This window comes from Terrapene carolina, unplaced genomic scaffold (genome assembly GCF_002925995.2).
Source record: "Terrapene carolina triunguis isolate 2854851 unplaced genomic scaffold, T_m_triunguis-2.0 Scaffold66, whole genome shotgun sequence".
NCBI classification, from domain to species: domain Eukaryota; kingdom Metazoa; phylum Chordata; order Testudines; family Emydidae; genus Terrapene; species Terrapene triunguis.
The window spans coordinates 96,939,663-97,003,291 of record NW_020664417.1 but is presented as its reverse complement, the minus strand read 5'-3'; the positions used below and the strand labels follow the sequence as shown (position 1 = coordinate 97,003,291).

At 48.4% G+C, this 63,629-nt stretch overlaps 1 pseudogene; it reads left to right on the top strand.

Moving 5' to 3' along the window:
• Positions 1 to 3,023: 3,023 nt before the first annotated feature.
• On the top strand, positions 3,024 to 21,868 carry LOC113406031 (annotated as a pseudogene).
• Positions 21,869 to 63,629: the final 41,761 nt, after the last annotated feature.

Genomic DNA, 63,629 nt, shown 5'->3' with positions numbered 1-63,629 from the left:
AGATGGGTGCTCTGCTAATTATCTTTCTTCTGCTATAAACACATTGTACTTGGTGAATCTGACACAGTAATTAGGCACTGGGTTTTGTCCTTACAAAACTTTTTTAGGTCAAGGTAGAACGGAGCTGAATGGAAATCTTGCTGTTCTGATTCATTGTAAATGTGATGATGTAGCAACAACAACACGCAAATGAAATGTTTCTGTTAACAACGCCATTCCTGCCAAACCTACCAGCTATGGGAGGCAACGTTCAGCTGTAATGCTGCCTCATGTACCTGATATGAATGCTGACACGTTTCAGCATCCTGCAGAGGCAGGCAGTCACCAGCAGATACATTGGATGATTTAAGGCTTTTCAAAGTGTCTGAATTATTCAGGGTTGGGTTGGGGTTTATGCTGCTGCTATCTCTTTTGTTTTGTCCTCTCCTGATATGGACTGTTTTCCTAGTAAAATAAATACAGTGGAGAGAATTGCAGACTTTTGAGTGTGTGTGTTTCTTTTAAACTGCTTGTGAGTTGATTTTAAAGTTAAGAGAGTGAGTAAGAGAGATCAGGTCAGATTTTAATACAGCAAAGTAACTCCATTGAATCCAGTAGTTACTCGAAATGTACATGCAGTTACTCAGGATGTAACAAATCAAAATCACGTCCATTGTTCAGTGCAAGCTTCCTTCTGCGGCTCCGCCTGCATAACGTGTCTAATGGAAAGAGGCCTGTCTTTCTTGTATGGAATGTCTTTGGAGCAGTGTCTGCCTGTCAGAGTGGTTTTGTGAGGTGCACCATCTTCAAAGCCCTCACAAATATTACCTAATTAATCTCTTAGATCCCTCATATGTTTGGTATTGTAGTTTCCTTGCACATCTTTACCCAGAGGGGAATGCTCTGATGGAGTGTTTTGGGGCTGAGAAAGCCATGTCAGTGTGGCAGTTGTAGCACACCACGGTCAGCAGGACCAAACGTCTAAGATCATGTCTATTCAAATGCTAAAATTTCTTCTAAGAGCAGATCTAAGCAGGGCTTTGGAGCTGTGCTCCGGCTCCAGGCAAAAACCTGCAGCTCCACTGCTCCGGAGCTGCTCCGCGCTCCAGCTCCGGGCTCCGCTCCAAAGCCCTGGGTCTAAGAGCCAAGAGGTTTATTTGTTTAGGATGAAATGCATTCCACCATGGAGAGTCCTGGCAAGGTTCTCTGTACCAGTTAACCCTCTCTTTAACCTCTTAATGTGGGGCTTACTTGGTGCCTGGGCTTGCTGCGTGAACTTTGCTCTTCACTGTTGTTTCCTAACACATTGAACAAGCGTGTGGTTAGTCCGAGTACTGTGTACTCAGCTGTAATGCATGCCACCGGGCCAGGTGCTTCAAACAGCTCTGAAGAGCCATTTTTTTCAGAGCCACTAAATTCATTACTGTGACTTTGTTCCACAGATAGTTTTCACTACTTCCCTGCCAGTATTATGGCACTTGCATGGCCGGTGGACATCCTTGTACATCCTTGTCTGCATTCAGTGGTACAGAGCATAAACAAGTTTGGCCCTGAAGTAATGAAGGAGTTTTAAAGATCTATCTGTTATAAATTATACATATTTGGTCTAACACCACCCCGTTACAGCCTAGTCCGAGCAAGGCTGTAGACTGCCTTTACAAGCGGGTTTAGGTTTGGATTGCAGCACCATCAGCTTTGTCAGCTGAAAGAGGTGTGTTGATGACCTACTGACCTAGTTTGCAGGGCTGCCAACCTTCACCAAGATCTACGGGTGAGTCTGCAGTCTCCCAACTGAGGCCGTGCCTGGAGTCTAAGTTCTGTCCTGTGCGCCACAGACTACTTACAGAATGAGAGCAAAAAAACCAAAATGGAGATAGGCACCCTTCTGAGTTCTGTGCCCAGAACACCCCACCCCAGAGAGATTTAGGAGGAATGGGGGTCTTGGGGTTGAGGTGCTGGACTGTGACTCAGGAGGCCTAGGTTCGATTCCTAGCTCCCAGACTTTGAGTGCCTCTTTAATCTGTGTGGCTCAGTCCCCCTATCCATAAGCTATTTTGGCTCTTAAGGAGCTTGTTTAGAGACTGGAAGCAATCCTGGCTGCTTTGGTACTAAGGAGCTTTAGAGGAATCTCTCATTCATAATTTCCCTTCTCCAGGGAGAGGGGGAGGCCCTCTGTCAGGGATTCTGGCGGCTACATCCAGAGGAGACAAAGGAAGGGGTGTCTGGGGTAGCTGAGGGGCTGTGAGGAGTGCACAGGAACCCTGCTACAGCTGCACTTCCATTACCCCCCATTTAAATAAAACCCTGATGGAAATTCACAGGGAAGAAGCTTTGTTACCATGGAGTTGAGGCTGAAGGCTCCCAGCAGTGGCCTGCGTGCCTTGTGCCCTTTAAACTCTTGTATACTAAATTAGCAACCCTGGAAAACCAGACAATCCAGGCAAAGCGACACTTCCCGCACAAACCTGCATGCAGCTGTAACTCTGCCCCTGCTGCAGTGCCAAAGAGGAACATCCCAGTAGCCCATTCCCCCTAATAAAAACTGCCATTTTCTCTGTCTCCACCGCAATTGTAGGCCAGGATTCCTGTTCGGTGTTCCAATGGAGGGGCTGTGCACCACCGTTACTTTGGGGGTACTTATCGCTGGCTGGCAGTGATTACTCTGAATACAAATGTTTAAGGAAGGGGTAGGGTTCTGTGGCCTCTCTGAGGGAAAAGATCAAAAGGGGCAGAGTTAAGGTTGCACGGCTGCGTTGTGTGGGAAGTATCACCTTAACTGCATTTCCTGATTTTTTGCAACGTTTTGAGGATTCAATTCTCACCTTCTGGAAGGTGCTCGAGTCACAGAGGGTGCGCCACGTTACCGAAGTCTGTCGTGTCTGAGTCATAAACACTGTACAGCTCTTCAGGGCAGCGCGCCTCTCTTTCTCTCCGGGTTTGTCCGGCACCTGGCAACAATGGGACCCCAAGCCTCATGGGATCTTGGAGGTGCTCCTGTAATAATGACCAGTGTCGCCTGCTGGACTGGCGTTGGCCGGTGAAAGATGCAAGGCTTGGCCGGTAATGGGTAGCGTGTGATGCCAGCCTGCCATGAGGTGCACAAGGTAGGGCTGGCAGGGCGAAATTGAGTGTTTTCGTGGAAGGAAGCGAGAAGGATTTGGAATGGGGAATGGAGTGGGAGGGACTCATCCCCCATCCCTCCACCCCCTTCTCTCTATCTTTCTTCCACTAAATCCACTCTCCACTTCTCTCTAAATCATTCATTTCCTCCCTCTCTAGGCTCTCCCTGTTCTCTCCCCCCACCACCACCACCACCAACCTGAGCTATTTTTTCTTCTCCATTCTGTAATACAAAGGGGGGAAGAGATGGAGGGAGAGAGCATCTCTAAATGGGGGAGAGGTGGCCTCTTCCCCTCCCCTGCAATACCCAGTGTATTTGCATGAATTAGAATACAAGGTGATGGTGTGGGGGCTTCCAGCATCTCCCCCGTGGTAGGGGTGGGGATCCCAATGGTATGTGGCGTTCATGACAGCTCATCGCCACTGGTCAGAGCCCCTGTGCCATCAATAAACTGCCTCATCTCCATTGTATGCAAAGATTCCAAATCTACTGTTTTACAGGTGGAGAATCTGAGGCACAAAGGTTTGTCAGAGCAAAGTCCGAAACAGAGATAGGAACAAGTGCCTGGTATCCCTGCTGGTCCTTTCCTCTAATCCTGCCTCCCTGGGAATTCCCCCTCCTACTATCCTCAAGCCGGCCCTACTCCTTCCTGGACATTGCCCTAATTCCACAAGGGTAATCTGGGTTTCCCCTTGTCTTCCAACACAGTTTGGAGGATGGTCAGTGAGCCCAGAAATGAGGTGAGGGGTGGTAAAGGGAAGGAGATGTGCATGCTCTAGCCAGCAGGCTGAGACACATGCAGGCCTGAGTAGTGTCAACCAGCACAGGTACTTCTACACTGCAAGGAAAGGGGTCGGGGGGACGGCAGCAAGTCTCAGAGCCCGGGTCAACTGACTTCAGCTCACGCTGCATGGCTAAAAATAGCAGTATGGATGTTCCTGCTTGATCTGAGCCCAGACCCGACCACCACCGGCTTTCAGAGCCCAGGCTCCAACCCGAGCCGGAACGTCTACCGTGCCACTGTTAGCCCCAGAGCTAGGGTTAGCACTTGGCCAGTATTTGACCAGCCTAGCTGAGTTGTGTTTTTTTTTTTTATGGATTTGCCAGTTGCCAGAAAAATAATTTAATCTGCCAGGTTTGGGGGCTATCGAATGTTAAAAGTTTCAGTGTCCAGCTAAAGAAGCTGCAGTGTTCCTACTTCCGCAGTGTCAGCGAGAACCGATCAAAACTGGTGAAAATATAGCAGCTGTCTGCCCAACAACACGCAAACACACATGGGGTGTGTGTGTGTGAGAGAGGGTTTGAGCCACTATAAGTGGCTGTTGAAGGGGGTGTTGTAGTTGCCTTGGGGTTGGGGGTGTGGTGGGGGTTGGGGGAGGTGTTGTTTTTTTGCATTTCAAAGGCGATAACCCTACGCATAGCATGAGCCTGAGTCAATTGACCCAGGCTCTGAAACACGCAGCTGGGGGTGGTATTTGGTACAGTGTAGACATACCCCCGGATGCCTGGCCATCTGGCTGTGCGCGTAGCTAGCCCACGCTCCTAGCTCTGTTACCCTCATCTGCCCTCTTGGTTTGTGACGCCCACATGTGGCATCTCAACTCAAATAAGACAGTAAGCTCTTGGGGGCCGGGACTGTCTTTTGCCATGTGTCTGTACAGCACCTAGCACCCAGTGGCCTCCAGCCTGGCTGGGGCGTTCTGTGTAGGGTGATCAGATGTCCCGATTTTATAGGGACAGTCCCGCTATTTGGGGCTTTTTTTTTTAATATGGGCTCCTATTGCCCCCCACCCCGTCCCGATTTTTCCCACTTGCTGTCTGACCACCCTACTGCTGTGGAATAATTAACCAGGAGCGGGCAGGGCCCAGGCCCGCGGGACTGGCTGGTAATGGTCGCTATAAGGACTGGGGCAGGGGGCAGCCTGTGATTGGTGTTAGCAGGCCCAGAGGGCAGGGCCTGGGGCTGCGAGGGGCGGTGCTAAAGCCACGGCAGCCTCTGCCATTGGTGGGCGGAAGGGGCGTGGCCTGCGGCGGAAGGGACTGATGCAGACGGTTGGGGGCAGAATGTAGCCAGCCTCGCTTTGTAAACCAGCCGGGGACCGGCTCCCCCTGGCGGTGGGTGGCGATGGAGGGGGCTTCGTCGGCCGTCAGCGACAACTCAGGACTGTTGTCCCTAGTCGCCCGCCTGCCAGCCTGCTCCATCCACGAGCAACTGGGGCCGCTGTCGATGGCCACGCAGCAGAGCCTGGCCGCAGCCACGTGCCAGTGCCTGGGTGTGGCAGCCCTGAGCATCGCCATCTCCAACCTGGCCTGGATCACGCTGGAGACCAACGTGCCCCTTCATCTGCTGCAAAGGTCGGAGTACTGGGCCGTCATCTACGTCTTCGGGGTGCCCGCCCGCCTGCAGTCCCAGCAGTGGCTGAACGAAACGCAGAGCACAGGTGAGAGGGGATCAAGGGCGCACAGGACCCACCCTCAGGTGGGAAGAGGGATATGGGGGGGGGGGGTTAAAGGGTAAGAGGTAGGCAACCCTGGGGAGAAGGAAAAAAGAGAGGCCTGGTGGCTGGGAGGGGGCAGAGGTCAGGGGCGGGGGAGGGGTCTGGCACAGAGGATCATATGCGGGCGGGGAGGAGGGACCCCCTCTTTGGTGATCCCAGGAGGAGGCTGGATTTCACAGTTGGGAGGGGGAGGGGCAGTGAGGGGGCCTGGCTGTCTCCAGTGAGTTGTTTGTGGGTGCCGAGGGGTGAACCATAGTCTTGGGGAGGGGGGGAGTGTGGTCTGGGCAGGGGTTAACCTGGCTCTCTTGGGTGAGTTTGTTCAGAGATGGTCTCTGTCCTTTCAGCTGGTCCTTTCCTCGAGTTTCCAGAAGGTGCAGGTACTTAACCTCTTTTGAGATGGCTGCCCTATTAAGGGGTCGAGTATTTGCCAGACTGGATCCATGTCATGGGGTGCCCAATGCATCAGAAGAATAAGTAACAGCCAATATGGATTTGCCAAGAACAAATCATGCCAAACCAATCTAATTTCCTTCTTTGACAGGGAACCTAGCCTGCAGGGGAGAGGGAAATCAATAGAGATGATACATCTGGACTGTAATAAGGCTTTTGATACAGCCCAACGTTTTCATAAGAAAAGTAGGGAAATACGGTCTAGATGAAATTACTATAAGTTGGGTGCACAACTGGTTAAAAGACCATATTCAGAATATGAATGGTTTTCTGTGAAACTGAGAGGGCATATCACATAGGGGTCCTACGGGGGTCTGTCCAGGGTCCAGTACTAGTCAATTATTTTCACAAACAACTTGGATGATAGAGTGGAGAATGTTTATAAAAACTGCAGATGACCCCACACTGGCAAGCAGTTTGGAGGACAGGATTAGAATTGATCAGAATGATCTTGATAAATTGGATAATTGGTCTGAAATCAGTAAGATGAAATTCAGTAAAAACAAGTGCAAAATACTACACATAGGAAAGAAAAAGCAAATGCACAAATACGAAGTGGGGAATAACAATCTTTGAAGCAGTATTGCAGAAAAGGATCTGAGTGGTTATAGTGGATCACAAATTGAATATGAGCCAACAGTATAATGCTGTTGTGAAGAAGGCAAATGTCATTCTAGGATATATTAACAGGACTATGTATGTAAGACAAGGGAGGTAACTGTTCTGCTCTTTCCTGCACTGGGGAGGCCTCAGCTGGAAGACTGTGAACAAATTGGTGAGATTTCAGAGGAGAGCAACAAAAATAAGAGATTTAGAAACCTATGAGGAAAGATTGAAAGAATTGGGCATGTTTAGTTTAGTGTACAGAAGAGAAGGTGTCGCAGAAGATGAAAACAGTCTGCAAATATGTGAAAGGTTGTTTTAAAAAAAAGAGGACAGTGATCAACTGTTCTCCATGTGCACTGAGGGTAGGACAATAAGCAATCGACTTAGTTTGCAGAAAGGGATATTTAGATTAGATATTAGGAAAAACTTTCAACTATTAGGATCAGTAAGCACTGGAACAGGCGGCTGCTGACTGTGGATCTGAAGTCCTGGTGATTGGAGGTTTTTAAGTTAGACAAACGCTTGTCAGGGATGATCTAGATATATTTAATCTTGCCTCAGCAGGATTAAATACTCTGGTCCGTTCTGATAAGGCCTCAACTGGCAATTACCTTTGAAAACTCATGGCAATTGGGGGAGGTCCTAGACAACTGGAAAAAGGCAAATATAGTGCCCATCTTTAAAAAAGAGAAGGAGAATCCGGGGAACTACAGACCGGTCAGCGTCACCTCTTGCCCCAGAAAAATCATGGATCAGGTCCTCAAGGAATCCATTTTGAAGCACTTGGAGGAGAGGAAGGTGATCAGGAACACCTTCACCAAGGGCAAGTCATGCCTGACCAACCTGATTGCGTTCTATGATGAGATAACTGGCTCTGTGGATATGGGGAAAGCGGTGGACGTGATATACCTTGACTTTAGCAAAGCTTTTTGTAATACTGACAGACCCCGGTCATCATCGGGAGGGATCAAACCTGGGACCTCTGGAGCTTAGTGCATAAGCCTCAAGCCATATAGCTATTAGCTAAGGTTGTAGAGCAGACTCCCTAATCGCTCTCTCTAAGTGGTCTCGGTGCCACTAGATGGAACAGAACACCACACCCAGGAGGTGTTTGGGTTACATTTTGATATGGTCTCCCACAGTATTCTTGCCAGCAAGTTAAAGAAGTATGGACTGGATGAATGGACTATAAGGTGGCTAGGAAGCTGGCTAGATTGTTGGGCTCAACAGGTAGTGATCAACGGCTCGATGTCTAGTTGGCAGCAGGTATCAAGCAGAGTGCCCCAGGGGTCGGTCCGGGGGCCGGTTTTGTTCAACATCTTCATTAATGATCTGGATGATGGGATGGATTGCACCCTCAGCAAGTTCACTGATAACACTAAGCTGGGGAGAGAGGTAAATATGCTGGAGGGTAGGGATAGGGCCCAGAGTGACCTATACAAATTGGAGGATTGAGCCAAAAGAAATCTGATGAGGTTCAACAAGGACAAGAGCAGAGTCCTGCACTTAGTATGGAAGAATCCCAGGCATTGCTACAGGCTGGGGACCGACTGGCTAAACGGCAGTTCTGCAGAAAAGGACCTGGGGATTACAGTGGATGAGAAGCTGGATATGAGTCAACAGTGTGCCCTTGTTGCCAAGAAGGCTAACGGCATATTGGGCTGCATTAGTAGGAGCATTGCAGCAGATCGAGGGAAATGATTATTCCCCTCTATTCAGCAGTGGTGAGGCCAGAGGCCATCTGGAGTATTGCATCCAGTTTTGGGCCCCCCACTACAGAAAGGATGTGGATAGAGTCCAGTGGAGGGCAACTAAAATGATTAGGGGGCTGGGGAACATGATTTATGAGGAGAGGGTACTGGGTTTATTTAGTCTGCAGAAAAGAAGAGTGAGGGGGGATTTAATAGCAGCCTTCAACTACCTGAAGGGGGATTCCAAAGAGAATGGAGCTAGGCTGCTCTCGGTGGTGGCAGATGACAGAACAAGAAGCAGTGGTTTCAAGTTGCAGTTGGAGAGGTGTAGGTTGGATATTAGGAAATCCTATTTCACCAAGAGGGTGGTGAAGCACTGGAATGGGTTACCTAGGGAGGTGGTGGAATCTCCTTCCTTAGAGGTTTTTAAGGCCCAGCTTGACAAAGCCCTGGCTGGGATGATTTAGTTGGGGTTGATCCTGCTTTGATCGGGGGTTGGACTAGATGACCTCCTGAGGTCTCTTCCAACCCTAATCTTCTGTGATTCTATGAATGGAGTTCTGCGCGGGAAAGATGTGGACAAATTGGAGAAAGTCCCGAGGAAAACAACAAAAATGATTAAAGGTCTAGAAAACATAACCTCTGAGGAAAGATTGAAAAAAATTGGGTTTGTTTAGTCTGGAGAAGAGAAGACTGAGGGGAGACATACCAGTTTTCCAGTACATTAAAGGTTGTTAGAAGGAGGAAGGTGGAAAATTGTTCTTTGTGCCTAGGACAAGAAGCAATGGGCTTATATTGCAGCAAGGGAGGTTTAGGTTCGACATTAGGGAAAACTTCCTAACTGTCAGGGTGAGTAAGCACTGGAATAAATTCCCTAGGGAGGTTGTGGAATCTCCATCATTAGAGGATTTTAAGAACAGGTTAGACAAACATGTCAGGGATGGTCTGATAATTATTACGTAGTCCTGCCTTGAGTGCAGAGGACTGTACTGGATGACCTACTGAGGTCCCTTCCAGCCCTGCATTTCAATTATTTCTGTGATTATGCACCTGTCTAGTTGTGTGATACTCTGCTTCTGTGACTGCCTGTGGTGGTGAATGCTGCACACAATATGGACAGAAATATTTCCTTGTGGTTTTTTCCCCCCTAATATACTTACCCTGAATCTACATGAGTTCTCGTGTTGTGGGACACTGTCAAAAAGAAAGAAATGATCAGTTATCTCACTGTGCTCTTCAATCTTTAATTTCTGGTCTTCCATCAAGTCCTCTCAAACTCCTCTCTTTTCCAGGCTAAATCATTCTAGTTTTCTGATCTATTTGGTGGCACTAGCAGCAGTGAATTTGATTAATGCTGCTACCTGTGAGTAGCTTTATTTTAGTGGGTTTTTAACCTATAAATAGGACCTGGATGCTACAAGTTGCTAATAATAATAAGCACTCTGCAAGCTAATAAGGCCTATACATAAATGACTTGTCTTATGTAAGTCTCAATCATCAAAATTAATTTTCTGCTAGGTCCCCTACACCAGGTATTCCCCTTTGCTAGAGTGGTGGATTCTTCCCCGTATTATGTTTTCTAGTGCTTTATCCAGTGTTTAATTGTTCCAAGTGATGGGACTTTCCTTTCCTCTTTGTTGCCTTTCTCTGGGCATTTTCACTCTCTGCTATAATTTGACACCATATAATTTGACTACATATGGCTGGGCCAAATTTGAGTGCGTGGCATTGTGACCTGGTGTGCAGCGTTGCAGCACTACTCCGATTTAGCTTGGCTGCCCCTCCATCCTGACAGAGGGACGGCCTGGCCAAATCTGCCACCTTAGGCCTATCAGGATGGAGCGTGGCACACTGACGTTTTGCTAAAGCGGCCTCGGTGTTTGACATCCAGGAAGGTGTCCTTGGGATTCTGTGCAATTTGGAACTTTATCCTGATGGTGAGCCAAAGAAAATCAGATCAAATCAAACAACAGGGAAGGGCAAAGTTCTGCCTCCAACCCAGAGGAGGAAAGGGTCTGTGTCTAAAGTCTCAATGGCAAACTGTCAGGTCCAAAGGAAAAATCAGCCTCTGAGACACACGGTTAGATTCAGTCCCCTCAAGTCTTCAGAAGACAAACAATTCCTGTCTCTGGCGTGTTATGGCAAAGTCCCTACTTATTTTTAAGGAACCTGTTAGATCTGAGAAGTCCAGACTGGCAGGAGTTTTCCTATATGCTGTAAAGCAGTGGTTCTCAACCTGTGGCTCGATCAGCACAGAGCTGCGGTCCATGTGACATCCTCAGGGCCATACAGGTAGTACTGGATCCGCCCACATAATACATTGTGGGCTGCACATGCAGCCCACAATGGTAAATGGGTTGAGAACCACTGCTGTAAAGGTACATGTGAGGGAACCACTTGAAGAGACAAAGGGGCTACTTGTGAGTCTAGGAATCGCGGTGTGATTAGTATGTGGTTCCTGTTCTTGCTATAAAAGCACAAACAAGGAACCTTTCTACAAGGCTGTAGTGGGACAGCAGCACTTCCCCCTTAGCTTTCGGCTTTTGGAACACTTTCCTCAGAAGTCATTTGCCATGTAACCTCCTCCTCCCACCTGCCTGAGCTCTATCATACACTACCATATCACGTTTCACCCTGGGAAAGGCTTTTCTTGGAAGAATAACCTGATTCTGGGGTGAGAGACGGAGGGAGAATGCTGGATTTGACAATTGTATAAGTAGGGGCATTGCCAGCAGATTGAGGGATGTGATCATTCCCCTCTATTCGACATTGGTGAGGCCTCATTTGGAGTAATGTGGAAAAATTGGAACGAGTCCAGCGGAGGGCAACAAAAATGATTAGGGGGCTGGAGCACATGACTTATGAGGAGAGGCTGAGGGAACTGGGATTGTTTAGTCTGCAGAAGAGAAGAATGAGAGGGGATTTGGTAGCTGCTTTCAACTACCTGAAAGGGGGTTTCAAAGAGGATGGATCTAGACTGTTCCCAGTGGTGGCAGCTGACAGAACAAGCAGTAATGGTCTCAAGTTGCAGTAGGAGAGGTTTAGGTTGGATATTAGGATAAAACTTTTTCACTAGGAGGGTGGTGAAGCACTGGAATGGGTTACCGAGGGAGGTGGTGGAATCTCCTTCCTTAAAGGTTTTTAAGGTCAGGCTTGGCAAAGCCCTGGTTCAGATGATTTAGGTAGGGATTGGTACTGCTTTGAGCAGGGGTTTGGACTAGATGATCTCCTGAGGTCCCTTCCAACCCTGATATTCTATGATATGATTCTATGAATTATTACTTTTAAAAAGAGCCAAATGTCTCCAAAACAACCAAAAGAAAAGTGATTCCCATCATCCTGGAAAGGAAAGAGAATTGTGTTCCCATTCCCCTGTGCTAGAGGAGGTTGACCAGTCAGAATGAGAGTTTCCCAGTAAGGTCAGGAAGCTGAATGTGTAATTTATGAAATAGGACCTTTAAAAAAAATCTTCCTGGTGACAAACTAAACAAAGTACCCATCCATGTTGTTAATAACTGCACCAGTAGGCTGTGAGGCCTCTGCTGATACACTGAAGGCCTCTATCACATTGGCATGCTTTTCTAGACTGATCCTAGACAAGATCCTACAGACAACCAAACCGTAGACTGGTTAAAAAATCATTTCTATAGAAAGTCTCCACAGCAACATTATTTGTAGCTGATATACCTACTGAGACCCAAAAGTTCCTGCCAATGTCTATTGTGTCTAATCCCTTGTAGAGAAACATACCTGGAAAGTAGCCGTGAATATTAAACATCTGCTGGCCGCACTAAATGGCTAGCCAATATTCAGGATTCTGAGGGTTGTTTCTGTAGGAGGAGAAATTGATAATAGATAATTTATTTGATGCAGACCTGTTCATTTACAAAGAATGTGCCAAGTTGTGTTTCAATGAATGCAGCAGGAATCAAACACAGGGGACAGTGTCTTTGCTCACAATTCCAAGTTCCTCTCAAGCCTGCACTTATCCCAAAAGCTATCTCAGCTGTTTGTCAGGGTCATGCTGGACAATGATCTGGACAAACGGGAGAAATAGTCTGAAGTAATTAGGATTGGGGGGGGATAGCTCAGTGGTTTGAGCATTGGCCTGCTAAACCCAGGGTTGCGAGTTCAATCCTTGAGGGGGCCACTTAGGGATCTGGGGCAAAATCAGTACTTGGTCCTGCTCTAGTGAAGGCAGGGGGCTGGACTCGATGACCTTTCAGGGTCCCTTCCAGTTCTAGGAGATAGGTATATCTCCATATAATAAGGACAAATGCAAAGTACTCCACCTAGGAAGGAACAATCTGTTGCGCACGTACAAAATGGGAAATGACGGCCTAGGAAGGAGTACTGCGGAAAGGGATCTGTGTGTCGTAGTGGATCACAAGCTAAATATAAGTCAACGGTGTAACGCCGTTGTAAAAAAAGCGAACATCGTTCTGGGATGTATTAACAGGAGTGTTGTAAGCAAGACACGAGAAGTAATTCTTCTGCTCCACTCTGTGCTGATTAGGCCTCAGCTGGAGTGTTGTGCTACATTTCAGGAAAGATATGGGTAAATTGGAGAAAGTCCAGAGAAGAGCAACAAAAATGATTAAAGGTCTAGAAAACATGACCTGTGAGGGAAGATTGAAAAAAATGGGTTTGTTTAATTTGGAGAAGAGAAGACTGAGAGGGGACATGTCAAGGCTGATTCCCCACTCTGACACTTTGAGTACAGAAGGTGGGGGCCTGCAACTTTAAAAATTAATACTGGCCACTCCAGGCTTGTATTAAACTCCCAAGGTTACAGCTTTTCTCTGATGTTGGATGGCTAGATGCTGCCACCACCCAAGTGCAAAAAAAACCTTTTAGAAACCAAAAAAGGCACACTTAGGAATTCCTTCCTGTGGGGTACCCTCAAGCCCTTTCATCCCCCCTCCAGGGAAGAGCTGAGAAAGAAAAACAAAGGAAATCAGCTGTTGCCACCAGCTAATTAAACAACATGTGTACAAACCTCTTAGGACACCAAAAATCCAATCCTGTTCTTAAAAAAGGTAAATTTTATTAAAAACAAAAAGAAAGGAAATATATCTAAAAACTCAGAGTATTGCTAGATTTTAAAAAGAACCCCTTATAAGGATTAAGCATCAAAATAACTTTCTTGAGGTCCAGCTTAAAGGTTACAAGCAAAACAAAAGCATCTGGGGTTAGCTCAGAGGAGTCCACAAGCCATAAAGAAATAAGAGATAAACCTAATCACGTCTTTCTAGACATTTCCTGATCTACTTATATATCTGGGGTTTCAAATGAGTAGTTTCTAGGTATGATCTGATGATTTTTCATACCTGGCTCAAAGCGTCTTACAGCATTGCTGCTCTGTGTCTCCTCTCCGGAGAATGACAGACAGACAAAAGGGGAGTCTTGTTTCAATTTTTAAAAGTTCTAGCCTTCCCATTGGCTCTCCTGGCCAGGTGCCCACTCACTTTCTTTTACCTATGCATGCAGTCAGACTTTTTAACCCTTTACAGGTAAAGCAAGTAGAGAACAGCTACTAAAAGGGATTTTGTAGCTAACTGGCTAGCTGGGTGTCCATAAAAGGTAGATACCCCCAGCCCCTTCATTTATCATAGAACATAACAGTTTTCAAGTACATAAAATATCGTTAAAAGGAGGAGGGAGAAAAATTGTCTCCTTAACCTCTGAGGATAGGACAAGAAACAATGGGCTTAAATTGCAGCAAGGGAGGTTTAGGTTGGACACTAAGAAAAACTTCCTAACTGTCAGGGTGGCTAAGCACTGGAATAAATTGCCCAGGGAGGTCATGGAATCTCCATCATTGGAGATTTTTAAGAGCAGGTTATACAAACAGTTGTCAGGGATGGTCTAGATAATACTTAATCCTGCCTTGAGTGCAGGGGACTGGATTAGATGACCTCTCGAGTCCCTTCCAGTCCTATGGTTCTATGCTACCAGTGCTTGTGTGTGTGTGTGTGTGTTCCTTGTTGTCTTCTCTGTGCCTCTGTCTCTGTAGTGAATGTCTCATACTCACAGCTCCGCCAATCAATGCCCAAGCCCCTGTGTGTGTTATATCAGCCCCTGTGTGTCTAAAATTACCAAGTACATTTTCATTTGTGTCTTCATAAAACAGGATCTGAATGCAAGTTTCCAGAGCTGAAATCAGGACCCACCGTCTTGTAACAATGGCTCTGACAACATTTTATCCCCTCTATGTGGCGCACTGGCCAAGGTCATGTTAATATCTAGCAAGGTGTGTTGGATCACTTAAGAATGAAAACTGGGGCAGTTGTTTCAAATGTGCTAGCAACCCAATAGGTGTGTCCTCTTTGATACAATACTCACCCACTTGTTCTTCTAACAGAACAACTCTTATATATCTTTTCTTGCATCCATATTGACTCTCTCTGAGTGCTGCTCTCAAATTTACAAAATCTGGTGGCTTTTTGGCTGGTCTCTACGGATACAAGGTGCAATGGATCATCTCCCATTCTTCCCAGAGAATCCAGGGTTTTGTAACTTTATATTTCTATCCTTTTTTTTTTTTTTAGAGGTCTGTTAAGCCCCCTTTGAAGTCTTTCCACTGGCTTTAAATCAATGGAAATCTGGAGTGCCTATCCCAGGCTCTAGGGTCCCAGCCATAAATCATAAACACAAGCACAATTGAACTATTCACAGAGCACCAAATTCGCCTCACCACCACAAATCTGATTTCCTATTGATTTCTTGGCATTGCCACTGGCCAGCTGGGTGACCTCAGGCAAATAACACTGTTGCTCCCTGCCTCAGTTTCCCCATTTGTAAAATGGGATGATAGTTATCTCCTTTGTAAAGTACTTTAAGGTCTGTTGCTGAGAAGCGCTATAAAAGAGGTAGGCATTATTTATTGTTATTCAATGGGACTTAAGCATGGACTTAAGTGTTTTGCTAAAGAGGGATGGACTTGAGAACATGCTTTAAGTTCTTTGCTGAATCAGGGCCTTGGCGAGTTGTTCTCTTTAACCGTGTAGCCTTAGTGGGCTAGAGAGTTTAAAATGCCAGAGCCAGTTTGAATAACTTCGGTTACCAGGCTTTCCACTGTGGCTTTCTTATTCACACTGCTCACCAGGCTGAACAGTTTTAGCACCCATGCTTATGGCATCTGCTTAGATGGGATGCAACAGGAGGACTTTCTTCCTTCTCTGGATCGGGGAAGGATATTCTTTCTAGCCTGGAGGGATTCTGAAGATAGAAGTGTCAGGACTCAACGCTCTCTCTTATTCATGTTATTTGCATCATGATAGTGCAGAGAGGCCAGAACCCCATTGTACTGTTGTAAGGGTGCGGACTCACCCCTGCGGCACCTCCTGCTGGTCGTCTGGGGAATCAGCTCAATCCAGCCTCCAAAGCGCCCTCCGCAGGCCGGTGATCCACCCTGTCCTCTATTTCTGGCTCCTGTGTCCCTCCCAGGACCCCGGTGCCCCTTGCTCTGGGTGCTGCCCCCTGTCAGTACCCACACACACTGGGTCTCCCCTCCCAGGGGAACCCCTACCCACTAACCCCACCTCGCCTCCGTGTAAGGCCACTGCCAGTCACCAATTAGCCCCCGCTCCCTGGGGCAGACTGCAGTATAGGCCACTCATCACAGGCAAGGGTGGGTTTGGACCTGCTGCCTCAGTCTAGTCGTGGGCTGCCCTCTGCAACCCCCCAGTACCTCTTGGCCTTCTCCTAGGCCGCAGCCTGGGGCTTTCCAGGCTGGAGCTCCCCAGCCTTTCCCCAGCCCTGCTCCACTCAGGTACCCTGTCTCTGCTCCCTGCAGCCAGGCCCTTCTCTCTCTGAAGGCAGAGAGAGACTTCTGAGCTCCTGGCTCCCAGCCTCTTTATACAGGCCAGCTGGGCTCAGATTGGGGCGTGGCCCAGGTGCAGCTACTTCCCCCAAATCAGCTCAGCCTTCCCTGCCCCAGCCTTCTCCCAGGGCTGTTCCAAGCCCCTCAGGGCAGGAGCGGGTGTCCACCCCGCTACAACTGTACATATAAAAAAAGAGATGGCCCCTGCTCTGAAGAGGTTACAATCTAAATACAAGGCAAGAGATGGATACAACAAAGAGATAATGAGTTTGTCACTGAATGTTCTAGGTGCATCCTGCCGCAGATCTACGTGCTCAATGTATGGTGTCGTCAGCCTGAATCTACAGGCTATAGAAGTCCATTAGTTTCAACAACATGTTGATGGCCAATGGCAGCACAGCATGTGGAAAGGGCCCGGGATACAGGGAAAGAGTTATTAAGAGAATTCAGCCACTGTTGTCTTGTCCTTATTCGTTCAATTTAATTTCACGTTGTCCTGATTTCATTCTGCTTTTTTTGTTTTGATTGAAGAAATTGTTATCCTGTCTTCGGATCAATGGGTCTTCGTAGATTTGATGATGGGAATTTGTTTCCTGAGTGTGTTGGCGGGCTTCATTGCTTTCCTCCTTGACTTCATAGAGATAAAGAAGCTAGGAGTGGCACGTCTGATCATTGCAACAGCCCTACATATTTTGTCAGGTAACTTTGTTTGTTGAACAGATTTTTTGTAACCTACATTAAAGAGGTATTTTTCAACTTAATTTAAACCACCAAATGTTCTGTCTTAAGCAAGTATATTGGGTTTTTGTAAAACTTAATATGAATAGAAGAGTTTTCCTGCTTGATTTTTTTTAAAAAGTGTTCATTCATTTTGAGTACCTGTAAGTTTTTCCTCAGCAGGCTTGAAATCCTAAACAGCAGCAGCATTGGGCTAGTGCAGGAGAACCAGAAGGTGAATGCAACTAGATTCAAAATGAAATTTCCCAGCCTGGTAACACACACAGGTTGCTCACTCCTGGGCCAGTTGAGTTGCGCTGGTTCTGCTATTGTTTTCGAATGCTGCTTCTAATGGATTTCTATAAAAACATTCCTATTAAAAAGTCATTGTCCCAGGGGAATCAAATGCAATAAGTAAACAGCCAGCATGAAAAACAAGGAGCTGATCACAATGGTCCCTGATGGCCTTAAAATCTATGCATCTATAAATCAGCCGTTGTACATTTTCAGTTTTAACAGCTTATGAGGATGTTTTTGTTTTGACCGTGCCCTTTTAAGAAAACTGCTCTTAAGCAGAAACTGATTGCAGAATGTAGCCCTTCAACAGAAAGAAAAGAATCCTTTTGTTGACCATGTAATTGGCACAGTATCGGGGCAGGAGCTAACACCGTTGTAAAGAGAGTCCTGGTACTGCAAAAGCTGGAGTGTAAATAGAGGTGTGTTTTGTAGAAGGCTGTGTGTCATTTCTTAAAACACCCCTAGGCAAGATGGGTTCCAGGTCGTTGCAAGTGGTAAATAGAGAGATTTCTATTAAATGAAATTAAAGCTTCCATCGATATCCTGTTAGATTCTTTCGTCGGGGGAAGAAGGGCTGGTCTTGTGGTGAAGGTACTTGTTTAAGACTCAGGGGGTTGAGGTTCACTTCCCAGGATTATTGTACAAATTTAGGCAAGTCCCGTAATTGTCCTTTGCTCTTCCCTACCTCACAGTGGTATTATGAGGATAAACTCATGAAAGTTTGTGACCAGAGCTGATTAAAAAAAAATAGAATTTCTGACCTGCAGGCTGACATAACTCTCTGTGGCTGCCCCATTGGAGTTCCAGGTTCCTCACGCCCCCATTTCCCCTTATTGGCCCTGCTCTCTGGCCTGAGGACATCTCTCATGATGCATCATGGTTTCTACCTGTGGATGAGTCACTACCGTGTATCATGGTACTCTTACAATGCACTGGGGGTCTCAGCCACAGCCAGAGACCTCAGTGCATCATGAGAAATGTAGTCCAGGCCGGGAGCAAGGCCCATAGGGGAGAATGGAGGCATTAGGGACTCAAAACTCCAAGACTCATGAGGCACCATAGTGGCCCAGGCAGACCCAGCAATTGGGACCAACACAGCTGTAACACCTCATGCAGAAATTAACGTTGACTCAACCTGAAGTGAAACATTTCATTTTGACTTTCCCTGACAGACATCTTTGGTGAAATTGATCATTTCCAGCAGAAAATTTCAATTTTGATGAAACTCTCTTGTCCAAATGTTTTCCCATCAAACCTGTATGTGAGGCACTCTGACACACTATCAATGGGGATCATATAAGTACCTAGACAGCCGGCGTTGGACACAGTTTGGTTGATGAAATAGACGGATTTGTGTTTATTATAAATAATAAATCATAGCAATGTTTTTTGGATAGTTACCTACAGAATATTTTTAAATGGGGCATCTGGAGAGCACATCCTTACATTACAGATGGCCATCACATCAACAGCTTGCTGTCCTCTGGGCCTCCTGTTGATACGTGTGCCATCCATAGGGTGACCAGATGTCCCGATTTTATAGGGATAGTTCCTATTTTGGGGGCTTTTTTCTTCTATAGGTGCCTATTACCCTCCACCCCGTCCCAATTTTTTACACTTGCTATCTGGTCACCCTAGCTGTCCACAGCACCCAGAACAAAGAGGAAGTGGGCAGTTTTGTAGACTCCCCTGAAGCTGCATTTCTGGGTCACCCTCTTGGTGAAGAAATTGATCTAGAATACAGTCTTTTCATAGGAGAGCAACTAGGGAGTGCTCCATGGCGGGGGAAGTGGCAGCCTGGCTGACCCCCATTGTCTGGTCAATGACTCACTGAAAGGACCCGGTAACCAGGAGCTGTGGTCACCTTCACCACAACACACACGGTCCTAGTTCTGCCTGTTCCTTTGAATTGTTGCCTGTTAATAGCTATGAGGGTGCAGTTCAGGGTTTGTTCTCTTTGTCTCTCCCACCTGTCTGGCGGGAGACTGGGTGGTGCATAACATACTTTTCCTAAAAAAAGTATACAGTAACTCCTCGCTTAACGTTGTAGTTATGCTCCTGAAAAATGCGACTTTAAGTGAAACAATGTTAAGCAAATCCAATTTGCCCATAAGAATTAATGTAAATGGGGGGGGGGGGTAGGTTCCAGGGACATTTTTTTCACCAGACAAAAAACTATATTTTCTATATAGAGAGAGAGATATAATACACACACAGTATACGTTTTAAACAATTTAATACTGTACACCGCAATGATGACTGTGAAGCTTGGTTGAGTTGGTGAAGTCAGAGGGTGGGATATTTCCCAGGGAATGCCTTGCTGCTAAATGATGAACTAGTACTCGGCTGAGCCCTCAAGGGTTAACACATTGTTGTTAACGTAGCCTCACACTCTACAAGGCAGCAGGAATGGAGGGAGGGGAGACAGCATGGCAGACAGAGAGACACACACCCTGTGTGTGGGAGAGAGAGAGAGATGCGCATTGCCCCTTAAATACGCTGACCCACTGTAAGTATATTGCCTTTAAAAAAATCAGGAAGTTGAGACAGCAGCTGCGGCCACCAAGCTCTCTCGGTCCTGAGCCCTGTCCTGTCCCCACCCTGCTCTATATGGAGAAGGGGTAAGCAGGGGGCAGGAGTAGGGGGGGAGGGGGACACCCTGACATTAACCCACCTCTTTCTCCCTCCCCCCCTCCTCCAGCAAGCAGGAGGCTCTTGGGAGCAGCTCCAAGGCAGAGAGGGCAGGAGCAGCACATGGCAGTGGGGGGAGGGACACCTGAACTGCCCAGCAATTGATAGCCTGCTGGGCAGCTGCTGCACAGGGAACTTAAGGGAGCGGGGAGCTGATGGGGGGGCTGCTGGTCCATTCTGGTTCCAAGCCCCCACCAGCGAGCTGCAACGGGCTGCTCTTTCTGCAAGCAGTGGACAAAGCAGGCGGCTGCCAAACAACGTTAGAAGGGAGCATTGCACAACTTTAAACGAGCAGGTTCCCTAATTGATCAGCAACGAAACAACGTTAACCGGGACGACTTTAAGTGAGGAGTTACTGTAGATACCTAACTGATGAAGGTGCCTAACTGTGGTTTTAGGGTCATAAATACCTTTGAAAATCCTCCCCCTCCCCCCCACCAAAGTCTCAAAGACTAGATCTTTGTGCTGGTATTGCTTTTACATTATAGCCCCTTTATGTAAGCCAGGAGCTGTGCTCATCTTGTCCTCTAGCACCTTTGTGCCTAATGGCTTCAGAGTGAAAATCCTTCCAGGCATTATAAAATGTGTTAGCAACATGACAAGGCTCATCATGCTCTTATCCTAACCTGAAGCTGGGGTAATTGGGGGAGGCTCCTGTCTGCAAACAGAAACAAACTGATCATATGCTTCCAACTCCCAAATCCTCTCAGTCCCGCAGGTCCCTCGCCCCCTACAAGGCCCACCCCACTTAAGCCTCTCCCGAAAAAGAGGAAAGCTCTGTCCTTTTCAAATGGAGGATTATCACACTCCTAGCCCAACCCCGCATTGCGTTGAGTCGGGGGATGGCGAGGCTACATAGCCAAACAGTCCTTAACCACCCGTGCACTCCCTGGTCTGTCTTGTAGCTTGGGCTACTCCACATGTGCTGCTTTGGAGGATAGAACGGAATGAGAAGCAGGCAGTGTGATGGGGCTTTGGGAGTTGGCACACGGGGCCTTCAACTACTTGAAGGGGGGTTCCAAAGAGGATGCAGCTCGGCTGTTCTCAGTGGTGGTAGATGACAGAACAAATAAATAAATAAATTAATGGAGATATCCTATCTCCTAGAACTGGAAGGGACCTTGAAAAGGTCATCGAGTCCAGCCCCCTGCCTTCACTAGCCGGGCCAAGTATGGATTTTGCCCCAGCTCCCTAAGTGGCCCCCTTAAGGATTGAACTCACAACCCTGGGTTTAGCAGGCCAATGCTCAAACCACTGAGCTATCCCTCCCCCTCCAGGAGCAATGGTCTCAAGTTGCAGTGGGGGAGGTCTAGTTTGGCTATTAGGAAACACTATTTCACTAGGAGGGTGGTGAAGCACTGGTGTGGGTTACCTAGGGAGGTGGTGGAATCTCCTTCCTTAGAGGTTTTTAAGGTCAGGCTTGACAAAGCCCTGGCTGGGATGATTTAGTTGGGAATTGGTCCTGCTTTGAGCAGGGGGTTGGACTAGATGACCTCCTGAGGTCTCTTCCAACCCTAATCTTCTATGATTCAAAGTCATTAGGAAGGGAGGGAGGCTGGTGAACTAGGAGCACTGCTACAGGTATCAGCGGTTGCGAATCACAGCCATAAAGTCACTGTTTTTCTTTTCTTTACTCTCTTTTCACAGCCGTTCTTTGTGCATTCGTTCTGGTGCTTTGTTCTTGGATCTTAACAATAATCCAGAGGCCTAGCATCAATCATTTGTTAAATAAGCACTACTATGCAACGTCACTGGGAGAAAGTTTCTACTTAACCATCGCAGCGTTTATTTTCGCAAGCCTCGCATCCATATTTAGCGTCTGGTCAACGAAGGTCTATGGAAAAGATTTACTTCCTTTTGTGAGAGTTGGGGACAGCAAAACCAAAGAAAGCAACCGTTTTGGTCCAGGTGCTAGACAGCCAGTGTAGCTGTCTTGACGTCCATAAACGGCACCAATGTATAGCGCCCGGGGAACGTGCCCCGTGTTTCTAGAATTCTGTTGCAATGCTGTTAGCCACATACGTAACTTTGTCATTGGACAAGCTGCATACTTAAATCGATAGTCATTTCCATAAACTGTTTGCAAAATATAGAGAAGAAGAATTGAAGCCAGTGACCCGGCCAACGTTTTCAATGTGTTCCTGCTTAGAAACACCTTGGACATTGGACATTTTGTACCTTCGGGGATTCATTGTTTGGAAAGAAGGATTTCCATCGATCTGACCACTGCGGCACCATTTTTTAATAATGCTGAATCTGTTGTCTCCCACTAGGTTTATTTGGTACAGTGTAATGGGACTTAAAAGTGTGTTTGTAGAGAAAAATGGTATGTATTCTTTGAGTCAGGGTGATGAATAAATGACATGAATCTTATTAGGCAATGTACAAACATGGGATTCCCTTGCATAAACCTATTAAAAGTTAGTCATTTTATCTATTACCGTTGGTTGTTCTGCGTTTCATAGTCCTTCACTCATTGTTCATGGAACCGGCTGCTATATAGAACCATGCTGTTTTCTCCATACCTTGCAGGGTGAGTGCCTAAAACTCAGCCCACGCAGTTGTACAAGGTGGGCCATGTCTGCTCTCATTTTTAAGATGGAGGTACAATTCTGAGCAGGAGGTGCTCCAGCTTGATTCAAGCAGCCAGGCCACGCTGCATCTGGACCTCTGACCTCTACGCCGCATGTTGCGATCTGTACAGAAGATGTAGTTCTTGGTTGCAGCGTTGAGGAATAATAATCGCTCTCCGGTCTCTATAAAACTGCCAACATTTATCTTGGCTTTTACCTCTGCCCTGCCCCAATGAACTTGTCTGTGTTGCCCCCGTGCACTCTGATCTGCCAGTGATACCAGCCTAAAACCCTGTTTGATTCTACTCCATTCTATACAGAATCCTGCACTGCCCTCATAACCCTCTTACCTCATTCTCTGCCATTAGTTTAGCGCATTAAGCGATGTGACTAACATCTGTCACATGGTTCATTCATCCTCTTCTTCCACAAACATTTTCCTCCATGTCACGTCCAACGGGCCTTTCCTGTGCTGATCTGCAAGGCCTTCACCCATCCTTCAAATTCCCTGGTAAGACCCAGTCTGGCACAGAAACTATCCAAAAGGAGACATTAAACCATTCATTTACTTAAAAGAGCGAATACCTCCCTCTTTACTACACAGGGCCGGGCCGTAGGGAAAATGGCACCTTGGGCAGATGGGGAGCAGCTCCCCGTACAGTGACCCCCTCCCCCTGTGTCTGGGGACGGGTGCAGAGCTGCCTGCAGCCGGGAGAGGTTCCCAGAGGTGGGTCTGCCCCAGCCCCAGGTGTGACCCGGGCAGGGAAAGAGGAAGTCACAGCCCTCCCCTACCCAGCCAGGAGTAGCAGCTGGAGCCCAGCGCACGGTAAGAGCCCTGAGCTGGGGTGCTCCCAGCCCTGCCTCTCCCCAGCGCTGGGCCCAGAGCTTGGAGACTAACGGGGCCTTGGGCTTGTTGGGTGTATGGGCTGGGGGACTGACCATGACACCCTGGGTGGTCACCCACCCATAAGGCTGGCCCTGTTACTACATTATCCCTTGTATTAACCCTCTCTGACCTGGGCAGCTGCAGAATCTTGATGATGATGCATCATATCTCCCTTCCCTTCCAGCTGCTTACATCATGTCTAATTAATGGCCCGCTCCTGCAGATGCTTGCATATTGAGTAACTATTCTCCTGCGAGTAGTTCCACTGAAGTCAACAATGGGTAAAGAATATTTTTCACCTCCCTAAGTCTTTGCAGGATCAGGCTCTTAGATTGTAAGTTCCTGAGGGCATGCGTTGTCTCTTTATGTACTTTAGGAGGTGCCGTTAGACACAATCATATGTGATAATGGCACTGGAATGTCTCTTAGCTTGGAACGCAACATTATTGTTATATGACATTTATACTGTGGTAGCTAGAGGCCAACAGGATTGGGACCCTATTGTGTTAGGCGCTGTACAAACATATAGTCCCTGCCCCAAAGAGTTTTTAATCTAAATAGATGAGACCTAGCAGGGGGAGGAGACAAAGAAGCAGGCCAGGATGGGGCGTGGGGGAGGCACTTAACAAACGAAGGTGGTTTTTAAGGATGTTTGTGGGATAATGTTCATTTGAATTAATAATATTCAAGAGTACACTTTGTTCAGTTTCAAATCAGGGGCTATGGATGGAGTAAGTGGATCAAATTCTATAGTCTGTGTTATTCAGGAGGTCAAAGTAGATGATCTAATGGTCCCTTCTGGCATAGCTGAAATGGCCCTGTGATGTATGTGTTAAACAGCTCCAGGTGGCAGACATTTGGACTTTTCCAAAATACCAGGCAATCCACCACTTGCCCAGAAGATGGCAGCCATATATCTCCCATTCTTGCCTACTATCTCTATGGCAACAGGGGACAAGCACAAGGGAGAAATCTTCTAGAGGGTAAATGCAAGGTTACAGAAAGATCTATTGCTTCCCAGCAAACCACTGATTTCACAACACGCTTTTGCTGATGGTAAAACAAACAAACTTCCATTTCTTTTTTTTTTTTTTACTTTAAAAAAAATACTAGGCAGTGGCCCGCCTCTGGGTATTTTGATGACTCTTTAATCATCCAAAGTTACTGATTCACTATTTTGGGGGTGGGAGGTGGGAGCAGGTTGAGGAAAGGATCCTCTTGAATAGAGCTATTGTAGGCAGTGGCACCATACACAATCCTAGGCGTATGAAGCAATGAAAATGGGAGTGTGCATACAACAATTCCAGCCAATCTAATAACCATCTGCAGACAGTGTCTAAGGCTGCTCAACATCCACGCTGCTCATAAAGAGCTGGTCTGAGGCATTTAGGAACTTGGCTTTTTTATTTCTGCTTTCCAACCCAAAATAAGCTGCTTAACACGTGTTGCATAAGCCTTCCTCAAGCTTATGGAAGGAGCAGTAGAGGGAGCTAATTAGCATGCACTAATATGCATGTTAACAAAATCTAGTTTCTATATGTGAAAAATCATTATGGCTGTTTCCATATATTTGCATGCAGAATTTTTGCAATTAGAAGCTAATGTAACATTGAGTTGTCATTGGGGGTCTAGTCCTTTGATACACTTTCATCCACACTATTAACATCAATGGGGAATTATGCACACACGTGCTTCAGAGGGTAGCCCTTTTGGGACCACATTCCAATCTGGTGTAAGTGGTTGCAACTCCATTGAAGTTTACCTGATGTGAACATGCCACTGTTTCCAACTGTCAGCTCGAGCATAACTCAAACCATTGTTCAACGAGGGTAGAAGTAATGTTCAGAAATAGATTTTTAGTATTAATATGTTTTCCAACCACTCTGCTATATTCACATTTTACTTTTCGTGCCTTTCATCGGAAGTTCTCACAGCACTTTACAAAGCTTGATTCCTCACAACAGTCTGATGAGGTGAGCAAGCAGTGTTAACCCCCTATATAAAACATGATTGGTATTATTAACAGGTGCCAAAAGCTGACCCAGATAGCCATTAAGTGACTTGCCCAAGTCAGAGAGTGGGAATTAAACCCGGAGGTTCTGCCTTCCTGGCCTGTTCACTAATCACTAGATCACACGTTCTCCTTTGTGATCGTGATTGCTGCAAGACATACACATCATGACAGCGATTGACACAGACACATGGATGCTTCTCACACTGTACTAGTTCTAATGCCAGTTGATGAATTGTTGGGGTTTGAAATCCCACCTTGTGAACAGCTCCAGCAAACCCATGTCCACAGAAAATGGACGTTACTTCAATGCTTTAGATGGGATATCTGTCTTTCAAGGCTAGTGCAGGAAATGGCCATCTCTGTCACACTGAGCACAAGTCAATGGGAGCTATGTGCCCTTAAGGGCCTTGTACCTCACTTGCCCCCTCTGTGAAATGGGTCTAGCTCCTCCCGCTCTGGAGCATGAGGCTGCAGGGTTAGCGCTGGGTAAAGCCTTTGAGCTGCTGGGCTGGGCTGGAAGGTGCTATAGAGAGGCAACACGTTACCGTATGATCCCAGGGAGCAGTGGGATTTTCCCAGTAAGGCTCAGCCCAGACACTCTTTGTTCTTCTCTCCAGTAACCGAACAGGGACTGTGTTTGCGTGGAGGAAGAGGAGGGTGCTCGCATTGCACCGTCTGCCCAGCTGCGCTGGCTCCTGTCACATAATCTCTTTAGGCTTCCAGGAGACGTGAGCTCACTTGCTTAGATTAGCCAAACAAAACAAGCTGTTTAAGACTATTCCCGGCTTAGCTTTGACATTTGCCAGAGGAGATTTCAGGCTCTCTGGCTGCCTTCTTCCCAGTGTGGCAGGAGAAGCAAATAAGCCAAAGCTGTGGCAGCCCTGTTCCTTCCCATCTCCTGCCCAAGCAATTTGGGGTTTGGGAAGAAGTCTACTCTGTTCTGTTCCCCCACACACACACACCTCACCCCTTTGTGACACCTGAACCGGCTGCTGGTTGTCATAGTAACATTTTTGCCTGCCTGGCTGCCAGGCTCATGGACTCTGGAATGCCATGGCTGCTGATGCTCCTGGCAACTTTGCTACTTGCAGTTCTAAGCATTGGAGGCTGCTGTGTTTTTCCAGAGAATCCAGATCAGAGGCATTGGCGCAGCCTGCGGTTTGGTCCCAATTGGTGATGATGATCATTAACAGGAGGGCAAATCAGAACAGAGTGAGTAAAAACCATCTCCACCATGAGAGCAACACCAGGACTATTCCAGTCAAGGGTAAGCCCCGGCCCTTCCGAACCAAAACGAACTGCAGAGCTGGAAGGGGCAGAATAAATACAATCAAATTGCCCTGATTCACGTTAAGCCGCGAGAGACCCCGTGCGCATCCAGAGCGGCAGTAGGAAAGTAACTAGACTAGTTACTTTTTTTTTTTTTTTGGTCTAAATTTTTCACCGGGTCGGAGAAACATTTCCTGACCAGACCTAGAATAAATATAATTTCAAAAGCAGGGATAAACAAGAAGTACCAATAACAATGCTGCAATCATGCACCACTCTAACGCTCACCCTTCCTCCCCATCATTGGCTGCTATAGTCACCTTATGCCACCTCTCAATCTCTGTTGTAAATTCTTCAGGGCAAGGAACTCAAGCCAGACCCTGGCCGGTTGCTGAGGAATATTTGACACAGCACGGGGTTGAGTGTGCAAAGGTGGTTTTAAGTCATTTTGTCCTCTCCTGATGCTGGAGCTGGCCAGAGCCTGGTTTGCATTTGAGCCACTGGCCTGAAGGCTGCTCTAATTTACACCCAAGGCTAGATTTTTAAAGGGAGTCAGGCACCTAAATCCACCACATAGGCCCTGCTGATCTCTTCCAAGCCGCAGCTCAGGCACTGCATAAGCCTGTAGGTGCCTGACTAACCCGGGCACCTAAGTTCCCACCAGTTGGCATTTTCAAAGCAGGCTGAGTTCTGCAGCCACCCCACAGCTAATGAACTGCTCTGTGCCCTGGCTCAAACTGAAGCCCCCCAGGGAAATGTCTATCTCCTCAGTGGAGCCCGACCCCATAGGCCTGCTTCGAGCGCACCGAAACCTGATAACTGTCAGAGCCTGCAGCAGGAGGGCCAATACAGGCCACCCATAGGGTGGAAAGGAGACATGGCACCTGTTAAAAGACAACCGCGGGTCCAGGGTGAGCATGACAGAAGTAGTGTGTGTGAGCGCAGCAGATAGAGAGTTTCAGCCAATACAGCTGACCTGGCTTAGGGGCCTATCTCCAGGAGTGGGTTTATGGCTGAGGATCTTGAGCAGGGGGAGATGCCTATCTCTGGCCCCTCAGCCAAGCACTCTCCCCACTCCTCTCCTTGGCATTGCACCCCGGCTCCCTGCTCAGCTGTCTGGCTTCTGAAAATCCCTTTCTTAGGTGCTCAACTGGCCCCACCCTTGATAGGGAACCGAGGCATCACCGAGTTCCCTAACTCAGGCCTGAACAGGACACTTGCGCCAGGCCACCTAGCACGTAGGTGTTTCTCCACTCAGCTCAGCAATGCCTAAATCCATGGAAAAATCTGGGCCCCAGTGCCTGGGATTTTCAGCAGGGCATGGAAGAATTAGGTGCCCAAAGACGATTGAATTTCAGTGGGATTTGGGAGCCTTTGAAAAGCCCAGCCACTGACGGTGGCTCCAAGGGGGTGTTCTGGCAGCTGGGCATGAGGGAGCCCTGGTCATGCCCCCTTCCCCCATCCACAGAGCATCTGCAGCAGCTCTATGCTACCCATGGATTCCCCCAACACAGAGGGAACCGTTCAAGGGCTGCCTATGCAGGTTTTAGGACAGGTTGATTTCAAGGCCAGGAGGGACCATTGTGATCATCTAAACAAGCCTCCTTTAGGCCACCTTAGTGGAGCAAAGCTACCTCAAGGCCTGTGATGGGCCTTAACCCCACCTCCTGTAAGGCAAGAAAATGAACCTAATTAGTAATGCTCTGCACCTGGGAGGTGATTAATTGCCTACTGACCAGAGGAAGCAGAGCTAGGCTGTATAGGAAGCCGAGGGAGCTCAGGTGGGAGGCAAGACCCAGGATGGAAGAGTTAGGGGGAGTTCCCTCTTCCTGGGATAGGCCTGGAGGGAGGTTTGATGGTTTTGAATTGGCTGTGGCCAGACAGCAATGCTAATTTCTGTGGCAGGGCCTCAGGACGGGGAGGACCCCTGATCCAGGGCCTGTGAGGACCAGGGAATGAGCTAGAAGCTCATAAGTAGTGGAATAGTAGTGCTTGGGCTCCCATCAGGGAAAAGCCTCTGGGGTTAGTACCCTGAGAAGGGGGAGCAATTGAACTCAAGCCCAGGAGGGGTGAAGGACGTTTGGTTTAGAGCTGAACCCCAAAAGGCGTGTGTGACTTTGCTAGAGGGCTCAGCTACAGAAATCCCCGTGAGAGTATCCAGGGAAGAGACCAGCAGGGACTGGCCAGCATGGCTGAGAAAGTGGCCACCGGGGCTGTGTGAGAGGCTGCAGTGCTGTGCCCAGGCAGAAGGGGATGCCCTAGAGTTAAGGATGCATCTTCAGAGGGACCTTTGTCTTTTCACTTGTACTATAAAGGCCCAGATTCTCAAAAGTATTAAGCTTCCACGGGCTGCAGTAGAAGTTAGGAGCTTAAATATCTGTGAGCCTCTGAGCATAGAGCCTCACAGATGGCTGGGTGCTGTGAAAAATAATCACAATGGAAACAAGTATTTGAGAACAAAGGCCACAACCAATCCCTGTGCAGTGCAACTATTTATTATTAAGGGGACCAATCAGGGCCCCATTGTGCTAGGGGCTCCACATGTATCTAGCGGAAAGACAGTCCCTGACTAAGTGTGAAATGAAAGACAACATGTGGGCACAACGAACCAGGTGTACAACGGGAGACTGATTGCGTTCTGTCTAGCGTAATAACAGCACTCACCGTATTTATGCTAACACCCGAGAGCGTGGTAGCAAATATGCTGGCGGTGTTGAGTTAATGATGTCATTCATCCCCGTCTGAAGGGAGAGGTGCCCAGTCTCGTTCAGAGGGGTTTTAGAGCATCCAGCGAGTGTGTGGAACCACGTTCCTGGGCAACTCCGCGTTGTGCATTTGTGGAGTATTAAACATTCTAGTGTTTTTATCCCAATAAAAATACCAATCATCGGCATGTTGGGTCTAATTAGGACTTGTGACAAAATGAATCAGCTTCTTCCCCCCCCCCCCCCCCCCCCCCCTGATTTCATCCCAGGCCAGGTGCTAGTGGATAGATGCCAAGAGCGCACAGACAGAAACAACCCACTGCAATTAGCGTTCGTTAACCCCCTTGTCAACAGGCTCAGCTGAGAGGCAAAGGAGTAAGTGGGCCCTGGAGACGGAACCCCAGGTCAATGCTGGCACCAGTTGGCAGGGTGATGTGTCATAAGCTGGCATGGCTGGTGCCCTGTGCTATACCCATCCTGTGGGTAAACAGATGGCTGCTGTCTCCTGGCACTCTTCAGGAGCGCTACGCTGGAAACACAAGCAATCACCCGCTCCCTTTCCTCCATCCCTCCTGCTAATGGGAGTGAGGTGCCCCCCTCCCGCCCCCGGGAGACACGGGGTAAGATCATGTAACAGCACTTCCAGGAGGCCAGCCTGTAATAGACCATCCCAAGACAGAGGAATCTGGGAGTGGTGTGAGGGGAGCGGGCCAGTCTTCTTGAGCCCACAGGCCTGGTCATCCCATCAAGAGCTCTTGTGAGCTTTTAGGGCAAGAGATTCTAAAGCAGCTAGCAATCTGGGTGCTCACCCTGACACACCTTAAAGGGGCCTAGTTTTCAGAAGGTGGGTGCTCACTGCTCAATGAAAATCAGGCCTGTCCACAGGTCTCAAGTTGGGCCCCCCAGAATCACTAGCGACCTTTCACAATCGTGCACATGTTGCTTCTAGCAGAACACGAGTGGCTGGGAGGGAGGTTTTGTTGCTGTGGGGGGAGGCTGAGAAGTTTTTGTTTGTGTGATTTTTACACACTTTTACAAGGAAAAATTATTCTTAAAGCCCAACCCCTCCCCAGGCCAAAACAGGTAGAGGTGCAATTATTAAAACTGATTTAAAAATAGAAATTAGTCAAGGGAAGAAGGGAGGCAAGGGCAGCGCTAATAAAATACAAAGCCATCACAACAGGCAAGTGGAGCTGTTAGAGCAACCGATGTTACAACAACAGGGGGCACCTATCAGCTGAAAAGGGACCAACCACCAAGGGAGAATTACCTATGGTCCAGGTCCTCCAAGGAGCCAGGCACCTAACTCACATTGATTTCAAAGGGAGTTAGGTGTATTGCTTTTAGGGGCTGGCCCTACCACCTCCGTGTCTGCAGGGGTGTTGTAGGCATATTGGTTCCAGGACATTGGAGAGACAAGGTGGGTGAGGTAACATGTGCTACTGAACCAGCTTCTGTGGGTGAGAGACACGAGCTGCCCCAGACCTCAGGAAGAGCTCTGTGGGGCTCAAAATCCTGTCCCTCCAGTCTCAGCCACAGAAGCTGGTCCAGTAAAAGATGCTACCTTACCCACCGTGTCTCTCTACCGTCTCTATGGTCACTCACCTCCTATGCCGAATCCACTCCCCCTCTCCTGGGTCTGCCTCTGCATTTTGATTCCTGTGTGTGGACTGCTTCACCCCCCCCCCCGGCCTGTTGTAGCCTATCATCATGCAGGATCAATGTCTTAAATTGTAAGCCTTTGGGGGCCTAGACAGTGCCATGGGGCCCTGATTTGGCTTAGACTAATACAAATAACACCAGTACTGCTCCCATCCAATCCTAGCATTTTCCCACAGCCGCCCTCTTCCTCCTTTTTATAGCTGACAGCTGGGGCCTGTACCTTAAAGGATCCCCAGCTGCAGCAGCTCCCTGGCTGTTGTATTCCTAAGGGTTTGGTTTCCTGCCCCAGCAGAACCGGTGAGAAAATGGCATTGTGTACTGCTCGGTTTCCTATGAGTCAGAAAAGTAAAACGTCCCATCACAGCTGGTGCACCTCTGGGGGCTGGATCTGCCAGTTTTTCCTTTATCATCTCTCGTGATGGTAGCTGAGTTCAGCATTTCTGGATGTCCTGTCTACCTCTCATAGAAACAGTGAGTAATAACCCTTAATATTTAAATGTCCCTTTCCTTTGAGACGCTCAGAGCTTCCCACGCATTAACAGGTGACATGTCACGATGCACCGAGGGGGCAGGGCTTAATAGAACTGGTGGGGAAAGAGGCTTCCCGCTGCGGAAAACTTCAAGGATCGTGAGAAAATTATTTCATTTCTATCAACATTTCGCTTGGAAAATTTAAACTTTAGGTTGGAAAATCTGAACATTTTCTGGATTTGTCCAGAAAACTGTGTTCAACTTTTGACCAGCCTTATTTATTCTATTCTTATTTTACACTTGGGGAAACTGAGGCATAGAGCGGTGACATGCCTTACCTCAGCGTCACACAGACCAAGGTCAGAGCCAGGATTAGAATCCACATGTACTAATTCCCAGTGCTGTACTCTAACCACTAGACCATGTTACCTCCTTGTACTCTGACACTAAATATCTACATTTATATTGACTCTTCCTGAAAGACCTGCAAGCGTTTTAAAGCTTGGGGAGTAATTTTTCTGCAACCCATTACCTTGATGGTAATGTCTGCTGATTCCATTCTTGTGAGCCTTAAAAATCCCAGGGCAAACTTACTTCAAGACTAGGAACATTGACCCCTCCCTATCATGGTCTCTGTGGGATTGTGCAGGTCTAAATGAGGGTGAAATGGGACTCAGCAGATACAGTGATCACTTAGCAACCCATTGAAATGCAGCTACGCTTGCAGCTCGGTATTAAGACAATTACTATAATCAAATGTTAAGCTTCAGGCTTCAGCCTGCAGGGGTCAGGAAGGAATATGTCTGTACAAGCACAAGTTCCAGGAAGCAGCAGCACACACTGGTCTGTGTAGCAAACCTCCCAATGGCTTGCTCTAACTCAGTAATTTTGGCATGTGTTGGCTATGATTGGCTTGTTGCATTTCTCAAGTGCTCTGTGTTTTCTTAGTTTGGCTGGGTGGCTCAGGGCACTGAGCTAGTACTCAGGTGACCGGGTTCTGTTCCCAGCGGTGTGACCTTTGGCAATCACTTCCTCTCTTTGTTTCCTCTCCCACCCATTACATGTCTTCTCTATGGATATGGTAAGTTCTTTGGGGCGGGGACTGTGCTTACCACAAATAGGGTCTCATCTCACTTAAAGACAAGTGCAAAATACTACACTTAGGAAGGAAAATCAAATGCACAACTACAAAATGAGGAATAACTGGCTAGGGAGTAGCAATGCTGAAAAGAATCTTGGGGTTATACTGGTCGAACATTGAATGAATCAACAATGTGATGCAGCTGCAAAAAAAAAAAAAAAAAAGAAGAAGAAGGTTAATATCATCCTGAGGTGTAGTAACAGGAATGGCGTCTGTAAGACACAAGAGGTAATTGTCCCACTCCACGTGGCATTGGTGAGGCCTCAGCTGGAGTACTGTGTCCAGTTCTGGGCACTGCACTCTAAGAAAGATATGAACAAACTGGAGCAAGTCCAGAGGAAAGCCCCAAGTATGACAAGAAGTTTGGAAAACACGACCCATGAGGAAAGGTTGAAAGAGTTGGGTATGTGTCTTCTAGAGAAGAGAAGGCTGAGTAGGGACATAACCATCTTCAACTATATATAAAAGGCTGTTATAAAGAGGATGGTGGTCAATTGTTCTCCATTCCATTGAAGGTAGGACCAGATGTAATTGCCTTACTGTGCAGCAAGGGAGATTTAGGTTAGAGATTAGGTAAAACTTTGGAACTTTGGCTACCTAGGAGGGTTGTGGAATCTCCATCATTGGAGGTTTGTAAGAACAGGTTGGATAAACACCTGGCAGGGATGATCTAGGTTTATTTGGTCCTGCCTCAGCTCAGGGGCCTGGACTAGATGACCTCTTGAGGTCCCTTCCAGCCCTACATATCTATGATTCCTTGGCTGCTGGGGGCACATCCAGTGGTTCTTTGTGCTGGAGTAAGCTAAGCCGCTCTATGATTCTTTCCCAGTGAATTGTGAGAGAATTTGTTTGGCCTTCTGGGCACAGGAGAGCAGTGCTTAATTTGCCAGGGCTGAGCCCTGGCCCCTCTTTCATTACAAATGAAGCCCAGCCCGGTAGGGACTGTGGGAAAACAGCAGAGGACTCAGCACTTGAGTGGTTTTAGCCGGTGTCCTCGCTGCAAAGTTGGCAGGTTACCAGCCTGAGTGAAAGCAGCAACCAAGCTTTAGCCTATACCCCCAGCCCACTAGCTAGCCCTGCTTTAAAGCCAAACTCACTAAACTCAGGTGAGAGGGTTTTGTGTGTGGACAGGATGGTGGTTAGGGGCAACACCAGACTGAGGGTACGTCTACACTTAAAAAAAATGAACACACACCCCAGAGCAGCAAGTCTCAGAGCCTGAGTCAACTGGTTTGGGCTCATGCTACAGGGCTAAAAATAGCAGTGTCGATGTTCCAGGAATCTGAAACCAGGCCCGGGGTATCACAGAGCTTAGCCTCCATCCTAAGCAGGAATGTCTACATGGCCATATTTAGTCCTGTAGTGTGAACTGGCGTCAATTAACCTGGGCTCTGAGATGCGTGGCAGTAGATGTGTTTGGGGTTTTTTAGTGTAGATGTACCCTGAGTGAACTCTGTAGGACAATCCTCAACTGATGTGAATCCTTGTAGTTCCCAGAGTTCTTACCTGCTTTCCTGCCCCTCCATAAACCTGGTGTGACTCAGTGGGAGTCACTAGAGTTGCTCTGGGCTGACCCTGCTGGGACTGAGATCAGAAATTGCCCCAGTGGGTATAACAAACAGAGGGGATAATATCTATTTAAAGCTAGATTTGCTGCTAGGTTCATGAGTCCGACTTGGTTGTGTGTCTCTCTCTTGTTAAAGTGGGTTGGCAGAAGGGCGGGGGGTGGTCCACCCATCTCCCCCATTGGTAAAAACGATTCTGGGCTGTGTATGGGCAAGGGAGGGTTACGCTGCCAGGTGTTTGATGTCAGGTGCATGGAATGGGGTAGAAGCTGAGGCCGGTGATGAACAGAACTAGAAAACATTTGTCTCTCACTCCCATGCTGTCTCCCACACACAATTGCTGCTCTCCTCCTGTCAGCATTAAATCCTCAGGGCGTGAGGAGAACGCCACTTCCTCTGAGATGAAGCTGGGCCAAGATTCCCCTTCTGCTTCCAGCTCCCACTCCGGCTGCTGCCAAGAGGCAGAGCTTCTTTCTGCTGGGCAGTGGCTCTGTCGCCTTCTCTGCTCCTCACCCAACCCCTGTTCCAGGCCTGGTTCTCCTTTATAGCTCGAACACCCAGGGCTAGATTCTTGACCCCTGTATGGCCTATTTGCACTGCTCTGGCTTAACCAGCTACCTGAGGATTCTGTGCCAGCTCCCCACCACCCTTCTTCCAGTCTCCTGTGCCCCAGGTATCCTCCTTCATTGCTGTGTGCAGCCAGCACAACTTAGAGCAGCCTTTAGGCTATTCCAAGTGGCATATTGAGGCCAGATAGGTACCCTAAGATCAGGAGCTTGCCCTGCCCCGCCCCCCAGATATGCCAAGTGCGGCAAGCCAGTACCAGATCAAAGCACAGTCAATGGCTCGGCAACCCCACGCTTTGAAGAGTGCCCTGCAACACTTTGTTTTCCAGCCACACATCTCTTCCTAATATGATGCCCCTGACTGGGTCATCCATGGAGACTGACCCGGGGACCAACGGCTCTAAAAACAGCTGGGCTGCTGTAGCATAGACACTCACTTCAGCAATGGCAGGGGTTTTCCATCATTGTAATAAATCCACCTCTCTGAGATGCAGTAGCTAAGTCAATGGAAGAATTCTTCTCTCGCCCTAGCAGCGTCTACACTGGGGCTTATGTCCGCTTCACTGCGTGGCACCGGATGTGAAATTGTTCACAGCCTGAGCAATGTAGTTTAAACCAGCCTCACCTTGTAGTGTAGACCAGCCCCAAAGAACTCGGAAGACTGTGTAACAGCGCCACCTGGTGACGCCTACCATAACAACAACGCTGCTAGGGCGGAATGGGATCCGAGCTCTCAGAGGAGCTAGAGGCAGTTCCATGGAGGGTCCTATAGAACTGGGTCCTCAGCTGCAGTAGAAGAGGCCAGTGAGGATGGCGGTTTGCTGGTGCTGACGTTGTGATCTTATCGTAGCCCTTAAGGGCCCCGGTCATGGCCCAGGACCCCTTTGTGCTTGGTGCTGTACAAACACCGACCAAAAAGATGATCCCTACCCCAAAGAACTTACTATCTATAACCTTTGTCCATAAACCTGTTATTACAAATCACTGGAACGGGAACTAGCTGGGAAAATCAGTTTGGTATCAACATTATAACTCACCCCAGTAATACGGGGTCACCGCTCTAGCCTGTCTGAAGGATCCACATCTGGTCACGCAGTGGTAGCTACGAGCCATCGGTGTTAGCGCCTCGTCGTTCCTCTTGTTATGCTAAATGTCTAGGAAGGGATAATTGAATTATGCCCGCATGACTGCATGAATTATTGCATAAAGACATCCTGTGGCAACCCTGTAATTCACGGCGTTGCACCCTCCCTGTGTTGCTTTCGTACTTTATTTACCCTTCAGATTGCCATCACTGTGTAAATTAAAGGGTTGCTAGAACTTCAGGCTCTCCAAATGTCTAAGCAAATGGGGGAACAGGCGATTTATTTAAACTGGGTTTCTGCCCTGATGCCACTAGCATCCACTGCAGAAGATGAAAGAGTCTTTTTTAACAGTTTATTTATCTCGGATTATTACGATGGAATACGTACTGCTCAGGGTTATGCTTAGTTAATGTCGCTCCTAGCAAGAGAGACTGTAGTGGTGGTTAGAGGTGCCAAAATGACCAGCTGATGGCCTCTGTATGAGTCTGATCAAAGACTCTCATTGATTTCAGCGAGATTCATACTGGGTCATTTGTCCATGATACATGTGTAGCTGCATCCAGCAGCTGAACAAGTCTTCTGACGCCGCTGCTTCTGGTGCTTCCCTACTGTCCGGGGGAGGCCTCCTCTAGGGGCACTCAGTCACCATGGTTCAGTCCATCCTGGGCCCTTCTGCTGACTCTGCCAATGAGAGAGCCTGTTTGGAAGGTGGCTTTTCAGATATCAATTCCCATCCCTGAGGTGGTTGTCAGCCTGTTTCCTATAGCACTTTGCACAGGCTACCACACAGCACAGACCTCCAGCAGGGGGGGCTAATCAAGAGCACCTGTCCCAAACCCCCTCGCACCTGTAGGAGTTCAGATCACAATCCAAACTTCTCCACTTAGGCCCATCTCGAGTTAGTGGTAGGATTAGAGTCCGTGTCCGATAGGTGAAAGACTCTGCTGAGCTACAAGAGAGCTGCACCAGTTGGACTGCAGCGCCTGCATTAGGCGCTCTTATTTCCCGGGACGGTTTATTTCAGTCTCGCTTAAATCGGTGAACCATTCTGTTTAAGCTAACTCAGGCCAGGTCTACATGACACGCTTACTTCGGTAGAACTACAGTGCTTAGGGCTGTGAACCCCCCCTCCCCACCATGTAGCCAGTGCTGTGCCGGCAGGAGAGCATCTCCCATCAGCTGCGTTGTTGCCGCTGTGTCGATGCAGTGTTTGCCGTGTAGACCTGCCCTCTGGGAAGCTGCTCTGGTGTGTATTTGTTTGTTTTATGGGTCCTCCTGTGGGCCAATCCCCAGAGCACAGGAGTTATTACAGCTTCCGCCCCCACCCTTCAAGGCTTGGGGCTTTAGTTCAAGTTGGAGTAGCTCATAGCTTTAGCCGCTGGGCTCCTTGGTTCAATTCCTGCTGTATCAGCCCACAGGCAGCCAGCGCGTGTACCCAGGATTTTCCCACCGGTTTAGTTAAATCAGTTTAAAATCACTCCTTTAGTTTACACCAGTGCAAGTTTGTGTAGACCAGGTCTCAGTACCTCACTACAGATATCCTGGGCCACCCAATCCCTGTAAAGAGCGGGTTTATTGTCCTAGCCAGACTCTTAATTAGCCTATATGCCCCGCCCCCTTCTAATTTTGCACCTGTGACTAATTGTGGCTGTGACTCCATAGCCAGGGGCCACGCCTCCCCTTGTTCCCTGCATGGCGCTAAGATGCACTGGTGCCTAGTATATTATCCCAGAGCTATAGAATGATATTGCTCTTGCAAGTTGTGTATATATATTGTTACTCAGTATAGGATTTACTCCCTTTCAAGTCATTTCAGGCTGTCTTCTTTTTAACCACAGCGTTTCCCCTTACTCTGTAAACTGTTCATTGACGATTAGTGTAGCATCGAGGTTATGGGACTGCAGTTTTATTCCAGGGTGGTTGTTCTTGGGGTGCCTAAAACCTGTTCAAACGTTGCATAACTGAAAAGCAGCAGATTGTAAAATCCTGCCTCCGGACTTCTCCAAAGTTTGGCAGTGAGATTTTGTATGCCCCACTTCTATTCTAAAGGGAACCGTGTTTGTTAGTTACAATAATTCTTCATAGGAACCCAGGAATTGTCAGAGTGGGGCTGACCCAAAGTCCATCTAGTCTAGTAGGTGATCTCCCATGGTGGCTAGCTGCAGAACACAGATGCCTTAGAGGCAGGTGCAAGGAAACTGCAGCGGGCAGTTCTGGGATAGCTTGCCCCCATGGAAAGCTTCGTCCTAGCCCTCGTTAGAGACTGTCAGGATCCCAGTCATGGGATGTGGGTTGAGGCCAGAAGCCGCGGTCTGCGCTGGTGTCACGCTGAAGGGGCAAGTCGGAGCTGTAGTCGATGAGCCATGGCGAGTCAGAAACCAAATGGGCCGGCGGAGGTTGGGGTAGTGGAGCAAAGGCAGGTGAAGGGCCAGGAGCGGGGCAAGGGGGCTTGGATCCCAGGCGATGTATCATGAATGCAACAGGGTCTGTTTACAGCAGCGAGTCAGGGATCCACCTAATTGCACGGACGGCCTCCGGGTGTTCACCCCCAGGCCTTAAAGAGCATGTCTGAGCCAACTGGGAACTCAGTAGGAACTGCCAATCGGGGCTTCTGTGACGGGGCATCCAGGAAATCCTGAGTCCATAGGACTCCTAAGGCTGTTGTTTCCTGTGCCGATGGAACGGTCACATGGCAGCATGGACACAGTAGCTGTCCAAGAACCAGCGGGCCCCAGGCCAGAGTGGAGCCTCATACTGTGGATCTTGTGCACTGAAGTATGGAAGTTTAGATCCCTTCCAAAACACTTGGTTTTGTGTCTTAATCCTTACTACTGTAACTGTGCAAGTTCTTATTATCCATATAAATGTCCAGCCCTGTTTAGAATCCTGCGTAGTTCAATGATATCTTGTGGCAATGAGTTCCCCAGGCTATTTGTGCATGATGTGGAAAAATATTTCCTCTTCTGTTTTTAAATTTGCTCCCTTTCAACTCCATCGAATGTCCTTTGGTCCTTGTGTAATGAGAGGGTAAATGGAAGTGCTTGCTGTACCCTCGCTATCCATCACTTTATCCTATAGTCTGTGTATAGGTACAACATACTGAAGCACATCCAAGAACTGTATTCTTCTCCAGACTTCATAAACAAAATCAGCTGTTCCTTTAATTCAGCCCTGTTAGTCTACAGCTACTGGCATGCCATGGATGGTGGCCGTTTGCCCTTGAAATGCTTTGCTGTTCTTTGGGCTTTCCTTTACCTTTTCCTCCTGTTCACCTGTTGAAGTAGCATGATGCTTTACCTCCCAGGTTAGTTCCCTGCCTGTGCTGCGTCCTCTGGCAAAGGCAGGGTTGAAAGGTTCAGACGGCAAGTGCAGCAGTAAGCAGGAAACATATGCTTCCTGTGCGACTCCCGCTGGGTAGCCCAGCTAAAAATACCAGTCTGTGTGTCTGTGTGTGTTGTTTAGTGGGGTTATGCAATTGAAATTCACAGATGGACTGGGGACACCTCTGGGAGGCTGGGGAGTATCCGAGTAATGTTTTCCCCTACCCCTGTGCCAACAATGTCATAAATAAACCTATGTCTGTGGGGAATCCTGTCGTACATTCCAGCCTCTATCAGCCGCCTGGATTGGGAGCGGGACGGGCATTGAATTGGCCTGGACTGGAAGAGGAATTTTCAATGCCTTGATCCGAAACCAGGTCACTTTCCTTGCCCTGTGTTAAATAAAGCTGTTGGATGCTCAGCGCTGGACTGCGTTCTGTTGCTTGTGTGTTTAGGCTCTTCCCCTGAGCGTGACTTAATAAACCGTGCTTGGCGGTTATCCCGTGAGACGGGAGTGCAGGGTTCTCATTATTACGTATAATACACTAGCGCTTCCAGGCTTCCGCCGAGAGCGAGGCCCCATGGTGCTGGGGGCTGTACAATCGCATAGTGAGAGCAAGCCCCTGCCCTGAAGCATTCACAGCCTGGACAGGTAAAGGGCAGCCACGGGCAGGAAGAGTCACAGGAGAAATGATGTTCGAACCTGGAAAATCCCCAGGCTAACAGGTTCCAGCTCTTCCTCCACGTGCCCAGGGTCTAATCTGCTGATATGGGTGGATCTGCCTATTTCTCTTCGGCAGCTCTGCCAACACAACGAGATCTCTGCCTTCCTGGCCCCAGCCCTCGGCTGAGCTACATATGTGTGAAGATTAGAGGGTGTATTCTCTGAAATCAGACCGTTGTCCCTCCGCATACCAATTGGCCCTAACTCTGAATGGATCAGCAACAAGGGGACTGGGTGGGAGGCAGTGACCCGTCTGGGCCCCGATCAGCTGTCAAAAGGGACGCTCGCAAGTGCTGTCACTTAAGGTCCCAAATTCAATCCAAAAGAAAGAAAAGCTAGCACGGGTACAAAAAAGGTTCTCCTAACTGGAAACCCAAACCAGGGCTTTATATGGGGAGGTTTAAACACCCCCCAATAGTGGCAACCCCAAGCATTACAAAATCCGGAGTCAGTAGTCAGAAATCATGAGATTGGCTTTTAAAACCGTGAGGTTTTAAACAGCAATAAACGTGGGGCTTGTGTTTTCAAGCTGTTTCTCCACGACCACGGGGGCTATTTTTTAAAACCAAAGCTAAGGCCTGGTCTACACTAGAAAATTAAGTCAACCCAGCGAAGTCGCTCAGAGGCATGAAAAATCCACACCCCTGTGCAACATAGTGAGCCAACCTAGGTTCTCGTGTAGACAGTGCTAGATGGGTGGAAGAATTCTTTGTTGACCTCGCTACTGCCTCTCAGGGAGGTGGATTGACTACAGTGCCAGGAGAACCCCTCCCATTGCTGTAGTGTGTGTCTATGGCTGAACCCCTACAGCAGTGTAACTACAAAGCTGCACTTGTGCCGATGTTGCATTTTAAGTGTAGACTTTGCATAAGTCAAAACAAATAAAACCTTTACCTCTTCTTTCCCCATCAGGGCGTGTTTCAGTCTCCCGCCCCTTCACCAGCTGCAGTTAGCTTCCAGCGTGGCAGGGCACTGTCCCACCTGGAGAACGAAGCCAGCTCCAGCCGCACGTCTTGACGCCGTTGCTCCCAGATGGTGTGCCCATCCGATAACCAAGCGATGGGCTCTTCAGAGGTTTGAGAAAGCAAAGGCCTCGTACTCTTCCAGGCTATCTGGGAGGCATTATAATGCCATTTCTCTGGAGGGGATCTCGTTGTGGGATGAAATGAACATCTCGAGACAAACCGATCAAATAGGCACCGAGTCCTAAATAAGCCCATGAGCTAAGAGCATCCGTATGTTTCTTACTGACTAGCTCAAAGATCGCACCTTGCTGTTAGAGCAAATTGCATGTGCTGCTTAATCCCTCCTTACCATCCCGCCCCTGTGCAGACCCTTTCCCATACCTCCTCCTCAACACCAATGACCCCCCACCATTCTTCCCTTGAATGATTATCCTGAGTCTTGTCTTGGACTGTGAGCGCTGTGGGGGCCAGGAGCAGGTCTTAGCTATGTTCTATGAAGTGTTGTGGACACGTATAGCATTGGGTAAACTACTGGCGAATACAATACGGTGCCACTAGGACGAAAAACTCCTTTGATAGCAACCCGCCTCCAGCCCATAGGAGGGAAATCATATAGTAAAAAGCCTCCGGAAGAGCTGGAGCGACTGGCTATTCCCCACGGTTGGTTATGGAGAGACATATTGTACAATGACCCCTCATGTGGGTATTGAGGGGCTGGTATGATGATCTACAAACCACATGTATTGGTCTGTGACCTGCCCCCACTTCACAGTGGAGGGAGACCCTTTGGGTGCTCAGATCTTGCACCACTGGAGACCACGCGGACAGCCAGTCAAACGACCAGCCTTAGTTAGCACGGACAGTTTCAGCCCATCCTACTTCGTTGCACATGTACCTTTGAGCAAGGGCTAGAAACTGCTCCTTGGCCCAGATTATTAGCAGTGCAGACCTGCAGCTGATCATGTCAGACCTTCCCCGGCTGTTACAGCCAAAGGGCAGCAGCAGATTAACGCGAGGTGAGCAGCAGTTTGGATTTAGTGCCCAGAAGGGCAGCGTTACCCTAGCGCATATTTCCACCAAAGGGTCCAATCCTGCCTCCTGTACGTGAGTGGTCCCAGTGAAGTCAATGGGACCACTTCTATGGAGGCCCTTTAAGAGATCAAGGCACAGCGACAGAATTCCATGGGTGTCTCAGGAGGACAGTCTCATCTGAAATCTGGTTTTCTTTTGGTGGCTCTTCTCGCTGCCTGAAGCTGAACTGGCTGCTCTGTTCAGGAGCCAGGGTCCAGGGCTGCCCAGAGGATTCTGGGGGCCTGGGGTCTTCGGCGGCGGGGGTCCTTCCGCTCCAGGTCTTCAGGGCACTTCGGCAGCGGGTCCTTCACTCGCTCTGGGTGTGTTCGGCGGCACTGAAGGACCTGCCACCGAAGACCTGCTGAAAACTCTCGTGGGGGCCCCTGAAAATTCTCGTGGGGGCCCCTGTGGGGCCTGGAGCAAATTGCCCCACTTGTCCACCCCCCACCCCCATGGGCGGCCCTGGGGCCCAATTTAAACTTTTTGAAACCACTCTTCCTACCCCACCGCCTCAAGGAAATCAGCTGGGGCTGAGGGGGGGGTTGCACTGAACGTAGGGAAGAGCAGGATGTGGCCCGTTCTACGCTCCAGGTTCAATCTGAGTTTCGGGAGATGGGGGTGGGTCTTTTTCTGATCTGAACCATGTGCCCATCCCTGTCTGCTCAGAACTTCTAACACCTTCCCTCTAAGGCTATCAAAGCCCTTCGTAGTGGAGCTGTGCAGAGATGGACGCTCTGTTTCCTGAAAGATTTGGAGATTTTTAAATTCTGGCTTCATTCAGAATCAGCATGCAAACAGGAAATTTCAGAATTCGCCACGAAGGAGAATTCAGAGAGAATCAGACTGATCAGAATGTTGTTGTCTTTTTTGTTTGCTTGTTTTTCACCTTTTCAAAATTTCGACATGAACGGCCTTTTCAAAAGGAGAACCCAGCCCCTTTCATTCTGAAAATGTCGAAACGGGGCATCTTGGCGCTGTCCGAAACGTGTTTCCCGCTTTTCTTTCCAAATGAAATCCTGGCAAAATCCACCTGATTTTGTGAAGCATCAATGTCAATGGAGCCACATCTTCCAATGGCATATGGTTCCAGCTAGATATCCCTCAGCAGCTCTACTTCAGATACAACTGTATCCTGACTTGTGCCCCTTGACTTCAGGAGCGGGAGTCCATGGAGAGAAAATCAGGGCCGAATTTGTCTTTGATTTATGCACACAGCACCCCTGTGTGTCCAGGGCAAGACTTGGGGCTCCCCCGTGTGGTGTCATTGGCTGGCCCAGGCTGTGTTAAACAGTCCAGAGCCTGGGTGAACCACTGGGTCTAGCTGTATCCAGCAGCCTCCAAAAAGAATCCCTTTTATTCACTGTAGTAGGGAGGCTCTTTCCTTGGAGGTTGCCATCTGTAAGCACGTCTGAACCCTACTGCCTTGTAGATTCTGCAAAGCCAAGATCCATGAATGCAGGGTGCTAGTTACCTGTGCCCTGGCCTATTACACTGCTCAGAGCGCCTTCCTAGGATCATTCCACCCTGGCTGCGTTTGTGCTTGCATGGAGGAAAGGAGCTAACATGCAGGCTCTCTTCATTGGAGAACTGTGTGTGAGACCAGCATGAAATCTGTAACATGCAGCAGTTGGCTGCCCGCTGGCAGGGATTCTATACACTCACCGCTCTCCTAGCATGATCCACTACTCTAGGGACTAGGATCCTCCTGAACGGAGCCTGCCACAAGTCCCACGTTCCTGCCCGTGCCTTACCAAGCACGCTGCCCCAGCCTCATTAAACCCCACAAGTCGCGTCAGTACTATTTTGGAGGACAAAACTGGACTGAAACAGCTGAACGTCTGCTTTGGGAATGAAAGCATATGGCGTCCAGCCCTCTGGCTAAGCCATGCGAGCATCTAATGTATCTTATTCTGCACTGGTTTCAGTCGTTAGCCATTTCTCACGGGCAGTATTTTAAAGGGCTTGACAGAGCAGTGGCTTAGAGCTAGGGATGGGGAATCTCAGAGTTTAGCGCTTCAGTGTGGAGAAGTCCCCACAGCCTGGATGATTCATTCCCAAACTAGAGAGACAGGCCAAATTCAACCCCCCCCCCTCCCCGTTTCACTATCAAAGGTGGAGGGGAATGAATCAGAACTCTGATCCAAACAGCCCCCAATGTTTCAGTTCCAGGTCACATCTGGACTGCAGGAATCCTGTTCTGAAGCGTATGGACTCACAGGACCACCAAAGATCTCTGAGGGATGGAGAACCCATCACCTGTTCTACCCTTCCTATGATGCACCTACCACCATGTGACTCCCCAGTGCACCCTGCCACCCAGTTAGAGGAAAGGGTGCCTGGCATCATGGCAGATGTACTCTGGCCAAGGAGCCTGCCCCATAGGAGAGAATGAACTACAACTCCCAGGAGACAATGTGCCTCAATAGGGAAATGCAATTTAATGTTGAACTGATCCAAAATATTTTGATTTGGGTCAAACCAACCTGAAGCAAAATAATTTTTTTAGGTTTTTCCAACAAAAAAATAAAATAAAAAAACTTCAGCAAAATCAATTTTTTCCTGGTGAAAATTTCAGTTCTGTGGAAATGGCGTTTTCTGTCGGGAAAATCAACGAGACAGAAAATTCCTGCCCAGCTCATGTGGCAATGAGTTCCAGAGATTAATTAAGTGCTGAGGGGAGAAAGTGTTTGTTTTTATCAGTTTTAAATTTGTTGCCGTTTGGTTTCATTGATTATCCCTGTGCTCTTGCATTGTGAGCATGGGAGGTAGACACCATGATCTCAGCATTGTTCCATGCACTCTGATAGAACAACCTCTTCCAGGGACACACAGTGCCAAATACTACGTTCATTTACCCACAGCAACACCCAGTGAAGGACGGTGTGAATCCTAGATATGCGCAAAACAGTCTCGCTGACGTTTGGAAAGCTGGCGTTTGGAGCATTGCCAGTTTTGGCCCTGGTGCGTAGTTAGCTATAGGACTATTTTGCTTTTTCGTTGTCTGCACATCATACATTTAAATTCCTAAGGACTGTGCTGGAGGCAGAGATAGATGAGTGCTTTGTGTTGAATTCAGGGGAGATGCCCAGAATGCTGTGCTCATGGAGACTCGACTTTCTTCCTTATTTCGGTCTTCTTTTGAGGGTCGTTCCAGCTGCACTTTGTTTGTTGTATGGAAGCCTATCTGGCCTCCTTGGTACAATCCATGCTAAGACTTTCTGTCTCCCTGTGGTAACAAGCCCACGAGCGGACACTAGTGAGTCTGCTACTGCCTGTGGTAAGGCCATGTCTACACTAGCGAACCGATGCAGCTGCGCCACTGTGAGATCACTCGTGTGCACATGAGCGCTCATGTCGCTCGGGGGGGGGGGTTCACACCCCTGAGTGACATAAGTTTTGCCGACATAAGTGGCAGTGTAGACATGGCCTTAAGGAGCTGGTCCTTTAGCTCGGGCAGTTGCGGCTGCTCCTTTTAGTAAGTCACCGGTCCAGTCCCATTGGTGAGACATTTTGCCTTTTCAGTGCAAAAATGCAGTGGAAAACCTTTGCCGTTCCGTTTAAAACGCATTGCCCTTCTGGCACGTTTTTGAGCAAAATGGTTGTGCAGTAAGAAAACGTAAGAAATTTCATGGGGGTTTTTCGCTACTGCATTTAACAAATATGATGGTAATTTTTGGCTGGGGGAAAATAATTGCCCTGGGAGATTTTGCACAGCATGCATAGAGTCCGTGCTGCTGCTCATTACAGCGGGGCAGGGAAGCCTCTGGCCCAGACTCAATGGGCTCTGCCTGTTTTCTGTTCTATTTTCTCCCCCTTCACATGGCTCCAGCCGAGCTCCCGATGACTATCTCTGGGTATCTTAAAAAGCTGCAGATCTTGACATTTAATGAAGCTTCTCCAAGTAGCTCATTTGGAATGCAGAGCCGGCTGCTGATTCCACCGGGCCACCGGATCTGTTCGTCAGGTGCCCTTGACAGCACCTGAGAGAGTCAGCACGCACTGGGGGAGGGGAGAGGAGAAGGGAAACACAGTTCAATTACAAAATCAATGCATGAGAAGTATTTACCAGCCAGAACCTTGTTGCTCTTTGTACTAATAAAGCTGTCCCCTCTCCAGGAATGTTTCAGTGCCAGTTACCCAGAGAAGCTGCCTCATCAAGGAGTGTGAAGAGCATCTTTGTAAGTTCAGGAAGATCGCAGGTGGTAACAGCCAAGCGATGCTGGAACAAATCAGAGCTGCAGGGGTCAGCCATGTTCTGTCATATCCCAATCGGGTGCATTAATTCTCTTTTCATCAAGTTCGTTTGGAAGAGGAAGGAAGCAGCATGGGCTAGTGGTTAGAGCAGGAGGCTGGGAAGCTCTGCTCTTGGAGTTTCTTGCTCAGGTAGATATCATTGCCCCTTTGGCCTGAGTGGTTGTCCAATATTCAGGGCTCTGCAGGTTGCATCTGTTAGGAAGGGAAATCGATCATACAAGTCAGGGATATTCATGTTCATTTTTACTACGTTCTGTTTCCTTGGACACAGTAGAAATTGCCAGCGGCTGCTTGTGTCCTTGCGCCGAAATCCTCAAGTCTGCCACTCCAGCAAGCACTGTGCCCAAGAAGCTCTGTCTCTCTGCTCCTCTCAAAGTGACGCAACTCCTGATGACTCTCTGCCTCCAACACACAGCAAACCAATATCCTAGCCCCTGAGTTTGCAATTGGGGAAATCCCTCAGCCCATACAATTAGATGCCATGTGGCCTATTGCCTCTACTGTTTGCAGCTGCCTTCACTACGTAAACAGGCTTAATTGCTTCTTCCATTGAGCCTGAAAGAGAGTGTTTGGAATACCCACTGGCGTTCATGAACTCCATGATTGTCTCTAGAGCAGTGGTTCCCAAACTGGGGTTCGTGAACCCCTGGGGGTTTGCGAAACGTTACAGGGGGTTCTCGGGGAAAAAAATCCCTAATGGCGGACAGAGCTGTCCTTAGGGACCCTGGGCAGCACGGGACCAGCAGCCCGGAGCCCCTGGACTTCCAAGAGCTAAGCAGATCAAAGCAAGCACATCTATCACACTGAGGAGATTTAAACTTCAAGACTCCTTATAAGAAATGGAAAGGGAGGTGGATATTTTTTGCCGTTTTTAAAATGAAATAGGCAGCTAGTATTGTTTTTAAAATTATTACGAAGAACAAGTTTAAGCTTTGTTGTAATGTGTATTGTTTGCTTGAACTGCTCAAGACCTGAATGCTTGTATAAGAGGAACTCTTTGAGTTGGCTTCTTAGGCCTGGTCTACACTAACCCCCCAAGTCGAAGTAAGGTACGCAACTTCAGCTACGTGAATAACGTAGCTGAAGTCGACATACCTTACTTTGAACTTACCGCGGTTCAGACGCGGTCCACACGCGGCAGGCAGGCTCCCCCGTCGACTCCGCGGTACTCCTCTCGTTGAGCTGGAGTACCGCAGTCGACGGCGAGCACTTCCTGGTTCGATTTATCGCGTCCAGACCAGACGGGATAAATTGAACCCGGAAGTTCGATTTCCAGCCGCCGAACTAGCGGCTAAGTATAGACCAGCCCTTAGATACCTTCATGCTGTTTCACATCTGATACTTCTTGATGAAACATAGGAGCCTTGTCTTATAACAGGCTTATTCAAAGTGATACAAGCTACGAAAGTGAGATCTTGGAAGAGTGCTGCCATTTTCATAATGTAATAAAAATACTGTAATGATAAATAATAATTAATAATAAATAGTGTGTAATAAGCATGTCATAAAAACAAATTTTATATTTCCACGATCACTGCTTTTATAATTTATACTCAGGTAAAGGAGAAAATCCCTGGAAATATTCCTTTTTAGGAGGGGGTTCGCGAGACTTGACATTTTGGTGAAAGGGGTTCACAGGTTGTTAAAGTTTGGGAACCACTGCTCTAGAGCAAAGACCCCCCTGTTGATGGCACCTGTTAGCACCACTCGGAATAAGCAGGGCCCATGATGCAGGACAGTGGTGGATAGCAGGGGAATATGATGGGGGATCAAGAAGGTGGATGTGGGTCGGTTTTATCAGCTTTGTCCCCCTCTTCCATTCCTTCGGGAGTGTAGTGGGACCAGAAGGGAAATCTGAATCAGGTTTAAAACTAGGCTTGGAAGGATTCAATTTTTATTGGTAAATGTCCATTTCATATCTCTCTCACACAACCAATGAAAAAATATTTACATTGATAATAATGGAAATTTACAGGTAGGCAAAGTAAGAATAACCCTGCTTGTGAACTTATAAGAGTCAAAATCCAGTGATTTAGTCTCTTGAATGAGGCTTGTTACAAATGGGCTAGTGAATGAATAGTACAAACAGGGCTGATTTGTGGATTTAAGGAAATTTACTTGGTATATTTTGACACATGATATTGATCACATGCTGTGGTTTAACAGTTTATAAAGCTTTCACTTTTTCAGTCTCAATGCCTACTGCCGTTAAATAGTGACCTGCCCTTCCCATGATTTCCTGTGACTATGAACATTTTTCTCTCTCTAGTCAAATGTATAAAACTCATAATTTCCCATAACTGTGAACATTTAATTTTTTTAAAGAGTTTTTTATCAATAATTTTAAAAAATCTATATTATCTGACAAAATTATAAAAAATACAACCCAGATTCTGCCATGCCTATTAATGAACAACCAGGGTGGAGGAGAATGACTTCTGTGAACCTGGGAGTTTGGGATGATTGCCAGCTTTCTGGACCAAGGCAGAACATGTTTCTTCCGGCTGGTATTTAATGTGCTTTCTCCCGTTCCCTTAAAGCTCCTCACTTCCCTGCATTCCCTGCTGGCATGATTCAAAGACTGGGCAGAGTATATCATCTCATGACTGATTGCTGCTTTATGTAAATGGCACACACATACCTGGTGATGGGCCTGTAAGAGACAGCATTTGAAGAAAGCATGAAACAAATCTAAATTAGCATCCGACACCTTTTCAACCCAAGTTAAACACAGACCCTTTGCTGGTACCTCTTTTCTCCCGCACAGCCAAGGCCCTGCTCAGCATCTTTCACGCTGAAGGATCCCAAAGCACCTCAACCGTTTAAAAACAAAAAAACGCTGGTATATGAAGTGGACACCGAGATCATTCCATTGACTGCAGAAGTGAAGCCAGTTATGCGGGGGACGGCGGGGGAAGAACAGCAACTGTTTAACACAGCAGAGTACCCACATGTACCAGTTTAAGACAGGAAGTGAAGACTGCAATGTGCCACATATAAGGGAAATGAATTTAAGGAGCAGAGCTGGACCAGGGTCATTGTGATTGCTGTGATTACTGCTAATTATGCCAATCATAATTGTCTCACGCTACCTCGTGCACCCTCTGTCTGCCTATATCCACCTATTGTCACTTGTAGGCTTTATACAGTATTTACCTTGTAAGCTCTTTGGGCCAGGGCCTGTCTCTTTGTTTGGTGTGTGTCCAGTGCCTAGCACCATGGGGCCCTGATCCCTGAAAGAGGCCTTCAGACACTACCACAACATAAGTATTTATGATAATCCTTAGTCTCTGCTAGGAAAGTATCATGGAATCTTTAACGACCACAGGTGGGCAGGACCTTGGTTTCACAACTCTCCTAAAAGGCTGTCCCTCCGCAGCAGGTTGTTAATCTCCTGCAACCCTGATGAATTACCAAGGATCATTACCCAAACAGCTGGAATTATGAATTCTGCATATTGCCAAGGCCTGACTGCAATAAACACAACTGCTCGCTGGCTGCTCGGTGGCTCAGTAGCAGAGCAATTGCTGCACTTGGCAGATGAAACCCAGCTCTGGACTTTCCCACAGGCAAGAGGTAATACATTTTGCCTTTTCCAGCGTGCACACTGGGCTTGCTAATGAAATCTGCTGCACATTTAGCTCTTACGGTGATCCTAGCAAAAGAAGACCCTCTAGCAAGAGTCTGTTCTCTCTGACCTAGTGGCTGGGGAGGGGCTGGGGAACAATGACCAAATAAAACGTGACTATCTTGAAGAGCTACTTTAAGCTGGTGGCAAGCCAGTGTCTGAGACCTCAAATGGTTTGTGAGCAATGGCCATCACCGAGGGAAATGATCTATTGCATGGGCGTTCAGACTTGGGGGTGGGAGGTGATCTGGGGTTGTGGACAGGTTTCAGGGGTCTATGACCAGCTTCCATTTCTTTCGTGACTAGATTGGGAAAGAGGGGTGGGGGGCAGGATCTGGAAACATATGAAACTCTTTTCTGTTGTAACATGGAGTGAGGGTGTGGAAAGATTGGGAGCCCACTGATCTAGTGGACCCTCCAGTCTCATTCTTGGGCAATTTTGTGCTGTTCCCTACTGGAATGTTCTCTAGTGATCTCTCCAGACTAGTAGTAACCATAGAAACGTAGGGCTGGAGGGGACATCAATAGGTCATATTCCCCTGCAATGACACAGGACTAAGTATTATCTAGACCAGGGGTCGGCAACCTTTCAGAAGTGGGGTGCCAAGTCTTCATTTATTCACTCTGATTTAAGGTTTCGCGTGCCGGTCATACATCTTAACGTTTTTAGAAGGTCTCTCTCTATAATATATAATTAAACTATTGTAAAATAAATAAGGTTTTTTAAATGTTTAAGAAGCTTCCTTTAAAATTAAATTAAAATGCAGATCTTATCCGTTTAGTGTGATCCTTGCCCTTGCTTTTCCTTGCTGAGTTTTCCAATGTCTGGCACGTATTTGGATACTTTAAGCTGCACACAGGCTTCTGAGTGATCAGTTGTTAACCGGCTCCGAGAGGGACAGAGGACAGTTTTTATGTATGAAAATACCTGTTCACACAGGTATGTGGATCCAAATGCTGAAGGCATTGCAAACGCAATTTTCTTCAAACATTTAAATTTCCCTGGCAGGGACATCCAGCGGGTCAGAATAGAGGCCCCATGATCTCTCTCAGTAGCTTCAAGTGCACTCCGCAGATCTCCAAACTTTGATGCCCACAATTCTGAGCTTTTTAACTGAATGAGCTGCATTTTGAAATCTTCAACACCCATCCACTGAAATACAGACAAATCCAAGTCGCCTTCGTTGAACTTCTCAGGTTTACTTAGAAAAGAAAGCACGGGGCCAAATTCCTGGAAATCTTGAAATCTGTCAGAAAATTCTGATTCCAGTTCTTGCGTGTACATTCCAATCTCACTGCCAGTGCAACGTGTTGATAGCCTTCATTGAAAACCGATGAGAGGTAAGGTCCTATTCCGTGTGTGTATAAGGGGATTGGACCTACGCCCAAAGGAAACACAAAGTGGAGATGGGCTGGAGCTGCCAAGTATGGACTTCCCAAAGCTCCGGGGCTAGGGGTTGGATCTCGGGGATGCGGGAGGAGAACCTGCATGTTGAGTGCAGACGATAGAGATGTAGACGAAGAAAGCCATAAGGACTGGGGTGTGTCAGAGATTAAGGCCAGAAGGGACCACTAGGCCCATTTAGTTGGACTCCCTGCACAACACAGGCCAAAAACCCCATCCACTAACTTCTGCATCAGTCCTATAACTTCGGCTTGAGCTACCCTATCTCTTGTTGAAAAGATATCCAGTCCTGATTTAACGACTGCAGGTGATGGAGGATCCATCACAACCCTTCGTAAGTTGTTCCAGTGGTTAATTACGCTCACTGTTAAGTGTGCACTTTATTTATGGGCAGAGTTTGTCTAGTTCGTCTTCCTGCCATGGGATCTCATTTTTCTTCTGGATAAAGTGGTGTCTATTATCAGACATCTCTTCCCCATGTAGGTATCTGTAGACTGTGAGCAAGTCACCTCTTAACCTTCTCTGTGATAAACTAAATCGATTGAGCTTCTGTCGTCTCTCCCTATAAAAGAGGTTTTCTAGCCCTCGAATCACTTTTGTAGCTCTTTTCTGAATGCTTTCCAATTTCTCAGCGCCCTTTCTGGAGTGTGGACACCGGAGCTGGACACCGTGTGCCAGCAATGGGCTCACCCTAGCCTGTGACCTGTGCTGATTCTCACCTCGCTGCCTTGGCCGTACAATTGCAGGCTATATGGCAGATGGGTTCAGGCGGGCTTAACAGATGCTCTTCACTCAGCGCTTCACAGGAAATCCCAAATACCCTCCATTGTCCCCAGGTTTTCCAGCCAGTTCCTGAGCTGCTCTGGCATCAGCATCACAGGAGTACTGGTTCTCTTGTCCTATGCTGAATCCAGTATAAGAAAAGGAATAACCTATTTGCACCACAAAGATAGGGTATAGCAGGCCCTGTAGAGGGAAAAACCTGTCCTCTGGGGCTTTCCCAGCTGTGGTCCCTTTAAGGATGGGTGGGCCCCTCTACCAACTCTACCTTGCCAGCACTTCCTCCCATTTCCCATCACCTGAGACCTCCAAGGAGCCACCACAATGCTACTGCCCTTTAATTGTCTTTAAATTCACACTCCCCGGCCCTAAATCCAACCCCTGGCTCTGAGGGGTGCAGCTCTCTGCCCAGCCATCTGGGACTACTTTGGTACTAGTTCAGCCTTCCGGCTTCTGGGTCGCTTTCCCCCAGCACCGGCTCTGTTGGCCACAGCAGCTGCTTCCATGGGTCTTTCCCAGTTCGACCATGGGCCAGCACAGCTGCCTCTCTACTGGGCTGTTTCTCCCCCTCTCAGTCCTGCTCCAGGTCAGCTGCTTCCCCCTTGCCTGCAGTGGCTGCTGTTGCTGGACTTAGCTCTCCCGGGGTGATTTACCAAGGCCAGCTGCCTGGCCTTCCCTCTTCCCTACTAGGCTGCTGCTTCCAGCTGGGTGCTCACATACTCTGTCGTCTCTCCTGCTCCTGGTCACTCTGGGTTACATGGTGGCTTCTCTTGCATGGGTTCTAGGGTGACCAGATGTCCCGATATTATAGGGACAGTCCCGATTTTTGGGTCTTTTTCTTATATAGACTCCTATTCCCTCCCACCCCCGTCCCGATTTTTCACACTTGCTGTCTGATCACCCTAATGGGTTCTTACCTAGCGCCCTGTTCCCTGCTATTAGCCCAACCCAGATGACCTCTGGCTCTTTACGTTCCAGCTCATCCCAAGGTGGTGGTGCTGCAGGCACCCAGGAATGAGCCATAAGGATCCACAACTGCTTTAGACCCAACTTTCAGGGGATTGCTGGAGAGACTCTTGAATTTACGAGCCACTCAGAGGGTCGGTGTGGCCCCAGTCTGCTGGCTTTGTCTATCAGGTCACCACGTCTGTGTGGAAATCCAGTTCTCTGATTAGTGAGAAGGGCCCAGATCCACAAAGGTATTTCGGCTCCTAATTCCCATTCAGATCAATGGGAGTTGGGAGGCTCAGTACCTTGGTGGATCTGGGCCAAGGTGCGATTATGCTTTTGGCGGAGTGGCTAAAATCTGGGAGGTGGGGTTATAGATTGTTACAAACTCATGGCAGTCTAGGAACCTGGTGATTATCATCAGATCCACTTCATGGCGACAGCAGGGACAGAACTCATTCCATCCTGCTTCCCAACCTGCAGTAAAGGAAAATCTCCATTAGTCAGCAGTACAGGGCCAAACAAGATACAGTAGAACAGTTCTGATTCCATCCAGTAGAGGGCAGCGGTTTGCACTCAGGCTAACCCACTCATTGACAGTGTATTTTGAAATCGACAAGCCACAAGCCAGCACAATGCAATGGCGATTTAAGGGAATCTTTTCACTTCTAATGAAAGAAAGGGGAATTTGTAACCAAGGAGGTGTGGTAATAAAAGATTATTATAATAATAACCCGTAGACTGCAGCGAATTAAAACTGTTCTCCAGAATTAGAAGCTGTCAGTAATTACAGCTTAGCTCAGCAATGATGCTATTTAAATGTAATGTGTTTAAAGTGCAGTTGATAGAAATAACTCGATTGTGCAATTACAGGGCCCAGAGGGGCTGTTCTGCCTATCTAGGTATCTAGACCACGCTCAGCACGGTGGTATCTGTGGGTCTTTCTTAGGGAAATGGTATAGCATAATTGTTAATTGTGTTCATTTGTTTAGCATTGACAGTATGCTAGGGCATTGTACACAACACCAGAACAAAGGAATAGAGACAGTCCAGGCCCCAAAAAGATTTTGCTCTGGAAGACACAGAAGAGGATGTATCTTTTTTACCATGCTTCATACAATTATTACTGTAGGTTTCCATCTCAAGAACTTTGCAGTGGTTCTGGCTAGAGAGGCAGTGTGGTCCAGTGGTTAAGGTGCTAGCCTGGGTTATGAGAGAACTGGGTTCAATTCTGTGCTGTCATGGATTCCCTTGGGTGTCAATGGGAGTTAGGCACCTAAATACCTTTTAAAAATCTGTGCCTCGGTTCTCCACCTATAAAATGGGGGTAATGGAACTGCCCTGGGTGTTGGGAGGATATAGACATTAAAGATTGTGTTTGGATCAGGTGCTGTGATAACGGGGGCTGCCACAGGGTGACCGGCCCCTTTAAGGGGAGGTGGGGCCAGCCACAACTATGCCATAATTAATTTGCAGCTTCCCAGCCTAAAAGCATGGGGCTAAAGCAGGTCAGGTGACACTTAATGGGCACTAGGATCTTACAAAAGGAATGAGAGTGAGTGGGCTGGCTTCTGTGGAAGGCCGTGAGCCAGGGTCTGTAGGAGGCTGGGTACCTCGGTGGCCAGGTGCTCTCTATCGAACGAAGGAATAGAGCCCAGAAGGGGCTGGGAATGGGGGTACTCTTGGAGGAGCAGCCTGGGGGCTGAGAGCTCTACCCCAGAGCCAGAAAGACTCCAGGGCAGTCCAGAAAGGAACTGGGAACAGGGCCTAGAGGGCAGGCTGAAGAAAAGCCGCTGACGGGCAGAAGGACCTTTTTGTTTGTAGGGACTCTTTGAGTTGGACTTTTGCTACCCCGGAAGGCGTTATGGTTGTTTGTGACTTGCCACATCTCCAGCACAGGCTGGGGTGTGGAGAGCTGAGGAGACCCACCTCGGGGAAGGAAACTGAGGCAGGAAGTTCTGGCAGCACCTTGCCTGGCCAGCAGGGGGTACAGCTGTGACAGGGGCTATGTAAATACCTCAGATAAGTATGGTCTTGTGACTTGAATGGGTGTTGGATGCATGTGGCATTGAGGCCACATGCACCCGCAGCTGGTCAGGGGACCTTTGCTGGTACCTCCTCTTCTGCAGAGAAACGGAGGTCTTCAGTTTCCAGAGCTGCCTGCGGCGCCTTCCACATGTGCTGAATAATTCTCTTCCCAGTCTGACATGGTTCAAATCCGTGTGGTTCGTCCCCTTTAGCTGGAGAGGGGCCTGAATGCAACCCACAGCTCAGCACCCCCCTGGGAACAGCAGGATCTCACCTGCCCTGGGATAGCATGGATCCTCTTGGAGCTGGACTTCCCGGGGCTCCCCTAGAGGCAGGTGCAGTGTGAATGTAGCCCATCCTAACGCAGTACGCTGCATCCCACTCAAGTGGCTAGTCTGCTTGAGGATAACAGCCAAGCTCTCTTCCGCGGTTTGTATCAGGTTGTCCAGCAGCATGGTTTCCGGGGGCCTGCTGGTGGTTCCTTTAACTCAGTAGTAAAAGTCTGTGCTATGGGGCCAAAGGTCCCAGGTTTGACCTTTTTCGTCGCACAGAGGAGCCAGGCAGGGGTTCATTCCACAAACCAGTGGGCAGGCCCTGTACAAGTTAGTGCAGTCCCAGGCTCTGTTCAATTACATACACTTCCCTGCTGGGCATGAGGGAAAACTATCCAGAGGAGCCCAGCCGGCCATCCTGCTCCATCCCCTTGCAGGTGCTGTGCACTCCCGGGGCAGGAGCTCTGCATGGGCAGAGAGAAGAGGGAGCATGCCATAGAGCTGGGGCTCCTTCCACAGGGGCAGGCTCCCCATCCCACCCTTCTAACCTGTCCCCTAACCAACTCCCACTGAGGCTGGTGGAAAGACTCCCATTGACTTCTGTTTCCACGGGAGCTGGATTGGGCCCAGGGGGAGGAAAGCTAGGAGTGTGGTCAAGGCCCAGGACGGGGGGCCAGGAAATATGGCTTCTGTTCCTGGCTCTGACACTGACTGATTGTGTGACTTTGGGCAAGCCATCTCTCTCTTTCCGCTTCAGTTTCCCCAGCTAGACGTGAGCTAATAAATAACCCAGCCCTCGCTCCTGAGGTTCCCAAACCGCTGCCCTCTACTGGATGGAATCAGAACTGTTCTACTGTGTCCTGTTTGACCCTGTACTGCTAACTAATGGAGTACTGGCGGCGCGGTGAGCTGAGGCTGTGGGGGAAGGGGGACAGCAGTGGAAGGGCCGGGGGCTAGCCTCCCTGGCCAGGAGCTCAGGGGCTGGGCAGGACAGTCCCGGCCCGCGGGCCGTAGTTTGCCCATCTCTATGGTAGAGGCCCAAATGGCCTTGCAGTTTTCACACTCTTCCACCACTACTAAAGTTTCTCCAGGCCTGGACCTTCAGTGCCACCACAGTGTCTTCACTGGACTGGTACGGGTGTAAAGGATTCCAACGTAGTGGGTCTGCCGATGCTGTGCAAGGCAGACTAAAATCCAGTAGCTGTGTTAGCTCAGCAAGAGCCTAAAGCTATACCGTCGTGTTTTGACCCTCGCATAAACACACCTGACTCCAGGGAGTAGATCTGCTGAGTAAGAAAGGACTGTTTTAATACCATCACTCTTCCGAGTACAACCACACTTCAAGCATTGCTTTTTCCACACACCACACGGTTGCCCTGTGGAACTCATTGCCACAAGACAGCATTGAGCCAATAATGTATTAACACATCACTGGGCATTTTATATGGATAACTAGTAGCTGAAAGCCCAGGCTGTCACACAGGTGTAATTTATAAAATTGTGTGTTTTTAAAAAAAAAAAAAAAGCTGAAAATGGTTGAGGCCTTAAAAATTGGATGGTAACAGGCTGAGTGAACCTGGTGATATTCTGAACAAAAATTGCTCTCGGCCGTGCTTGTATCTGTTTCCCTCGCCTCACACTGACTCAGACTTCTAGGCTGCAGAGTGGTGCTTGGGGTTATTGTGGGTGCTGGTTGTGTTGTCAAATGCGGGTGGGTTGTGCTGGGAGGGTTGTGTGGATTGCTGTAGCTGGCAAATGAAGGGTGTGTGCTGCAATACAGGGCTATGCTTGTCTAAGGTTATTGTGTGTGCTGGTTGCGTTGTTGGATGGGCAGTTGTGTTGGTTTGTGTCTGGGCGGGTTGTGCCAGGAGATTTGTGTGGGTGGCAGTTGGGCCAAATAATCCATCATTTGTGCAGCCTAAAACTATAACGGGGTTCAAAAAAGAACTAGATAAGTTCCTGGGGATAGGTCCATCAATGGCTATTAGCCAAGATGGGCAGAGATGCAGCCCCATGCTCCGAGTGTCCCTAGCCTCTGACTGCCAGAAGCTGGGACGCGAGGATGGGGGATGGATCACTCGATGATTGCCTGGTCTGTTTACTCCCTCTGAAGCACCTGGCATTGGCCACTGTTGGAGGACTGGATACTGGGCTAGATGGACCATTGGGCTGACCCGGTATGGCCGTTCTTATGTCTCCCTCATACAACGAATAAATTGTTGCATGCAAATTGGTTGAGTTACCTCTGCTATCAAAATGATCTTAGGCTCTTGGTGTGGCATAGATACATGCCGAAGTGTAGCTGCACCCGGTACGGGTGTAATTCACAAACTCAGACTAGCTGAGAATTTAAAAACGGGCCAGTGAAACGCAGTGATACGTCACCCTGGTGCTGTTCTGAACAAACAGAACTCTCGACCACACCTGTAGCTGCTTCCGTGGACTCACATTGTCTCTACAGACAATCTAGGCTTCAGAGCAGTACAGAGACCGCCGTGACAATCCTGGAATCGTCTCCTATAGATGAGAACCGCCAGAGTTATGACAGCAAAGATCTAAGAAACACACAAACAAAATCCCATGTTTTGGGAAGGATACCCTCATGCTGTAATTAACGAGTCAGGAAGAGACTTTCTCGGGTGGCAGTTGGTTCTGTAAGTGCCTATCGTAGGGTTTCTTGCACCTTCCTCTGACACATCCGGTACTGGCCACAGCCAGGAGACAGGATTCTGGATGAGACGGACCTCTGATCTGATCTGATCTGGTGAGTTGCCACACTGCTAATGTGCTTCTTACTCTGCAAGGAACAAATACAGACAGTCCTTGCCTCAAAAAGCTCACCGTCTAGAAGACCGATTTGAAAATTTCCCAAATTCAATTTTTCAACAACATTTTTCATCAACATTTTGAATTTTGCCCAAATCTAACAATTATTTGGGGGAGGGAATTGGAATTTTCTTACCAGCTGTAGAAAGGGGTTGAAATTTGTTTTGCACTTTGACAAATTTCATCCAAATTTTGACTCAAAAGAAATTTTTATGGAACTTTCAGAATCTTTTTTTTTTTTTTTTTTTTTTTCCCCAACCAGCTCCATTTTTATACCTTTTGTCTCCGGGCTGGCAATTCTGGATGACGGCTGGAGAGAATCCATTCACAGCAGGAGGCTGGGTGCCTCCCGGGAGAATAAAGATTGCACAGCGGATGAAAATCAGAGGCATCAACATGATGGATCTCAAATCCCTTCTAACGGTGGGGCAGTTTGCATCCAAACATCATGGCTCGGGCTCAGAGTCACCACTCAATTAAGCTGTGGTCCAGCCACCGGTCCAGCATCTGTCAGCACAGTCAGACGTCTGCCGGCCACGTTACAGTTCGTCCTCAGGCCCGCAGTTTGACCTGTTTATACAGGACCATGGACTAGCACGAGGGGAATCCAGGTCATATGGAATCAGACTTCTGTGTAAGAAATGCAAGAACAGAACGTGCAATAGTCTAGAATGGGGGTGGCCAACCTGTTGCTCCGGAGCCACATGCAGCTCTTCAGAAGTTAACAGGCGGCTCCTTGTATAGGCACCGACTCCGGGGCTGGAGCTACAGGTGCCAACTTTCCAATGTGCTGGGGGGTGCTCACTGCTCAACCACTGGCTCTGCCACAGGCCCTGCCCGCACGCCACCCCTTTCCGGCCCCTCCCCCTGAACCTACCGTGCCCTCACTCCTCCTTCTCCTCCCCCCCAGAGCCTCCTGCATGCCACGAAACAGCTGATCGGGAGGTGCGGGGAGGGAGGGGGAGGCACTGATTGGTGGGGCTGCTGGTGGGCAGGAGGTGCTGGGAGCAGGGAGGAGGGAGCTGATGGGGTGGGGGGGCTGCTGACGTATTACTGTGGCTCTTTGGCAATGTCCATTGGTAAATTCTGGCTCCTTGTCAGGCTCAGGTTGGCCACCCCTGCTCTAGAAAGCGATCTGGGTTTCCAGTGGGCCTGTGCTGCATGATCGTGTCAGGACAGCACAAAACTCAGTGGCTTTTCCTGCTTTTGATTGAATACCAGGCCCAACTCGGTGATTTGGGGGGAGATTTGCAAGCATTATTATCCTCATTATCGAGCACTTTGCCCAGCCTCTTTGGATGCTCCTCTGAACTAGACTTTTTATCAAGCCTATGCCTGAGCCCAAGCCACAGATCCAAACATCCCTGGCGAACCTTGGCCGCAGGGGTTGCAATCTGAGCCCCAATCTGGATCTGGTCCCCACCTCCATGACGAGTTGAATTAGAGCCCAGCCTAGGGGGGTCCCGGAAGTGCGGGGTGTTGAGAACCCAGGTCCCAGTTCCACAGCAGGAATCCATTTCTATTGCTGAGGTTCAGTAGTTAATACCTGAAAATTCCGGATCTTTGCAGGGAGTGACTGACTGAGAAATAAGCACTTTCTGCCTGATACTGACTCACACAAGCTGTCGGCAGCTTGTCTCTGTCTTTGGCTGCTGTGTGCAAGTGCCTAGCACATCACAGCAGGTTGCTGCCTTTCACTGAAACCCCCGAAGAGTATCTGACACAATTTCAGATGAACACTCCTCGCCGTGGAGGCAGCAACGTGTTTCAAACTACTCTGAACTCCATTAACCGGGGTCACGCTGCCCCCTAGGCACTAACAAGTCAGGCAGTGCGCTGGGCTACTAAAAAATGCCTGTGCAAATGAGGAGGTTAATTACCTTGCATGGATCCTTCACCCCGCCCCCATCCCACCACCTTTCTCCCAGCTGGGGATTCTCGAGTGACGCAGAAAACTTTTGGGGGAAGAGGACACATCAGGAATTCGGGCAATAAGTGAAATTCATTGTCTCCAACTGGGAAGGTTATGATGGATGGGATGAGGCTAATTAATGATCACACCAATAAACTAAAGGCAGAGTTAGGAATCAGACCTAGGTTTTATTCCCTGTCTTGGTGCTACAGAGACATGGGATGGGTGAACCTGCTCCTTTACATGATTGGAAACTGCGTTAACATTTTAAAATGATGGTCCCTTGCAGCGCCCATCTGTCCAGGTACCAGTCCAGTCACTTGGAATTGGCTGTCCGCGCCAGCGAGCTTGGGCCTTGGAGTTCCCAGGATTCACCCTTGAAGTGGAGGTGGCAAAATGTCTTGAGCACGTCTGTTCCCACGGGATCTGAATTGACCAGGTGTCAACAGCCCATAGATCCCCATCCAGCCAAGGGCTTAAGCACCCGCTTAACTCTAAGCACGCGTCATGCTCTGGAAGTCAAATGTGTGTAAGTGCCTTTGCTGGCTCGGGGCCTTTACTCCCACTGAAGTCAATGGGAGTTGAGGGGGTTCAGGACTTTGCAGGAGGTGCTCACAACCTCATAATATTAGACCCCCATCCTCCCCGGCATGGCATTTACAGCCTCTCCGCAGGTTTCTAGCATACTCTCTTTTATCCAGTAGGCCAACTTACTGGCCAGTGCATCTTCTAAAGCTCCCTCCAGGGGAGGAATTTTAGTCCCTTTCTGCAGGGATGGGCTTATGTCCCAAAACAAGTAAACCTGGCCCCTTTCCCCCCACCCACGGAGCTCCTGTGCATCGCTCTGGGTGTGAACTTTCCCCACGTTTGGATGTGGAGTCCAGGATGGTGTTGCAGGGTGTGTGACAGCCAAAGCCTCGGAGCATTGGGATCTCCAAGTCAGCACTGTTAAAGCAATGTACCGCCTGCCGCTGCATGGAAATGAAATCTGTCACGCTTGGCTTGACCTGTTGGCTGAATCATCATTATGTGGAGAACATTTGTTTGCACTGTGTAAAAACAAGGGGGGGGGCGAAGATATTGCATGTGAAACGTGTTTCACAATCCACGGGCTGAAAGTTGAAGCTAGGCACATTCAGGCTGAAAATCAGGGGTACATTGGGCTGGAACAATTTACCATGGGCCGTGTTGGATTCTCCATCGCAGACCATTTTCAGAGCAAGGTGGGGTGTGTTTCTAAATGCTCTGCACTAGGAATTATAGTCGGGCAGGTCTCTGGCCTGTGCTGTGCAGGAGGCCAGACTGGATGATCATAATGGTGTCTTCTGGCCTTGGAATCTATAAATCTATGTGGCTGCCTGGCCGTCTCCTTTCTCACGCTCCGCTCAGCGAGGTTAAACCCAGCTGAACGGGCTCCCAAAGGCAACAGGGCAGGGGAAAGAAACACACCGTGGTGTTCGTGAGCTCAGTGGCACAACCTGCAAGCGTCTCCTGGCACGGAGTCCTGGGAAATCTATTCCAGTCAGCACGCGGGTCCGTGCTGCTGGAAAAGGAGCGTTTCTCTCCCAGTCAGCACTAATGGGAAGCTGGGTCATCTCGTTGAAAGTGGCCCCCAGAAGCGTGTGTCACACAGTGGGCTTGGCGACGGGGGTGGGAATGGGGCTGGAGTGAAGACAATTCAGGTGATTGGGATCTTGTCTGTCCCTAGGTTACTAATTCAAAGACGGTCCGGATTAATCTCATTAGCTTTTCTGCTGGCTCCCTGTCTACTTTTTGACACTTATCTGTAGCACTGGTCACCACAGTACTCAAGGCCTGGAAAGCCGTCTAATTAGTTGACCATGGTAGGTAGTTCCAGCAACTGAATAAGTTGCTTCAGGCATGGGCGCCGACTCCGTGGGTGCTCCAGGACTCAAGCACCCACAGAAAAAAATAGGGGGTGCTCATCACCCATCAGCCACAGCTGTTGGGCAAGGCCACAGATCAGCTGGTGGGAGACACTCCAGGGAGGACAGAGAGCAGTGAGGAGGGAGGGGGTAGAGCAGGGGCGGGGCCTCGGGGGAGGGGACAGAGTGGGGGTGGGGCCTTGGGATGGAGAAAGAGTGGAACACCCATCTGGGAAAAATACCTGTGGCTTCAGGTACTCTCCAAAGTATTTGTTTTTGTTTCTGCATTTCTCACATCACCTGGGCTCTTTATTTTATCGTGTAGTACTGTGTCCATAGAAGCATATTCCATTGTTCACCAGGATATTCTAACTTGGAGTCTACTGACTCCTTCGGTACATCTTTCCAATTCCTTCGTCCATTAGACAGTTGCACTGCTTAGGATCTGACTCCTGGGAATGCAGTGCCTAAATACCGGTGCGAATCACCCCCTTGGAGTATTTCTTTTGGGCACCTGCTCTAGCAACGGTCATTGGCTTCCGATTGCACCAGTCTTTCAGGAAAGGGGAGTTGTCAGCTGCGGCGTGAGCCAATCCACTGTGACTTTATTAAAGAATTAGTTGCGAGTGGCCATCTTGTTTTAGACACCTAAGGAGCGGATGTCAATGGAATTACTCCACATCGACTCTGGTCTAACAGAGCAGAATTTTGGCTCCTTCTTTGCACCTGCATGAAGGTGTTTCCAGATTGGTCTTGTGGACTTGTATTTCTTTATAGCCAAATGGGGACCCTGATTAGCCTCCTTTGCTTTGCGGATTGTGTTTTTGACAGTTCATTCTGCTGGCTCGTTCCACGTTGGGAATGTGGAGGCAGCAGGCCCCATGCAGTACTCAGCCACAAAATGCTCAGCAGAGGAGAGGGGTAGGGGCATCAAGGAGTTGGTTCTGCCTCCCTGAATCATTGGTTGCCCCACCTCCAGCCCAGGTGTAAGTTACAGCAGGCTAGGGAATGAAGCCAACTACTGGTCCAGTGCTACAGCTAGGTGGGTTCTGTTCCAGGGTGTATTTGAATAAGGAAGGGGAGGCGGCTTGGGCTCATATGAAAACATTTTTCTCCAAAAATCCATGTGTCGTTTCAATCATCTAAACTAACTGGAGGGCGTTGGCATCTGCTCGCAAAAGAAGGAGAACGTGCAATGCAACAACTAAAGGATTTGCTCCAAGTTATTTGCTCGGCTAGCATTTCTGGCCCTGCTGGGGATGTCATGATTTTTTAGCCCATTGTGATCAAAACACATGACACCCTGCACCATTCAGTACCGGATCAGCAATCTGAGTGTTCACACCAGGCCAGTAAAGATTTTCCTCTCTCTGCATAATTCTACACTCCTAGATATCCTTCACCAATGAGATAGACATTAATTTTCTCCAGGCTGGATGGAATCACTGATTATTTTTTCTAGGTTAAGAACAACGTTATCAACAACCACTAACTAATCACAAACAGCCCAGTAACAGTAAGCTAGCTAGATTTCTCTCTTAGCCTCTGCAATTCTGCAGTTACACACGCTTTTAGTTCCAGTTGCTGTATTTTATTCATATAAATGTAAATAAGAGTTACAAATGCCCATGCAAAAAGCTCTATCCCCCTAACAGGTAACTAGACTTACAAACACGCTGAGGACCACCCAGCTTCTAAAAATCATTTACAAAGCCTGGATTAACTCCGCTAGCCAGTACATCAAAGCAGCAAAAAATCCCTTCAACCATCTCAGGAACATACGGATCTGTTTATCCAC